Source organism: Alligator sinensis, unplaced genomic scaffold (assembly GCF_000455745.1).
Source record: "Alligator sinensis unplaced genomic scaffold, ASM45574v1 scaffold161_1, whole genome shotgun sequence".
Classification (NCBI taxonomy): Eukaryota; Metazoa; Chordata; order Crocodylia; family Alligatoridae; genus Alligator; species Alligator sinensis.
The window spans coordinates 2699738-2757274 of record NW_005841974.1 but is presented as its reverse complement, the minus strand read 5'-3'; the positions used below and the strand labels follow the sequence as shown (position 1 = coordinate 2757274).

General features: G+C 50.5%; 4 protein-coding genes across 5 annotated transcripts in view; 3 read left to right on the top strand and 1 right to left on the bottom strand.

The window, feature by feature from the left end:
• EZH1 (enhancer of zeste 1 polycomb repressive complex 2 subunit) overlaps positions 1-13392 on the bottom strand; it is a 37137-nt gene extending 23745 nt beyond the window's left edge. Inside the window, exon 1 of the mRNA XM_025200714.1 lies at positions 13374-13392. The gene's annotated coding sequence lies outside the window, so the exon portion shown is untranslated. The remainder of the gene's footprint in view (positions 1-13373) is intronic.
• Positions 13393-19822: 6430 nt separating this feature from the next.
• Positions 19823-25098, top strand: LOC112549837 (receptor activity-modifying protein 1-like). Its single transcript, XM_025200742.1, has 5 exons — positions 19823-19943; positions 21394-21432; positions 21809-21835; positions 23631-23772; positions 24840-25098. Exons 1-5 carry the CDS (start codon positions 19883-19885, stop codon positions 25096-25098), a joined length of 528 nt encoding a protein of 175 aa, XP_025056527.1. The 5' UTR covers positions 19823-19882.
• Positions 25099-28795: 3697 nt separating this feature from the next.
• On the top strand, positions 28796-35499 carry RAMP2 (receptor activity modifying protein 2). Of its 2 annotated transcripts, XM_025200715.1 has the most exons (5): positions 28796-28912; positions 31773-31859; positions 32802-32904; positions 33911-34215; positions 34827-35499. In XM_025200715.1, exons 1-4 carry the CDS (start codon positions 28849-28851, stop codon positions 34164-34166), a joined length of 510 nt encoding a protein of 169 aa, XP_025056500.1. In that variant the 5' UTR covers positions 28796-28848; the 3' UTR covers positions 34167-34215; positions 34827-35499. The 2 variants fall into 2 exon arrangements, with proteins under 2 accessions (XP_025056500.1, XP_006021011.1); XM_006020949.2 differs by having other exon boundaries at positions 33911-35499.
• A 1521-nt stretch (positions 35500-37020) lies between these two features.
• Positions 37021-47842, top strand: VPS25 (vacuolar protein sorting 25 homolog). The gene is made up of 6 exons (XM_006020982.1): positions 37021-37039; positions 42333-42785; positions 44465-44518; positions 45767-45855; positions 46499-46574; positions 47140-47842. The coding sequence occupies exons 1-6, from the start codon at positions 37021-37023 to the stop codon at positions 47250-47252; spliced, it is 804 nt and encodes a 267-aa protein (XP_006021044.1). The 3' UTR covers positions 47253-47842.
• Positions 47843-57537: the final 9695 nt, after the last annotated feature.

Below are 57537 nucleotides of genomic sequence, written 5' to 3'. Positions count from 1 at the left end.
GGGGCAAAAGGCTGAGCTAGGGCTGTGCCATTCTGGGAGGCACGCGGCCAGGACAGGCGGTGGCAAGATGGGATGCGCCACTCTGAGGGAGGGAGGCGGGACTGTACCACTGCAGGAGGGGGGAGCCGCGGAGCGTCGGGGGGGGGAAGGGTCACGTGTGCCCGACGCTCGCGAGCGCGGACGTGCGAGGCAAATAAGAGCCGGGCGAGGCAAATAAGTGCCCTGCAGGAAGAGCCCCGGGGAGTCCCGGCCCGGCCTCGCCTCGCCTCGCCTCGCCGGGGGGTGCAGGGAGCTTTGCTTGAGCACTTGGTGCGCCTTTCTCTGGCACAGAAATCCACGGCGTGTTATAGTGATGAGCTGAGACGTTTGGAGCCGGGTCCGTGCCCGCGGCTGCCTCCTCCTGTGTCAGCCCAGGAGATCTTGGCTCGTCGCTGGGTGGCCGGCAGCCCTGCTCCACGCCCAGATTTGCGGGAATGCCCAGATCGCGTAGTGCTTCCCGTCAGGCGGCTCGGGGGTGGGTTTCTTCTGCCCACGCCAAATTTTAATTGCAGCTAATTTTCCCATGCCCAGTGTCTGTCTCAGGCGGTTTCTTCAGAAAATTTCAGCAGAAAATGGTGGAGAGGATGAGATGAGGAGGAGAGATCTTATGTTGTCTGTGTTAAAAAATACAGGTTTCCCTTTCCTTATGTGGTTTCTGCACGTGCAAATCCACTCTTATGCAATGACCTTTTTAATACCAAAAATTCATTATATGCGAGGTAAATTCACTCATGCAATCGGTGTGGTGAAAGCCTGCTGTCAGCTGCTTTTTTGCAGTGCGTTGCAGGAGTGACGCGCACCAAAATATAGTCTCCTGTGTGGATCCGGGGTCCTCGCTCGTTGTCTGTGACACGTGTTTCTGTAGTTGCCGTCCCCATTATGGTATCATTCACCACCACCCTGTGCTTGTGTGCACTGCTGCTGTGGGTGAGTACCAAAACTCTCTTGTAAAAGTGGTCGAAATGGGTCTGGGGGTCAGTACAGTCGAGGTCTTGGAACGTATCCCTATTTCTTACATTGTAAAGTGGGTTCCCTTTATGCGAATTCGAGTTATGTGCGCTTTTCCAGGAACACATGTACTGTACAATATAAAGTGAGAGAAACCTGTACTTAAATCTTTTTTGTTGAAAGCTGCAGTGGCTTGATATCTGGCAGGGAGAACATGCTGGGATCAGGGCGGTGCCTCTTGCTGCATGGGAAAATGCACTCAGACTGGGCACATAAAAGCTTCTAATGGTGGCCTCTTGCACATGCTCAGCAGTGGTCTGGCATCATTTGCTTTTACAGTCTCAAAAATGCAGCCAGTCAGAGTCTGCACAAAGGGTGCTCTTGAAGCTGGCTCCAGAATTCCCCCCTGCAATCCCCCCTGGCTACAAGGACATACAGAAGTACCAGAACTCGGGGCTTTAATATGCTTTTATAGGTAGCCTTTTTAGGGGAGAACAAGGGGAGATGTCACAGGGTGTGACACAGTGTCCAGAGGACAGATTTTACAGGGTGATAGCATACATTTTAGATTTGAGAAGCTCTGGTATGGGGGATTTTTGTTTTTTTAGCAATCCGAAGAGCAGTTTCCAAGGAGCTATGAAATAGCTTTTTGGAGGATTCGGTGGTAAAAGAATGACAGGGTGATTTCCCTTGTTTTTAATTCCTGTAGAGCGGGTTCCTGCCAAGATAATGGAGAACTGAAGCTTTTCCAGGTTGCCTGTTCTGTTGGAGACACTTGGCCTCAATGTCATGGTAATACTGAACACCTGGATTTCCTTCAGTAACAACATAATTTATGCTGTCCTGTGCTCTCAGGCTGTATATTCAAGGGCACAGGGCTCATATATATAACTTGTGCTATCCTCCCATTTAGCTGTCATAACCCTGGAGGGTACATTACACCAACTCCTCCCTAGTTTCCTGCTGCCATCTGGGTACAATCCTGGATGCTTCCTTGCATTCTAGCTACCTGAGAGATTCCTCTCACCAGGACCTAGATTAGCTAGTATCTAGCTAACTATCCCTAGAATCACACACTTGGGGACTGGCTGCAGAATATACTTTGTGGTAGCAGAGTTTGACTCCAGAGAGCACTTCCCCTTGGGTCTGATAGAGCTCAAGTTTGTTGATCTTTGGGGCATGGTCAAAGGGCCATCTGTTTCCTTTGGCTCTGTTGGGAGGGACAGAAAACTTGGCTGAGCTGCTGTGTCAGGGATTTTTTCCAGAGTAGCTATGTTTCTAAATTTCCACAGTATACTGTATGTTGCTCACCCACCTGGAAATGAGCTATCAGGTGCATCTCCTGCATGAACAATAAACAAATAACTATGGTAGACAAAGGAATTGCACATCATATCCTCCTGCCACAGCCTCACCCTTTCACTTACAGCAAAAGCATGCAGGGGAAGGAAGACAAAGGCCTATCTGATCTTTGTCCTGCTTGTATTTCCAGTGCCCTGAGGTCTGTGTTTGGCTGTGCTCGGGCTCTCTCTCTAACTTGCTCCTATGGCCTTTGGCTAGAGACAAGCAAGACTAGGGAGCATCTGAACTCCAAGACCTCTGGGCTTGGGCTCTTGCACATAGGATGCTTGCCATGGATTTGGGAGTAACTGAAGCCCCAGGGTGCAGCGTCTGGGAGGTAGGATACTTGCTGGCAGTAGTGCCACACAGATTTCAATGATTAAGCTCTGCTCAGTTGATTAGAATTTGGAAATGATTTGACTAATTTGGCCTGAGACACAAAATAATAATAATAATAAAAAAAGCAGTGAGGGCCAGCCCCAGGCTAAGTCCTACCCAGACATGAAGCACAATGGACTGCAGGGGGCCTCTTGGGCCACAGAGTCCAGTATTCTGCTGTTGCAGATGCACCCACCTGGCCTCATGTAGGCATTCTCTATTTGCCTTGGAGCACGCACCCGGTGCCAGCCGCAGGGTTTGTTCTTGAGGCTTAGGCATTGGGTAGTGTTCACCCCAAAGAAGGCCCTGATACTCGCCTGCCACAACTTGATCTTCCTCTTTAATGGTGGGGCTCCTCGCGGCTCCTCGCAGACCGGGCACTGTCCATAGTGGGCATTTTTGGGGCTCCACCTCCCCTACACCCCAGCGATGTGCCGGCCTGTCCTCTGATGTCATCACCTACCCTCTCTTCTCCCTGCCTGTCTCCAGCGTCCCTCCACACAGGATAACCACAGGACGTAAGACCACCCTTGTCAATGTGTCGGGTCTTCCTTCAAAGCGTAGCAGTCTGCTGCACTGCCTTGGCTCCCCTTGACCCAAAAGGCCACTCGTGGCCCCTCTCACTGGTTTGGGGCTCTGTGAAACTCAAAATAAATTAAGAAAGAAAAAAATAGGGCATGGGGCCTCAGCCCGCCCCACTCATAGGTCCAGCGTCTGCGGCTCCAGGGTCCCTCAACACCATCCTCCTTGGCCCGGCTGTCCTGCTGAGCCGGCATGATGCTTCTTTTAATGGATCCTGGACACTTCCATCGGGTCTCCATCCGGATCTCTGCCGAGCTGCCAACACAGCCTGTGTGCAGCCTGGGGAGCAGCCTTGCCTTCTGGCTATGGTATTGCTGATCTCCCCTCCATTTCCCTGCCTCCTGGCTTTTAAATCAGCCGGGCGGTGATTTCTGATAATGTCATCTGCCATCGCTGCTCCCAGCCAGCAATAAAAGCAGCTGACGAACTGCACAGGCAGTTCGTCTCGGTGTGGCTCGGCTGGCTCTGCTTTTCCTAAAAACAGTAAGCATGCCTTGCTTTCAGGACTTTTCTCTTTCTTCTTTGAGCGAGTCAGCCCTGCCTCAGGTCCCACCGAGGGAGGGTGCCCCGGGGCCTCTGCTTGTGTCCCCCTGGGACAGCAGAGAACCACATTGTCTCTTGTAAAAACTGGTAACTCGGAGATACCGCAATTACCATGCCATCCACCACATGCCTTGAAAGCCTCTCTGTCACCACGTCCTGGTGTCTCCACAAGGCTTGTACAATCTTAGCTTGGTCCAAGTTTTGTTCCAGTTTTACGAATGTTTGGCCAGAACTGTACAGTAATTTATCATCCCTCTGACAGACTGATGTGAACATCAGCTGACTTCAGAACTGCTGCGGTGTTGCTCAACAGCACTTTCTGGGCACTGACAGATGTGCAGCTCCCCAGACTAACTCATGGCACTTTACAGAAAGTACCATGAGTTAGACTGACCTTCCTGACCCAACAGATGTTCACTGTTGGGCTGGGAGGGTGGGGGATTGAGCTCCACTTCAGAGCCCATCCAGCAAAAGAGGCCTCTGCTGCCTCTTCCCCTAGCCCTGCCTCCCCTCCCCTCCTGCCCGCCCCCAGCTCTGGGGGCTATCTCAGGATGGGAGGGAGGTCCATTCTGGGGTTTGCCCAGCCTGCCGTGGAGTTGAGCGGATGGCTGTAGGGCACTTTCAATGGCAGAGCGCATGACAAAGTGTCACTTCTGTCAGTGCCTTCAGCCTCCAGGCATTTCCACATTCTCTTTCCTGGCAATCATCTGTCAGCAGCTTACTTTTAAAAAGTTCTGCTCACCAAACTGTTAAATTGAGATGAGGCTTATTTTTATTCTATTTTTTTTATCTTCAGGACATAGCACTCAGAACTATGGGGCAAGGGAACACTAGATTTAAACAAAGAATTGTAAAATTAATGCCTGTTTCTTGGAAAGAAATTAAAAGATGGATGTTACTAATGCAGGTAATGCAACACACAGTTTTGCATCATTCATGGAAGAAAACCAGATTTAACCACTCACATCAAAGCACATAAGCATCAAGATACCACTGTAGCAAAAAGTTCTAGATTTGTACATGTAATCCTTCTGCTGAGCACCTGTCAGCAGTAACAAGGGCCGGGTTCAGTTCTGAGGTACTAAATATATTTCACATTGGCTCAAGCCCCTACCCAGACTACCTGGGAAATGCTAAATGAACTACTAGGGTGTCCAATAAAACCAACAACCCTTCCCTCACAAGCAGTGTAAACACAAAAACTCAATTTATTACAACGAGTACAGAAAAAACAAAAGTAAACACTATCTATAATTTTAAAACACTATAAACTACAAAACAAGGTCTATAGGCGGCAACCTCTTGGGGAGGCTATACTCATACCCAGGCAGTCTGGGACTTGAGGGTCCCCAACAGCTAGTTCCCGGGGCCTGCACCCCTATTCCTGCCCTTCACCAATGGGCTGGAGAGAGGGGCCCACACCGGAGAGTCCTATGAGCTGCTCCATCAGTTCACAGCACCGCAGGGAGCTGCTAGAGAGTGTAGGTCCTTCTGCGTTTCAAGGGCTCCCTTGTTGCTTCCTGCGAAGCTGTAGAGCTGATCTCCACTTCCATGTAGTGGCTTTGAGGGGTTAACCGCAGCTTTTGTCAGCATATTGCACCCCAAAGTTTCTAGTCCTAATCCCAGCAGCTGGGACAGGAGAACTCAAAGAAAAGCCAGCCAAACAGCAAAAGTACCTGAATTGCAACTAGTGTCAACTGCGCTGCTTGGTCAGGACACAGAGCTATAAAAGCAACAACATATACCGGGTCCAAAATGTGCCAGGCCCCAAGGCAGGCCCAGTTGTGCAGCAAATGTACAGCAGAGCTCAGCAATGCAGCTATGCTGAGACATAACAGCTGTAAAACAACAAAAGGGAGACTTGGGCCACTCCTGCATCAGGACCTGGACATACAACTAAAGAGCGCCAGGCCTATTTGTCTGTGGCCTGGACAATTGTCTCAGCTACATTGCTATACTGAGACCTAACAGCTACGAAATAAGAAAAGGGGCAGGGGGAACAGACCTATCTTGGCTTGGGCCTGAACTACAACTAGCACCCAACCATGCTGCTTGGTTGGGTTATAAACTGCAAAAGGACAAAAGAAAACCCAGGCCTATTTTGCTGGGCCCAGACTGGGCAGCAAAAAGCTGGCCAGGCCTATGCAGCACTGAGGCCTAGATAAACAACAAGAAGTGCCAGGGCTTCACTCTGACCCAAATCTGCCATCCAACATATGGCTACGGTTCAGCCCCATATAGGTGGGCTGAAATGCAGCAGCTGTGAAACAGCAAAAAAGGCCCAGGTTTATGGCTGCACCCTGGACATCCAGTCTCAGCTATGCCACCCTGCTGAGACACTACAATCCCCAACGCAGGGGGGCAGTAGCTGCCAGAATCCTATTCCTGGTCAATCTGCACTCAGGAATAGTACACTTCTGGCATCATCCCACTCCAGGCCTGCATGGCCAAAACTGCCAGCAAGGCACACAGCTGGGGTTCAGTGACACAGCTATGATGAACCTAAAAGAAGTTGCAATAGCAACTAAAACATGCCAGACTCTTAGCTCTGGCCCAGAGTGTGCCAGGAAAACTACTAGGCTCTGACCTTGGCTAGTTTGCTGCAGGGATTGATACTTCCCATGGCATCATCCCACTGAAAACCCAGAAAAAAACAAAAAGAGAGAAGAGGGAGAGAACAGAGGTCTCAAGCCCTGAAACAGACTCTCTCCCTGTACCTGAGGCTTTCCATTCACACAGCTTCAGTTTGCTTCTCCAATGAAGATGGAGACCTTTCCCCATGTGGAGCAGGCTTTCTGGCTCCCAATTCAGTTTTCAGGCTTCAGCAGCACCAGGAGGAAAAAAGAGACCTAGCCCAGGTAGCCTGACCCATAAATCACTTTTCTGACATCATCACCTGGTTCCAACCAGAAGCAGCATCATTTGAACACTGTTAATGCAGACCACTCAGTTCGAAGGTGGTCAGCACTCCTGGTGAAGTGGCCAGAGTCATCAAACTGGTTCTGCAGGTCCCTTGGAGGGAATCTTAAGACAATGACGTGGACACAATGAGGTGTGGGGTGGGATTTGATCATCTTTCAGTCCCAAAAAAAGCACAATATACAGCAAAAAAAAAGATACACAGCAACGTGAAACCAGAGCACACTTTACTACACACAACCCAAGTGTGGGTGGGTGTTGCATACAGTTAGTTTATTTGCAAAGCCTCAAGTCAATGGATTGTACCACAAAGTTGGCGAAGATGTTCTGACCCACGGTTACTTCAGCCAGTATTAAAATTGTTTAGTACAAAATGAAAACTTTCATGGGATGAGAGATTAATGGACTGGCTACACTGCTTACATATTGGGCAATCTGCTGCTGATTCATTTCTGATTGATATGGAATACATAGTCATGAACATTTAAGCATGCTTCCATGCATACCATCTGAGTACAAGAACTGAAAGAGCTTGGCATGTTTAACAAAGTATACTGGGACACTGAAACAGTCATTGGCTATTTCTTATTCCATCTTGCTCCAGGTTAGTCAGCTCCCCAAGCAAAGATCCTCATTGACAGACAGGAGCTGGAGAATGTTGAACACTTTGCATAACTCGGTAGCCATCTCTCAAAGGCAGCCAACATTCATAGATGCTGACTTTTATTTTTGCCGGGGGAGGGTCTAAGATGATGTCCCTCCCTGGCATCACTAGAGCAGAGCCAAGTGGAGCCCATGGCAGGGCAGGGGCTGCCCCCTGTGGGCTCATGGCTCCCCACCTTGCTGCCCTCTCCCTGGGAGTCTCGCATCAGCCACACTGCCATGGTGAGGCACCCGTCTGCCCAGCAGCATCAGGACCACAGCTCCAGGCTGCTACCTCTGCTGCTGCCCGGTGGTAAGGGAGAGCCTCACCATGTCAACATGGCTGGCATAGGACTGGGGGGAGGGCAGCAAGATGGGAAACCCCAAGCCTGCAGCCTGCATCTACCCCTGCCCTGCACACAAATCTGGGGGGCATGTGCCCCCCCCCCATTCCCCACTCCCCGGGAGTGCATGCAGCAGCAAGGACCTGCCCCCCCTGCCTCCCCCTACCCCCTGGATGAACCTCCCATGGCTCTGTCCCATTCCGCACCCTGTCTCCAGGCCTCATGCACTGCCCCAGCTAGGCAGCACCCCCAGGTCCACTGCTGCTTGTGGCTGTATTCCTGGCCACATGTATGCGTGTATTTGCACACGTGCATGTGGCACTCCCTGTGTTCTGCTCCACACAGCCCCTTGCAAGCTGGAACTGTGCCAGCCTGCAAGGGGAAACCCACTGTTTCCTGTGTTTTTTCACAGTGAATGGAAAACCGAGATCCATGCCTGATACTGGGAATCTGGGACAAATGCTGTCCCAGAGTCATGCAGCCCAGGACCAGGACTTGATATTCCCATTTCAGGACTGTCCCACCCAATTAGGGACAGGTGGTCACCCTATCCTCTTCCCAACTGGGGCCGGGGCCTTCAGGCCCCCATGTATTTGGTACCTAAGTCAATATAGATTGTCATGACCCAAAAGGCATGATTTTGTGTGTGCTTCGGCACCAGAATTATCCCCGCCAAGTTGCAGAGCATTGCACGGGAGTGTTTCTTTGTCTTAATGTTATTTATTTAGAGATTGTATTATATATAATATAAACAGTAGTATAATCCAGCACCAAGGAGTCAAAAGGGATAATAGTGTTTTGTAGCAGGAACCGATTTAGCAATATACCAGCTGAAAGAGACTACATGCCCAGCTTCAGCAGTCATGTTATTTTAGTTCTGGTGAAGACCTGATGTGGAATGAAGATCAAAGAATAGGCTGTGTGATTTTTTTTCTTCCAATTGCTGATAGGCTTCCTTTCCCAGAAATGTCCTTATTTAACATAAAAAAGGGATTGCAGGCTGCCAAGCCTAGACAGGTGCTTGACCAAGAAAAATGCAAAGGAGAGAAGTGACTTTAAGAGTTAATCAAAAGTCTTGTTTGAGTTTCAATTTTCTTTTCTATGATCCTGTGAGCAGCAGAATGGCATGAGGGATGAGAAAAATACAGAGCAGCCCAATGAGGGAATTCAGTATGATTTAAACTGTGGATTGGGGTCACAGGCCTGAGGTGACAGAGCAACAGTCCTTTTCCCCTGATCGCTGAGATGATCACTAAGGATTTCATAGATTTCATAGACATCAGGGCTGGAAGGGACCTCGGAAGATCATCGAGTCCAGCCCCCTGCCCAAAGGGCAGGAAGTCAGCTGGGGTCATAGGATCCCAGCAAGATAAGCATCCAGTTTCATCTTGAAGGTGTTCAATGAAGGCGCTTGAACCACCTCCGGTGGCAGGCTGTTCCAGACCTTGGGGGCTCAGACAGTAAAGAAGTTCTTTCTTATGTCCAGCCTGAAACGATCTTGAAGTAGTTTGTGACCATTCGACCTCGTCATCCCTTGGGGCACTCTGGTGAACAAACGTTCCCCCAGATGCTGGTGGTCACCCCTGATAAAGACTGATGAAGACTGAATTATCATGTGTTCAACAATTATGACATCAGGACTTGAACAAAGCTCCACTATATAAAACTGTGGTAATCCCAACTCTTCTCTACATCTGTGAAGCTTGGGTGACCTACATGGACCTCCTGAAAAGCCTGAGACACCTTTCCCAGTGCTTCCTCCAGAAGGTTGTTGGCATAAAGGGGGAGGATCCTTGCACAAATGCTGGTGTCCTCACCAACGCTAACACCACCAGTATGGACGTGTTGATTATTTAACATCACTTGCAGTGGACAGGGCATTGTGTGCACATGTTTGATGTACGTATATCGAAACAACTGCTATACTCCCAACTCAGCCAAGGACAAAGGACACGTACAGACCAGAGGAAATGGTTCAAGGACACCCTCAAGGCAAACATTAAGTGTGACATTGACTCTACAAATTGGGAAAAACTAGCCCGGGACAGGGTACATGGCAACACCTTGTGAGAGAAGGTACATCTTACTTTGAGGAAAATCATCTTACCCTGGAGGCAGAAAAAACAACAGGAACAGAAGGAAGGGAAACAAGACTGAGAAATCCATGGTCTGACCCTCCCTTTAACCACCACCTGTGGCATTGGCCAGAGAGTCTGCGGCTCTAGGATCAGCCTTCTTAGCCATCAACAGACTCATTTACAACCCTTCACTTGACCTATGGGAGTGATCATCCTTAACTGTGAGGGAGCACTGAAAACAATTTCTTCTTCCAGCTGCACAATCCTGCAAAGTATCAACCATCTGAAATGTACAACATCTCAAGTCACTTAGGAAGAGACTGGAACAAAAACAGTTTCCAACTACTGAGACAGATAAAGAATTTCAAAGTCTCCAAAATAAATTGCAAGAATGTAGGTGTTACAAACTCACCCCAAAAGCAGGGCTGATTTGGGGGTTCATAGTGTACTGTGCATTGTGTTTTTTTTCCCAAATTAGATGTAGTTTTTGGTTTCTACTTGTAGCTAAAGTTAAGCTATGTTCAGTTTTACCATTTTTGAATTTGTATGAACCATGGTATTTGATATGAATGTATTTTTATCATGTGACTAGTAATAGTCAATGGAGCTAAGAGTCAGGAATGCTCAGACCAGAACATAGCTATTCACATTTCAGGGGAATCCTGGCTGGCTGAATGGAAGTTAAATTCTGAAAGTTTTTGCTGGAGTTACTGTGTATATCAAACAGCCAGGAAGGTGACAGTGTGGACATGAGCTCATCTACAAACAAGTGTGATTTACATTTCAAAGGGGAAGGCCTTTAGGAGGGACAATTCATTCTCAGGAGATGGACACCTGGAAGGAATGTCATTAGATATTGATATTTTCCACCCCTGAATAGAATGAGAGAGAGTCTATATCTCACTGAAATAACTGATGGCTAAGGAAATTGGATTGGTGGTCTATCAGTCTGAGAAGATGCAAATATTTCTGTATTTCCTAGATATAATTGTAAATCAGGAACATCACGTGGCCTGACAGAAAGGTGCATATCAGGGGTGGGGGTGCGAAGGCAGGGGGTCATCTGCATACTGTACACATGTTCCCCAAGATTTGAATAGAAGAATATAGATAAGTAAATAAGGTGATGGTATTAAGGGATGCCTTGGAAAAAAGTTTTTTTTTTGTCTGAAGATCCCAACAGCTTTGGGTGACTTAGTTCTCCAGCTGGCAAAAGCTGGGATAACTGATACTGAAGAGGGAAGCTACTTTCAGGAAAGCGGTCGGGAGAGATGAGGCAGTTCTCTAGGCAGAAAGGGGACCTTGTTGCATGGGGGTCTTTGTCTGTGTTAAATCTGTAGAATGTTATGTGGCATTAGAGTTAGAATGTGTTCTGAGCAGTCACATGATAACGTTTACTATGAGCCCTACATGCACAGCTCACACTCCACGCTGCTAGAGAGCCAATGGCAGTGCCAGAATGACTTTTTCCTAGCTTTCCAACAGTGACTGCAAACAGTTGAGTGCAGATAACAGCATTGATTGGCTGACTCTCACTAAGGTGAGGACATGAATTCCAGTCCCTCCTTGGGCTGGCACAGGATCTCCAGTCTCTCTTTGACCAACTGTTCTAAGTGGCATTGGATCTCCAAGGGCATCCTGGGTAAGATGAGTGGCAGATCTGAGTAAATCCTTGCTTTGGCTACTCTAATCCACTTCTTCGGAGAAGAATCGATCTTCTTCGGAGATGCGAGCTCCAGGCCTAGGTGAGGCATTGCTAAGAGGGCCATGATAAGCATCAGGCTGGCCCACTCACAGGAGGCACAACATGACATTGTGAAAACTGGGATGCTGCAGGCGCAGTATTGGATGTCACCTCATTGCTGCTGGGCAATGCTCAGAACCTGGGACAAGAAGTCATTGCAACAGAACTTTAGGATGTCCCGTGGCTCATTCATGGACCCTGAGCTGCCCCCCGCCTCCCCCGCCAGTGCCAGGACATTAAGCTTCAGCACCCTATGTTCATCAAAAAGCATGAGCCTTGTAATCAAGAAGTTGGCACACACCAACAATTTTCATTCCATCACCAACCAGTTCAGCGTGAGGTAGACAATAGCAATGATGGCCAAGTACAAAGTGTACAATACCATACTTGAGGAGCTGGCACCTTGGTTCATCTGGCTCAGGGTCCCACAGATAGTCATTGCTGGATTTAAACCAATGGGCTTCCTGAATTGCACGAGGGACATTGATGAGACCCACATACCTGTTCTGCATCCCCCTCACCACACCTCAGTTCTTTTCCGTTACATGCCAGGCAGTCATGAAGCACAGGGAGCATTTCACTAACTTCAGTGTTGGGTGGCCAGATACACATACCTATGTATTCAGGAACTCTGGTTTCCTGGGGATGATGGAGTAAAGGAAGTTCTGCCCTAGCACTCCTACCATGCATTTGGGTGGGCTGACCATTCCCCCATTGATCATCAGTGACCCAGCCTACTCACTGCTACCCTGGCTCATGAAGCCATACACCAGCTAGCTGGGCCCCAGGAAGGAGTTCTTCAATTACCACCTGAGTAGCTGCCAGATCAGTGGCAACGTGTAAGGGGTGCATGAGGGTGCACGTGCACCCCCTGAGAGTGCTGGTGCACCCCCTCACAGCCAGCGTTCCCCACTTAGGCGATGGGCAGGGAGGGCAAGCAGGAGTGCTGGTGACCCCCTGAGGGTGCCGGCCGGGGAGTGGGGGTGCCAGGAGAAGTGCCCCTGGCACTTCCCTTAGAGCCAGCTTAGAGGGAATGCTGCTTCTAAGTCGGTGCGTGTGACTGGCCACAGGGGGACTCCCGGTCGCTGACTGGCTACTGGAGGGGCAAGTGCCCCGCCCCGGCTCAGGAGGCACCAGTCACCCATGTGCTAGATGATAGTGAAATGTACCATAACAAGCAGGAAGGCTGTGACTCCCTTAAGGGGGAAGTGTCTCATGAGAAGCACAGCTGGGCAGCAACATGGGAAGGCTGCCCCTCTAGAGACAATGTGCTGAAAAAGTGGGATGTTTGTCCCAAGGACAGCACCATAGCATGGACAGATGAAGCCTGCCTGGAGGGACCCATTCTGGGAGAGAGAAAAAAGGAACTGGGGCCATTGTGGCAGCCTTCAGAAGAAATCCCTGTTGGGGAATGGATAGGGAGGTCCTGGATAACAGGGTTTCCCCCACTCCCTGGGGAAGAGAGAGAAAAGGGTTGACACCACAGGCTGAAGGCAGGAGGGAACCTGACTGCATGGTTCTTCCCTGGAGCCTGCAGAGCCACAGAGGGAGTTGCTGCAGGCTCCGGGAGACATCTGAGCCCAGGAATCCCCCCTGGGACAGAGAGGAGAGCTGTGCAGCAGCCTAGCACGGAAGGAGCCCACAAGCTCTGCGTGGTGTGAGTGTGCACAGAGTAGGAAGGACCAGAGGGAGACAAGCCCAGTCCACCTGCATGTGGCGTTAAAGGAGGTGGGACACAGGCTGCAGGGAGCCAGAGCAGCCACCTGGTTTGGGGTGGGGAAAGGCAGGGTTTAGGGGACGCTAGACCCTACTTACCTGGGGGAGGCATTCTGTAGAAAGCCAGGACAAGGAGGTGACAAAGTCCTCTCCTGATTGCCTGGCAGGGTGATGTGTGTACTGGCCAGGGGGACTGCCTGAGCCAGCAGCCCAGACCCTGTGACCTGCTGTATCTAGGGTAGCCATCTTAGAGGACAGTCCAGTTGTCCTCTGTCCTCTATTGATACGAAAACCAACAACTTTATGTCCTATTTTTCTCTCCAAGAAAAAATAGAGGACATAAAGGCACCTGGGTTCATATCAACAGAGCCCAGAATAGCAGAAAACAGAAATGTCCTCTATGAAGGCCACTATCAGAGGACACAGATCAGAGGAGAGAAGTGTATTGCAGAGACACCAGGAGGAAGCAGTGGCTGGCAGCGTGTGATGCTTGAAGCAAGCACAGAGGGACCCAAGCCAAGGAGGACCTGCCCACGTTCCAGTGAGAGGGGCAGTGAAGTGGCTGTTCCTCTCAAGGCATTGCCCCAGGCTGCTAAGTGTGCAGAAAGCCATCATTTTCATTCTTGTGTATAAAAGTTATTGATTGAATGTGTACATAAGTGAGGCAAGCCTATAAGTCTGTAACTCAACTGGTTCAATGTTGGTGCCTTAATATCTATCTGTGATTAGAACTCTCCTTTTGGGTTATGGGTATTCAAAGGAAAGGTTATATGTTGCAACTATCATTACCGGTGTTGTGGGTGTGTAGTGTATGGTCTCTTTAATAGCCTTTATGAATTAAGCCTGTTTGATTATTTGTAATTGATATTGTATATAATTAAATCCTGTATATAGTTAACCCTATTTGCAAGGCTCATCCTCTGTACAGGGAGACCCTCTTGTTGAGGAACCTGCTGCAGCCACTAGAAGGGTTGGGCAAGGTCACTGGCTATTGGGCACCCCAGGATCCCACTATTTGGTGGTGGCCACGGACAGCACTGGGCACCTGGGTTACACGTACCTCTGTGTGACAAAAGATGTTGGAGGTTCCTGGGGGCCTGCCTTGAATTCACGGTGAGGAACATTCCCATTTTCATGGCTGCCTTCTATATTCTCTACAATATATGTGAGGCAACAAGGGAAACCTTCCTGAAAACCGGGCTGGCTCCAGACAGACCCACAGCAGAGGAAGCCACTGGAGTTTTGAATGGTGCCTGGGTTGAAGTTCACAGCTGAGTATCATGGACAGAGCCCCCCACCAGGCTGTTTTCATCAGGGAAGCCTTGATGACACACCTTTATTTGATGAAGTATCTTGTGGCAAGTCCTAAATACTCGTAATGTCTTCAAGTGGAACAGCAACACAACAGCTGTTGAGATAGCTGGAGATATTTGTGCACTTCAGAACAAAGGAAAACTCACAGCAAATCATTTACCTTGAATTTGTTTGAGCTCTGCCTAGAACCAATGGACTAGTGGAGAATCTTGTTTCTTTCAACAGGTTCAGGCAGAAGAGAAAATACATTTCTACTTACAGCAGAGTAGCTGCCAAAGTGTATTTTGAAGCTTCATGCACCGACTTGCATGGCCAGTTTCTGCCAAACAAGAATACCTTCATCACATACCCACTCTGATAAATGCCACTGAATAGCCACTGAACAGCCCAAATTTTGCATCCTGGTTGCATTTGGTTGGTGCAGTGGTAGCTCAGTTTTGGCCTGTAGATATGTTCACGCTTAGCTTCCAGTGTTTCTAGTGCTTGTCTTTGTTTGGAAGGATTCTTTCCACTGAATGGCAGTGTTGGGATTTCAGTCTTCCATGCTGTTTGTGAAAATGTGGTAACCATTTTTGCTAAAATACTTGCAAGAAAAGTAACAGGTAACCAGCATTCAGCTGCCTTGATGGATTTCCACATAGTGACATGTCCCAGATTTAGGTTTTGGAAAGGAATAGCTTTAGGTCCCCTGTGCAGGAGTGAGGGGTGCAGGAAGAGGTTTAGAACCAATGCTGCCCTTGTGCTGGGCTGAAGAGTTGGGGTAGATACAGGCCTTGTACTGTCCTCATGCAGGGGTGAGGTGAGGTGCTGAGAAAGGAAACCAGGCCTAGTGCTGCTTACCCTGATCCTGGAACTGAAAGAATCATATACTGTAAGGGGAAGAGAGGGGAAGGGTCAGTCACTCAACTGTGGATGGCATGAATCACTCTGCTGGACCTGGTCATGGCAGGGGAGAGGCACTGACCAGCTTGAGTTTTGCTTTATTTCTTTCTTGAACAAATCTCCTAGTGAAACATTTCTTCTAGGTATGTTGAGCAGATGGGGCTGAGACACAGACAGTCCCATTTCACCGTAGAAGACCTCATTCCCTGCACTCCACATAGCAAAACCCTGCCTTTCACTGCAGAAACCCTACACTCCATTTGCTTTGGCGCTAGCTCTCCAGCATGCTGGCCGAGGGTCTGTGCTTGCAGCAGAACAAGAACTGATTAATACCAGCTCACATTGCTCTCCTAAGGAAATGGGAATTATTTATGCTCTGGTATCTCCAACACAGATCTCCCTGGTTATGTTTTGTTTTACCTTGTTAGTTTCCAAGTCACATTTTTCCTATTACCAGTTTGATGTGGGTGAGTGCAGGGCATGTCTGCACTGTTTAGACTGTGCATGCTCCCACTGGAAAGAGAAAGGTTGTGCTGCCACTGCTATGGGTGGTAATGGACACTCAGTTCCTCCCCTTGACCTTCACTTTTTTTCTTGACTTCACGGGGCAGGAGACAGATTCCAGTGGATAGCAGAGCCTTGCCTGGTGCCTGCTTGCAGAAGAACAGTGTGTTATGCTCATATACCCACCTGCAAAGCAAACCCAGCTACTGGCCATTACTTTTTGTGGGGGCCCAGCCTATGCAGTGCCCTGGTGCCCTGCAGTGCCTTGTTATCCATTGGTACATCTACTCTTCTTCCCAGAATGCTCCCCACACAGCTCAGACACAGCTCTAGCAGCAAGAATGGAAATAAAAACTGGCTGAGGGTTAAACAGTGGACATTCCTGAGCAAGAAGCTAACACAGCTGCTGAAAGGGCTATGGTGGGGCTCTGCCTCCCTATTAGAGGCCACCTCTGTATTCCAAAATAACCAGAGCTGAGACCACCAGAAATGTGGTGCTACAATAGGTTGCTGTAATATGGGAGTGGCACTGGAGGCCTGTCAGAGAATCCCATGGCCATGGAATCATCACTCTGCTGGTTGGGACCTTTTTGGGAATGACATGGGAATGGCCATTCTGTAGCATCTATAAAAGGAGACCTCTGGGCTGCTGTGGGCTACAATTAAACATGTCAGAAGGCAGGGAGTGCCAAGGTCACCCATCAGCCTGTATCTCAGGGCTCATTCACATCTGGAAATTGACTGACGTAGCTGTTCTGGCTTTATTGTTCTGGAACAGCTATTTCAGTGACTTTCCATATGTAGAATTATTCCTAAGTGCCCACATAGGACTTAGGAGTGGAAGAATTCTTGAAAAATACCTATCTTGTGCAGCCTTCAAGGGCAGGTGACAGAGGGCACCTGGCAAGTCAGGATGGAGTCTGCATGTGGGGTGCAAGTCATTTAGATCCTTGTGTTTTCTAGAGAAAGGCCCTCTAGAGAGGAGCCAAAGGCCTGTAAGGGCCTGATTCACCTATGATTAGAACCCCCATGCAGTGTGGGACACCAGCCCAGAGTGAAAGTCCTCTGGCTTTCTAGTGCTGCCTCTCTCTGCCTTGCACAAAGTGGTCTGTACCTCCTGGCCATGTCCCTTTCATGCGAACTGACCTGGAAACTAGGATTACCCAGGGTTTGCAGGAAAAGCCCCACTGTTTTCCTTCATCCCAGGGCATGGCGCCAAAGCAGGAAGCATTGTGTATGTGTGTGGTACTCTGATGGGGGACTGCAGTTCCTGCCCAGGAAAGGTTCTTATCTGTCAGAGCTGATCTGGCCTGTGAGGCCAGTCACAGCAAACAGGCTTTGTAGAGAATCCCTAGTGCAGGGTGAATCAGCAGCCCCACGGCAAGCCAAGCAATCCCAGAAAGGGTCTTGTGGAAATCACTCTGTTCTTCAACTTTAACAATGGATAATGTGATGGGCCTTCCCCCCAGATATCAAAGTACCCACCAGTTGTTCTGTAGCAAAATCCACCTTTGTGCTCTGCAGCACACAGTTGTTCTTACAGGGGATACCGTCTCAAGGGGTGGCCATGCTTCCCCCAGTGTCACACCTTGGCTCACTTGCAAAGCCAGATAAGCTGCTGCATCGTGGTCCATTGCTCCTGCTCTGGTGACCAAAACAGAAGACTGTGATGGGATTGGATAAGTGTTCAAATACCCAAAGGGTGACTCTAAAGAAGATGGAGATAGACTTTTCTCTGTGACTATAAGGGACAGGTCAAGTATCAATGGCCTCTGCAGTAAGGGAAATTTAGGTTGGTCAAGCATTGGAACAGGCTACCTAGAGAGTTGTAGAATTACCATCCATGGAAGTTTTCAAAGCAGGTTAGACAGACATTTGGCTGGGCTGGTTTAGTCAGGGAGGATCATGCTCTGAACAAGGGCTGGACTAGATGACCTCCAGAGGGCCTTGGCATCCTGAGTCTTCCATGGACAAGCACCTAGCTGGGGGTCATCTGACCCCAGTGCTCTTTCCTTCCCGGGGCAGGAGGTCGGGCTCGATGACCTACTGAGGTCCCTTCCGACCCTAACATTTATGAATCTATGATTCTGTGATTCTATGACCATGTTGTACTGACTCCAGCAGAGGGCATCAAAAATAGTTAGGGAGTTGGGGCACCTGACTTATGAGAAAAAGCTGAGGGAACTGGGCTTATTAGTTTGGAGAAGAGAAAAGTGAGGGGAAATTTAATAGCAGCCTTCAACTACCTGAAGGGTGGTTCCAAAGCAGATGGAACTAGACTGTTCTCAGTGGTGGCAGATGACAGAACAAGCAGCAGTGGTCTCAAGATGCAGCAAGGGCAGTTTAGCTTAGATATTGGGGAAACTTTCTCACTAGAAGGGTAGTAAAGCACTGGAACAGGTTACTCAGAGAGGTGGTGGAATCTCCATCCACGGAGGTTTTTAATACCTGAGTAGACAAAGCCTTAGCTGAGGTGATATAATTGGGGATGGTTCTGCTTTGAGCAGGAAGCTGGAGTAGATGATGTCCTGAGATCCCTTCCAAACCTAATTTTCTATGATTCTATGACTCCTTTAACTTGCTGCTGAGCCCTGACAGTCCATGCCACAGCAGCCATTGCCCTCTTCCTGTAGCAATGCCGGCTCCATGCTCATCTTCCCTCTTTCCCAGCTCTCCTATTAGGAGCCATCCTTGATGCATAATCTGTATTGTTCCTTCCCTACCTCAGACCTCCCTGCAGGTATTTTCCAGGTGCCAACATGTCTCATGTGCCTTTGCTGGATTGGACTGAAGGCCAGACCTGTCTCGCAGCTGACTCACACTCACCAAAGGTCTGACCCTACAAGGAGGCCTCTTGGTTCTCTCCCCAGGGGGACATTGTGATCCCTAGACTAGCTTTTCATTTCCCAGCTCTGTGGTTCTGGCTTCTTTATGCTACATCATTCATGCTGCCCAGTTTCTTCTCTTTGTTCCCAGGTGCTGATGCTGATGGAATTCTGCCCTGGTATTTCAGGAGCCAGCACTGCACTGGCCCCATTCAGCTCAGTGATGTGTAGTGCCTGGCTTATCATCAGTTTCAGGACATGTAAGGCACTGGGGGCTGCTGCTTGCCAATGGATTTGTGGTCTCTGGCTCTGTGAGCTCTCATCTTTCCCAGGTCCCAGGGCATGTACACTCCTGAGTTACTGTTACATCTTTTCCCCAAAGCCTGGCCCTGGCTTGTGAGGCTTCTCAGCAGCCCTCACCACTGTGCCGTTAAGTACATGCATGGAAAAAGGTCAAGTTGTGGGTGTTGATGAGGTTGGCATGGCAGATTAAAATGACCTGGAATCTGATGCTTACCAGCACTCAGACACTTCTATGCTGCTTTGCCAGTGCAGAAAAGGCCTAATGTAGGTGGAAATGGCTCTCTGGGAACCCCCATCACACATGCTTTCTGCCAGTGAGGAGCTGACTTGAAGACTTGTGCTGTCCCAGTTCACAGCCCTTGGGTAGGAGGTATGCTGGTGGTGTGGCTAGGACAGGTTGTGCTAGGGCCATCTGGGGGTGTAGCCAGAGTACACTGGGACCCTGAGGCACTCGCTGCTTCACTCCCCATGGGCCCACACTGTCTTTCCTGGGCAAAGAATCACTCTTAATTTCTCCTTGACCTTGAGCTCTTGTATATCCTCTCCTGTGAGGCCTTTAGGGTTTCCCCTGCTGACACTGGGAAATCCAACCACTTGGGAAGCTGATGTTTTCTCTGTGTCCTTCCCTGCCATTGGCTGCATTGCACTCATTCGTCAGCAGGTGCGTTGATGGGATGATAAGCAGCCAGCTATACCTTGGAAAGGGCCCAGCCAGCAGTTCCTGTCTAAGCAGCATCTCTTATTGAACTCTCTCTTTGCCTTTGTACCATCCCTGAGAGAATGACCTTCCAGGCATGCAGGCAACTCTGTTGCTTTCTCCTCCTCTCTCTTCTCCAGTGGGGTAAGACCAACTCCTCCTTCCTTGATTCCTACTTCCTTCAGGTACCCAGCAGTGGCCCTTCAAAATGTAGTCTGACCCTTGAGAGCAGTCATGCATTTAGCTGATATCTGCTCCCTCCCTCAGTGTGGCTCAGGTTCTTCTGCCTTATTGTCTGGGTGTTGTGTGAGGGACTCTAGCTGCTTTCAGCAGAAAAGGGGTTGGTTTGCTTAGAAAGGAGGCTCCTTTAGCCAAGGCAAAGAAAGCTCCTGTCCACCTGGGATAAAGCATGTCAGCAGAAGGTCCCTAGGACAACCAGCCTCAGCAGCAGGTACCCATGTGACAAGTGCCAGGACAATTTGGGTTACAGGGGGGATTTGCTCCATGGCTCAGTCCTGCTAGAGCCTCCGTGGTTCCTGGGATGCCCTCCCTCTGCTGCCTTCTCCTTGGGGGAGTTAATGGAAGCACAGCAGTCAGGACTCCTCAGAGTCTTCCTGATTCCACTTGGTGACACCATCACCATCATTGCAGCCACCAGCAGTACTGTGCATGTTGGCGTTGACCTCAGGCTGTGGAAGAGGGCTACAGGGGGAGTGTGGGCTCATCTTCAGGCTAACATTCCTGGGTACCATGCACTGGGAGGCTGAGTTAGGGCTGAGCCCAAAGGGCTGTTGAGGACTCCTGTTCTGTCAGCTGTTAGCTGCTTGTGTGGGGTGGGGTGCGCCTGTGCTATCTGTCCTGCTTACACTCTCCCATTGTGTGCTGTGCCCAGCACCCCACCCTCCCACCATTTGTTTAGATACTTCTGAAGCCTACTCTGCATGTGGCTGGGAGTTTTCAAAGGGTCTGTTCTTCTAACCCTCCTGCACCTGCCCCAGAAGTGACCCAAACCTGGTTGCTCAGGGTCCACAGGAGTTACTTGGCAAAAACACTGTGAATATGCCCCTAGGTGATTTACTGGCAGTGTGAGACCCTGAAAAGAAACTCAGTGCCTTCCCTTCCCAGCCAGGGTCTACATAGCACTGAACTGGTCCTTCTCAATAAGTGACTTGCAGGCACAGTGCTGAGTGCAGGGGACAGCAAAGCAAGGCAAAAGAAAGTCCCCCATCCCAAAGGATAGTACCTTGCTTGGTGCTGGCTCCTAAGGGGACCAAAGCAGGAGGGAGCCTTTTTCATAGCTCTGTTGGAGGAGGTGCATGGTACCAAGCCCCTGTGCTTTGCTTCCCAGGGATCTCATTAGGGACAAGAGCCCAAGAGGAGCCCCAGCCTGTCTTCTTTGGTTTCTCCTTCCAAAACCGAACCAGGAAAGGACCCCAGCAAATGCCTCAACTGGGTTCTTAGGGATACAGGATCCCCAGTGTATGTGTAGGGGCAGGGACAGGTGATTATGTGCAGCCCTTTCCCTTGTGTTCTTCACCACCTGCAGCCCAATCCTGGCCCCAGCCTGACAACTCTTGTGTTCTTCCTGTTGCAGGGCTCAGCGAATTAACATATGGAGACCTTGAGGATGAAAGTAAGAAGCCCCTGCATTTGCCTCCTAGCATGCAAGTCCTGAAACCAGGCCTGGCTCTGAGCTTGGTGCCCCTCCTCTCTCACTTGCACCCTTACCTGTTCCTCCCCTGGCTGTAGGTGCTGTTGGCCCTGCTTTCACTTGTGCTTGGGGTTCTCCATCCCAGCAGTAGTGGGATCCCCCAAAACTCTACCCAGCATCTCTTCTCCAAGGTCATGGGCCAGTGGGTAAGGCAGCCTGACTTTGGAGGGAGCCACTTCCCCACCCATACCCCAGAGATAGGGTTTGGAGCTTGGGGTGGAAGCAGACAGGGCCATCCCTACTGGCCCCCTGCTCCTGCTCTCCTTGCCAGCATTAACTTTGCCCTTTGCTGTTTCAGGTCACTACATCTATCTGGATGAGGACAGTGAGTAAAGCTACCCTCACAGTGCCCCCTGCTCTACACTAGCAGACCCAGTTAATTCCTTTGCCCCCCCCCTCCACTTCCCCACCCCCACTTCAGCAACATGGTGAGAGGTAGTAGCTGTGTTAGTCTGAAGCCAAACAGAAGGCAAGGTAGATATGTACCTTATAGACTAACTAAATAAGATAAACTTTCATAAGCTTTCATGAACTCAAGCTCACTACTTCATCAGCTGCTGTGAAAGGACCAGCATAGAGCAGTGTATAAAGTGGAATCAGTGATTTGAATACAAAAGGTGAGAAGAAAGGAGGGAGAGGAAGAGGGAAGTGGGGCAGTGCTGGGAGAAGTAAATAAGAAATGAACCCATCATAGGAACAAAGGGGTCAAAAACTAATCCAGGTAATGAGATGAGATTTTGTAGTCCCTGTTTAAACCATATTTAACACAATCTAATCTTAAACCATACTTAACACGATCTAGTCCCGCAATTTCCCCTTTCAAACTGGCTTTTAAAATTTTACTGCTGGAGAACAACAAGCCTGAGGTCAGCAATGGAATGTCTGGGGAGCTTAAAGTGGTCTGCCAGAGCCCTTTTTGTCTTTCTGCAGCTGATGTCAGAATATTGTTCATTCATTCTTATACATAGGGATCACCCCACCTTTCCAAAGTAGACACCAGAGGGGCACTGTAAGCAGGTGAAAGCATATATGACATTGGTAGAGTTGCAGGTGAATGAACCTCGGATGTTGTATTCCTTGTTATTTAGTCCAGTGATTATATAGTCTGTATTTATGTGGAGGCCCAGTAGGCATTTGTGTCCATTGCAAGGCTTGGTGCCTTTGTGAGGATGGGAATTAATCTGTTACTTGAGAAACAGTTTGAGGTTGGGGAGCCGTCTGTAATCCAGGACAGGTTTGTCTCCCATGGCTTCTTTGAGATGTTCATCTTTTTCCAGGAGGGGTTGGAGGGCATAATGGTGTGTTGCAGGTGTTCAAGCTGTGGGCTGTAGGTGACAACCAGAGAAATTGTTATTCTTGTCTTGGGGTTGGTATTGTAGTGGGTTGGAGCAAGATCTGAGTCTGGCTTTGTTGATTTGAGTGGCTACAGATTAGGGATTGTATTGCAACTGTAGGAATCCTTGCTCCAGTTCCTTAAAATGTTCATCCTGGCCAGTGGGATCAAAGCAGATCTGGTTGTAACATAAAGCCTGGCTGTAGGTGATGGACTAGTGGTGTGCTTAGGGTGACAGCCGGTGGGGTGAAGGTTGCTGTGGTGATCCCTTGGTTTTTTCAATACAATATGGTAACAATGTGGTGATTGCAAGCCTTCACTGTAGTTTCTAGGAAATTAATTTGCTACATGGAGTATTTCAGAGTTAGTTTGATGGAGGGGTGGAAATTGTTACAGCACCCAGTGCCGGTGTGCAGAGTCCTCAGGCAATACTCAGCTGTAGAAGGATAGCAGGCAGCCTCCTCACACAGTGGCTTATAGGCATCTCACTAACAGCCCATGCCCTGGTACTGTAATCCCTTAGCCTTGGGGTCACAGCACAGCACCATCCAACAGGGACTGACATCAGCACCAGGTTTCCCCACCATGGGCCAGCCATGTGCCAAGAGACAAAACCCCCTTCCTGGTCCAGGCACTTCCTTCCTCGACATCATGTTCACAGGCTGTGGAAGGAGTTGGGGGCTAGCCCAGGACAACTGGTGGTGCCAGGATCTCTGCCCACCCCAGACCCGTGTAAAAGGGCCCCCTCATCTGCCCCAGGCAGCTAATAGTCGAGCCTTTCCCGTAGGCCCCTTTGCTGAGCTGGATGGTCTGGCGCACTGCAGGAGCACCTACCAGGACTGGATTTCGCTGTATTGCTGGACCACATTCCATGCCACAGTGATGGCCATGCCAGATGGGAGCCAGTGCCAGTGGGACCAGATAAGCAGGTTTGAACTTGGGGTTAAGGCAGCATCCTCATGGACCGCACATGAGGTCTTCTGGGGAGTGGGAGCTAAATGCAACCACATGGCCAGGACAGTTCCCAAGTATCACATCCTTAGGGTTCAGTGGAAAGATCTGGGGGAGAAAGGTGCAAGAGGCAGGGATGCCTTATGTCCTGAGCCAAAATGGCTTCCCTTCCAATACAGTTGGGCTCAAGATGCAATGCTGCATGCTATGTGGAGCATGCTGGGTACAGTAAAGCACGGGACTGTCCAACTGGTGACTTGTAGGCCACATGCAACTTGTGAGGGGTTAATCTTCAGCCTCTGGGGGTCCCCCTGACTGCCAGTCCCATCACTGTTCCAGCTGCTACTACACCTGAGGTCTCTGGGCTCCCGCTCCCTCTCTCCTGCTCCTACCCCAGGAGATGGAATGGCAGTGTAGCACAGCCCACAGTGATGTAGAGCTCGCAGCTTGGTGCAGTGGAGGAGCCTGCAGTCAGGAAAGTGAGGGTGGGCCTTAGCCTCTTCTGGTGGAGCCCCTGTAGTATGCAACCCCTGGCCACTAAGAAGTTGGACAGTATAGCATGTTGCATGGTGTGTGCTCTCTGATGCATACAGTGAGACATAGTGTGCACAGTGCTGCATGGTCCATGCTGCCTGGTATGTGAAGCATGCTGTGCACAGTGCTCTGTGACAGGTGATGCAGGCACTGCCATCCAATGCATTCAGTGCACAGGGTGCTGCATAGTAAGTGTGTGGCACATGCTTCCTGGTACATGCAGTGCTGTATGGCACATGCCATTTGGTTGGGTAGTGTGCTGTGTGCATCCCCATCTGATGTATACAGTGTGCAGCATGCTGGGTGCAGCACTGTCTAGTGTGTGCAGCACAGAGCACCTGGGGGAAGTACAGCACACAATGACAGGACAGAGGCTGGTTTCTGTCACTATCACATGCCGGGCTCTGAGTTTCTCATGGCCCCTTGAATGGCTGCCAGAGGGACCCAACTCCAACTATTCAAGCTGCTCTGAGCCACACACAGACTCACATCCTCTCCTCTCCTTCCTCAGCGCCTACAGCAATCTTGCCAACTGCACGGAGCTGCTGGCTGAGGCCCTGGCCTGCCCATGGCCCAGCCCTACTCTTGATTCCTTCTTCCTGCAGATCCATATGGAATATTTCCCCAACTGCACAGCAGCTGAAAGCTCTGGGCCCCTTGAGCCTCCCGTCAGGCCTATCCACGCTCTGGCCACTCTGTCGATTTGTCTGACCCCCCTCGCAGTTGCTCTCACTCTCCGCAAAACCAGGAGAGCTGAGCCAGAACCATAACGGGGCCCAGTCTCACCCCTGTGTGCTCCTTGCACCCTTCTCCAGGCTTAGGAGACAAAGGACATTGTACATAACAGCCTTAAGGACAAATCAGAAGGGGAAAGAGGGTCCAGTGCTTCGAGCAGAGGTCTGTGAACACAGGCCTGCTATAGGGTAGAGTGTTGGGTCTAGCAGGGAATAAGGCAGGGGTGGGCAGTTACTTGGGCCCATGGACCACAAAGGGAGTTTGTTGAGGTGTTGTGGGCCAGGTTAGCACCCCCATCCTCATGCAGCAACTGCACCAAAACCTGTGGGCAAGCTGGGAGCAGTGTTCAGGAGTGGGAGGGGCAAGCAAGGCCAGGATCATGGGGCAGGGCAGAGGCATGATCTGCTGCCCACACACCCCTGTGATGAGAGTGGGTTCCATGGGCAGAGAACAGATTGCAGCTCTGCCCCAGCCTGGTCCCCATGCTGTCACTGCCCCAAGATCCCAGGGTCTCCTCAGCCCATCCCACTCCCAAACACCACTCCCCACCAGCCTGCAACGCCATCCCAGCTGCCTGGCTAAGCACCCTCCCCCTGTCGGTGGGTGCAGGGTAGAAGGGCCAGGGTGCCTGGCCAGCGGTGCTGAATCCAGCAGCTGCACCATCCCAGCCCTGCATTGCAACCAGGCACATGTCACAACCTGGATTCCCCCCGTGCCTGGGCCAGGCGGGGCTGAGGAACCCATTGTGGGCCAGACAAAATTGCTCCATGGGCTGGATCCGGTCCATGGGCCATATTTTGCCCACCCCAGGAATAGGGTCTAGTACAAGTATCAGCAACCTATGTCTCACTGGCCAGCCCAGCCCACAAAGGGACTAGATGTAGCCGGTGATGGTCCAGTTGGGCCCATGGTGGCACAGGGGATTGGCAGTACACAGCTCAGCTTGGCCCAGCGCGTCCTCCTTCTCCACTCTGCACTGTGCCTCCTCAACATAACATAGAGTAAGTCCTCTTGGAAACAGAAAGGATCCAGGAAGCGTGGCATTTTAGGAGATAATCTGGGTGGGACCAGCAGGAACTTCCTGGTGTGGCAGGACCACAATAAGGGCAGACCCCAGACCTTGCAAGGGCAGTAGGGAGACTGTTACCTCTCTAATGTCAATAGTTCTTTAAGTACATAATCAAGAGAGTTGCTTGCACACCAGAAGCCTCAGCAAGATGCTACCTGTAGCACCCCGCTTAGTCCTCCCTCCTGCTGTCTCTTTGGCTCCCTACAGCAGGCACTGCTTATTGTTGCTGCCAAATTTGCTCCTCCCCACTGCTGCTGGTGGATAGTGGGCACCAGCAACATACAGTGCAGGTGGTGGAGGTCGGGTTCATGACAGAGACAGCAGCAGGCAGCTGGGGTACTGTGGAAGGGCATGCTAGGGGGGAGCAGCGGTCCACAGCAGCAGACAGGTCGCAAATGCCTGCCCACCCATCACTGTGTAAAGTTCCCTGATCTAATGTGTATCTGGAGCCAGCTGAATACAGGAGGGATCGAGAAGACACCAGGATCAAGTTTAAAATAATAGGGGTGGGACTGGACTGGAGGTCAGGTCTCCTGGGCTCTACTACTAGATGTAGGTGGGAGGGGAATGGGGCCCAAAGGCTCTCTAGCAAAGGGTTAGTCAGGACTCTGGGGTCCTAGCCCTGAAAGTGTAGGGGGGAGATGAGGTCCAGTAGGTTACAGTGCAGGAGGCTGGAGGTCAGGACTCCTGGGATCCATTCAAAGCTCTGCCATTGACTCACTGTGAGACCCTTCCCACTCTGCACCAGGGCCTTGGGGCTTGCTCTGTGGTTCTGTGCTGACTTCTCCAGGTGTTGCTGGGAGGGGCTGGAGGCTGAGCGCCAGGAGAAGTGTTTATTGTTCACTCTGGTGTGGGTTCTCCCTGCCCGGAGAGGCTCCAGCCTGGATGGAGAAAGAAGACTCCCTGCAAGCCTGGAGGCACAGCCTGGCCCCTATCAGTCAGGTAGCACTGACAGGCATGACCAGGAGGGTGCAAGAATACAAATGGGCTCCTCTCCACCCCTGGCTCTCCTCTCAGGATCCTGGCTCTTTGGGATCGCGTTGTCATCAGCCTGCCACTCACTGGTCACTTTGCCCCACTAGAGTTCCTCCTCAGGGATCAGCAAAGAACATGGTGTTTGCCTGGCAGAGCGAGGCAGTCGGGCTTGTGGAACTGCTCCAGCCTGGATCTGTGCACTAGGGACTCCTCCATGGCCAGTCCTGGCTGGGAGCGTCACACATGAGTGACAAGCATGGCCCTGTTCAAGTGGCAGTACTCCAGATGACATCAGTGGGTGTTGCCTTGGCAAGGAAACACCATCTGCAGAACTCGAGGCTCGGCTCCAAGTGTGCAGACAACAAAGAATGGGATCGAGGGGCTCTAACCCCTGAGCACACCCCAGGAGTTTCATGTGCGGGTCATTATGTGTTCCAGATGCGGCCGCTCTCCCATGGAAGATCTTGCAGTGTCCTGGAACAAGCTACTATTGCGCAGCCCAGAGACAATTGGCCCATTAGGCGAAGACATTTGCAGGGAAAGCACAAAGCACAGAGCGATATTATCTTTCCAGTGCAGGGAGGGTTCCTCTTAGCTGCAGTCCTTTTGCCCTGCAGTTTACACACGGTTTGTGAGCTCCACAAACTGCCTGCTAAACAGGAAACATTAGGCTCAAATTCTGCCTCAAGCCAGAAGTGAAATGAATGTGTCTGGTCTCAGCATGTTTCCCCCTATGAGCACATCACAGAACAAATGCACTGTGCAGTGTCATTCGGACTAGCCATTCATTTCTGTTTGTGGTAGCCCAGGGCTGGGCTAACAGGGGCTGGGGGCAGGAGTGAGGGGCACCAGCAGAGCTGTGAGGTTGGGGAGCCCAAAGCTGGGCAAGCAGGGACCAGGAATCAGGAGTGGAGGGAATCAGCAGAGCAATGGGGTGGGTGCTTGCTCCTTTTTCTTGCCTTGAGCAGCTGCTGGGCTCCCCCACTTTGGTAAACATGAATTCCCCCAGGGTTTTCTTGTGATGGTGTGAGGCTTCCTGGCACTTTTGGGGGGCGGGGGGCAGGGGGGGGGAACAAGTGCTGTCTTCCTCACTGCTTTCCAGGGGGCCGGAGAGGGTGGAAAGATTACCCCCTGAGCAGTGGTGTTCAGACTGGGTTCAGAGGTAAATGCTGAGAGATGGTCTTGAGGTAGTAGCAGCAGACATAGGGCGGTTGGTTTTGAAGCTCCCCAAACCTGCCTCCGAGCCTACAAACTGCATAGCTCATTAATATCAGTGCCCAACTGAGATATTACACTTTCCCCATCCACTCCCCCGGGCTGCCTGCTCTCCATGCAGGAGACTGGTGATTTCACAACCCAGCCCAGACAGGATTAAAGTGAAATACACAAACAAATAATGGGCCTTGTAAAAGTTTTATGTGCTGTAAAGGGAGCAGAGTTCTCCCTGCCACTGGCCAGATGTGTGGGTAAAGTGACGGAGGTACCCCAAGGCTGGGGCAGCTCTGGGTGGTGAGGATCGGTGCCCATAGGCGCCAAGCACACACCTAGCAGCATGGGGGCCCAGTGGTTGCACTGTTCTGACAAGAGTCCCACTGGGAGATCTGTTTTAAAGCAGCACTGAGTAATCTCAGTTTTCACACGTCTCCTGTAGTAGATACCACCCCTGTCAGAGGAAAGGAGTTGCTTCCTGTTATTTCCATTGAAATACTTGTCCTGGTCATTAGCAGGCAGACTTTGTAGGATGGCACTATGCAAAGAGACAGACTCTGGCTGCCTTTCCTGGGGGCTCCTACTGCTGCTCTGGGGTAAGTGCAATTCTGGCTGAGCCCAGCCGGATGTGGGGCTGCCTGGGGCTGGCTCTTCTCCCTGCCAGGGGCCTTTTAGGGGTGGAAGGGTTCACAGATTTGGACTATATGACATGTTAGATTTGGCTGCAGCCTCTCTGAGCTGTGACCCCTGCTGGAGCCTGGCTATATTCACCTCTCTTTGGGGTGGGACTGCAAAGTAGGGGAGCCCCAAGTGCAACTTTGCAGGAGCAAGCATGGCTTCTCCCCTTCCAGCAATGTGCCCTCTTTACTGACTCTAGATCAAATATTCTCTCCCTCTGTGTGACAGCCTCCAGCCAGGGGAGCTCTGCATGGCAGGGCAGTGAGTGCTGCTGACCAGGTTCAGTGACCCCTCTGTACAGGGGAGCAGGGAGAAGGGCAGGGACAGCAGCCCCAATGAAAAGTGGGACAGTTCCTGAGCCTCTTCTGGAGACGGCAGCACACAAATATAAAAAATGAATCACTAACCCACAGAGAGGAGAAGGCTCCGGGGAGTCCTTTTTACCTTTCTGAGACAGGGCTCCTGGGCTTCAGCACCGGCTCTGGCTCTGACGACCTGTGTCTCTATGCCTCGGTCCCCCCCTGTGTGAAGGGGATGGGAATCCAGCAGGAGGCTAGGCTGGCAGGGTGCTTGTGAGCAGTGGGAAGCACGTTTAGCACACGTGTCTGGTGGGAGTCCTGGCTGTGGGGTTGGTGTGTGTCTGTGCAGGGGAGCAGCTTGCGAGAGCTCTATGTGAGCATCTGTAACAGCATGCTTCTCCTTGCAGCTGAGCCTGCATCATGGAAGGTATGCAAATGCTGCTGCCTGGCTCTGGGTACCTCTTCCTGCTTCCCCTCCTTTTCCCCTGTTTATTATCATCATGACCATTAGGGACATTTGGGATGGCAAAACATGCACTGAAAGGCCCCAGACCTGCAAGCTTCTGTCTGAATCAATGGTAGGATGACCTGCCTGGGCCCTGAACAGAAAGGTGCTGGCGATACTTTGACTGTGGGCACCCCTGTCTTCCACCAGTCTGCCTGCCCTCCCACCTTCCCCTCCCCAGGGGCATGCAGCCTGTCACTGAGCCTCAGACTTGCTCCCATGGCAAAACTGTGTTGGGAAGAGAAAGCACTGCTGCCTGTGAGATCTCATAAATGCAAAAGTAGGTAGAGAAACAGCAAGTAGCCAGATGTCCCTTAGCCCTGGCATACCACAGACCAGCCCCAAGCCTCAGCATACCACAGACTGGATCCCCCAGCACTGCCAAGCAGTGAGCCAATCCTGCCATCTCTGGAATGGCACTAACCAGTCCTCCCAGCCTTGCAATTTCAGGGACTGGACTGTCAGTCTTGCCATGCCATAGAGCCGCCCCCACTGGGCAGTGTACCACAAACAGCCCCCAACCCACTGCCTCCCAGCTCTGCTGTGTCATAGACCAGGTCCCCATGAGGAAGGAAAGGTCAAGAAGACAGCTGCCCTAACCCAGGTCCACTCTCCACCCAGACCGGCAAGGTAGGCTCATCTGCTCTGCACCATCACAGTGGGTGCTGGCAGCCAATAGCAGTCCAGGTCATGAAGACCAGTTTCTTCTCTCCTCTGAAATCTCAAGGGAGGTTTAGACATGGCATTGTAGGAGGAACAGTTCCAGCCACTACCCTAGGAAGACAGTGAAGCATGTGATTAGGGGAAAAGCTGGGTTGTACTTATATACCTTATTGCTGCTGATTACTATTAATATATTAGCATAAACTCTTCCCTACAATGCATATTAACGAGCTGATTTCTGCTTGCCATATATGGTTACCTTTAACTGGAATTTTTTTAATTCTGAGGTAATCTTTTTGTTCTTAGGTGGCAGTAGGATTTTGCTCTGACTGTTCCTCTTTTGCCAAGTTATTTTTATTCAGTTTAGTTAGCCAACTTCCTGATTAGCTTTTGGTCATCCAACCAGGATCCTTCCAGACGTCTTCTTTTCCTTTAGCAGGGACAGGTCACGGTCAGGGTGACCTGTCTGCCACATTTCTGCTGGGTTGCAGCTAAGAACAAGCATGCAGCAAACAGACAGTAGTCTCTTGCCAATTGCCAGTATTATCAAGCTGGGCCCAGAAGCCTTTGGGTCCCAACACCTCCCAACCCAGCTCTTCCCCTAATTACATACTTCACTTTGATTGTCCCCTCCTCTTCCCCTTTCTGCTCCCAAGCTTAGCCTTAGAGCTACCTGTCTTATGCCCAATTCATCTCCCTGTGGAATTGGTGCAGGGTGGTACCCTGCCCAGTGCTCCCAACTGCTGCAGGTGCTATGTGCCTTTCCATGGCCAATGCACTCACCATGCGTGCAATGCCATGCCATGCCATTTCATTTGCATATAGCCTCTACTGCATCCCAAGAGTTGCAGAAAGAAGGGTGTAGCAGGGAGCAGTGGGGATGCTGGGTGAAACTCTGGGGCCAGGGCAGGAGGGGTCCTGAGCACCGCTGTGCAAGCTGAGCTGACAGCAACAAGCATTTGGTTCCCTGTAGCCATCAGGCTGCCCAGAACCATCTGGGTACCAAGTATCAGAGGCCGGTTCTGCAAATCTTGACCTCTACACTACTGTTGACCAAGCCCAAGAAATATACCACCTATGTCACTAGCCCCGTGCCTACAGCTACCCCCAGCTTCTCCCAAACATCACAGGCCAGAGGGTGCTTTGGGGCAGTGCCCAGAGAGACAGAACTGCAGGGATGGATGAAGCAAGTCCTTACAACACATCTCTTTTTGAGTCCAGGTCCTGCCTGGAGCAAGGGGCTGATCTACATCACCTGCTGAGCTCCCTTTCACTCCTGTTTTTCATTCTTTGATTTTTCATCCTCCCCAGTGGCTCTTGGGAGCAAGGTATGCCATGGTGGGACTGCCACTCAAGCACCTCATCTGGCTGCAGATGAGACTGCAACATACAACCTTGGTAAGTACTGGGTAGAGCATGGATTGGGTTGGTTAGCAGCAGGGCCAGAGGCATCAGGGTAGACCCCCATGGTGCTGGGATCAGATCAGTGCTGCAGGAAGCCTTTTCCTCCGAAACTGTCTCCCTACCAGGTTGCAGCCTAGGTGGGCAGCTGGGGTGATCTGCATAGAGTGCCTGTGCTGTACAGTATTTTCTGCAGGGCATGTTTTGTCCTGGTTTAGCCCTGTGCCCTTGTTTGCTGCCTTCTGGAGCACAGCCTGCATCTGTATTTGGAAGGCACTAGGGACCGTGTTGGTGCTTTCCCTCTGCCAGTGTTGAGAGGGCCACTTGAGGGGTATGACCATGAATGCAGAGCACAAAAGCTGCAGGGTTGGGTGCTGTCATGTGCCTATGGGCTTGGACAGACAAAATAATTCTACTAATTTTAGAGAGGGGAATTTGCTATGTGCCAGGCTGATACATGGTAACTGGCTTGTATGTGGTGTATCCTGTGAGAAGGGGAAGCAAAACTTCAGTAATTTAGCAGCTGTAACTTATCCCCATAGAGGGGTAGAATGCTCAGTTCGACTTCAGCTTCCCATTGGATAGAGCAATATAGCAGATATACACAACCACTACTATGATGTCAGGCTAAGGCTTTGTCACTAGCTGAGGGCTAGACTGCCCCTTTCCTGCAGGGGAGTTCCTCAAGGTCACTAGACTGTGCAGGGAAGGCCTCACTGGGAGCCTGCTGGGGCATGAGTGAAGGAGAGCAAGGGTACATGGGCTCTGTCCTATGGGAAGCTGCTGAGATCATGCAGACTCTGGCTTTGCCATCCTTTCTGTTGGCGCAGCCACTGCCCCTCCCTCCCACAGGCAGGCCCTGTGCCTTGCACAGGGCTCCTAGATCCTTGCTATCTGCTATTTGCATCTTGTTTAGTGCTTAAGTTTTCTTCTTTCCAGATGAGATTTATGCACACATAGCGGATTACTGCTGGTCCAATTTCTCTGAAATGATGAAGAACGTGACTGGGGTGCAGTTATGTGAATGGAGCATCATCAGCAGGTACTAGAGGTGCAGGGCATTGAATAGCCTCTGGCAGGGGTTTGCCAGTGAGCCAGCCTCCACACAGAGCCCTTTCCAATGTCCATCAGCTGCTGAAGTACAGCTAGCCAGGCATTAGGGAGAGGGTTAAATGTGTGGTGCTCTCAGTCCAAGGCTGGGAACTGCTGGAGGAGCAGTTGGGTCTGGCAGTGCATGGGCACTGCCTTGGCACTTGGGGCATGGTTCTCACTGGCTGTACCAGAGCCCTGTGGCACTCCAGGCCTGTGCAGGGCTGGTGGCAGGGTGGGGTTGTTTTCTACTCAGAATTTTGTATGAAAAGGGAAAAGTTGTTTTGTTCACAATTTCTGAGCATCATTTTTGATACAGTGATCTAGATCCAGTGGAACTGCTATGAAAGCATTCAGTTCAAGCCATTACACTTGGAAATTCCAAAGAGTGCAAACCCTGTGGGCACAAATGTTTGACACTGGAAAACTGTTTTCCCCACAAAATTGCTCCATGAACCACCTCAGGGCAGCCCCAAAAGCTGTTCTCTTTCAGCTGTCCATTGCTGACTGATTCCTACCTGGCAGCTGTGACATGACAGCCATTTGGACTTGAGGATGAACTCAGGAACTCAGGCCTGCCGTTGGTTGGTTGTTTCCAGTTCAGCATCAAATTTCCAGTTCTAGGAGGTGGGACTGGCAGTGAGGTGCCAGGGGTATTTGGCCACACCTGGCACTAGGTAGGCAAAACCAAATGTGAGGTGAGGGTTCTCAGAGCCAACCCACAGGAATGGATGGAGCTAATGTCATATCTGACTCAGACCCAGGCTGGGCTTTCACTCTGAACCAGCTGGCACACTGGACTCCTTAGAATTGTTCCAGTGGTGTTGGGTCTGGCTCTGTCTGCTTAGCAAGTGCTGAGGTTCTCTGGTGGCAGTTCTTCTCAGTTCACACCAGTTGACAGCACCAAAGAATGCCTAGTCCTGGAGTGAGCTCAGCTACTTCTTGCCTCTCTCCCCCAGGCCATACAGTATTCTTCGATATTGCCTCGAGAACTGGGCTGACAAGATAAAATACGGCTACCCCAATTCTGTTGCAGAGAAGTACATCTTCCAGAGCCACCACACATACTTTTTTAACTGCACCCTGGAGCGCCCTATGTACTTTGACCCTCCCGAAGATGTGCTGCTGGCCATGATCATCACCCCCATTTGCCTCATCCCCTTCTTGGTTGCTTTGGTGGTGTGGCGGAGCAAGGATGGCAAGATGCAGTCCTGAGCACTGTGAGCCTGTGAGGGATCCCAGGTCAAGATGCCACCAAGGACACGTGAGTTAACCCAAGCTCATTAAAGAAACAGACCCAAGGGCTTGGACCAAATCTTCAACCCAAACCCAACTTCTGTCAGCTGCTCACTGTGATGCCAACCCCAGAGCTTTGTCCAGTGTCTGACCCAAACCAAGGCCCAATGTTGGAAGGAGGCTGGGTAGCGCTAAATCCCTGCAGTGTGTGGTTCTGGCTCAGACTGGAATTATGGCCCTTCTCATGCAGTTGCTAACTTGGCTGCACCTGATAACTGGAGGAACCCTTGTTTCACAAAGGTCCTAGCCGACTGACAGACCTGACAGTTTAGAGGAACCCTGAAGCAACAGCTCAGCAACCCTGCCATATGCAGGCACGGCTGCCATCTCTGGCTGAACATGGTGGCCTAACCTTTGTTGTGTCTTCTCCCATGCACTGAGGCAGATTTGCTTTCAAACACCAGTTCCACCATGTGAGGACAGCACATTCTGGAGGACTTTGCCCTGAGGTCACATGTGCCACTTGGAGCAGAATCCAGCCTGCTGGTGTTCATACATACAGCCTGCTTCCAGAAGAAGGGGCCAGCTCAGGCTGGGCAGCCCCAACACTCAGGGTCTGTCCCTGATTTTTTTTTCCAGGCAGCTGCCAGGGAAGGACTGGATGGGCTGACTCCTCAGCCAGTGCCACTTAAATGCTCTAAAGCAGAGATTGGTAACCTATGGCCTTCGAGCTGGATTCGACCCATGGAGCCATTGGATCCAGGCCACAGACGGCTTCAGCAGCAGGCACTTCCCCACTCCCTCCATGCCACAGTGGGGAGAAGTGGTGGCAGCAGCTGGGTCCCAAAGTTCTGTCTCTTGCCTCCGACCTGAGGTGGATCATTCCAGTCTACAGCCTGGATAGGTTGCTGACCACTGCTCTAAAGTCTCCTGTGTCTAAGCCTCCTGAGCTGAGCTGGAAGTACCCCTGTCCCCCTAGGAAGCATGCTCCAGCAGCCCCAGGTGCTCCAGCAGCCCATGTGTAGGCATGTCCCCTAAGAAGGAGCTGGCTTGCAGCATGGTGTTAGTGCTGTAGGTGGAGGCAGCCCCTGGCCTTGCACTGCCAGGAAAGCCTTGTGGCTTTGGAGAGGATGTGGTGTCAGGGCAGTTGGCTTCCCCTGCTTGTTTATTAGACTCTGGTGCCTGTTTCCTTTCTGTGGAGAACCGGATGCTACACAACTCTTCATGGTTCATCCCAAAATGTTTTCCAGCCCCCTTTGCAAACCAGCTCATTGGTTACACTGTTGGAGATTAAAGAGCTTCTCTCCCTGGACACTGACCTCTTCCTGCTGCTGATTGGTTTGTTGCTATGTGTCACACAAATGCTGGACAGAGCAAGGAGGTAGAGAGAACCATACCCCCATCCCTGCTGCCAGCTAGGCATTGCCCCATGCCACACCAGTCTAAAACCCCACAGAGAATTGGCTCTCAGGTGCTTTCTGCTGCTGTTTGTGGGGCTCAACCTTGGTTTGGGGCCTTCCCCAGGATTATCCAGGGACGTACGATAATCCCCAGGCCTCCTGGACCATAGCAGATTGCTTTCATAAAAGCCTCTTGGGTAACAGCAAGTCCAACTGATGCACCCCTGCTGCACTGCCAGGCAGCTCCTTATCCAGGGAGGTAGGGTGGGCATCATTGGGTGACCTGAATGACCAGGCAAGACTTGTCCCAGATGCAAAGCAACATTGGGGCAGGCATAGGGAAGACCAAGACAAGTAGGGCCTGAGAGTGAGGCAGACTCCAAAGTCTGGTTTGGGATCATCCTCCCTTGGAGCAGAGTAGGGTGTGAGTGACATGGCAAGGAGCCAGGCATGGTCAGGGAGGGTCAGTGTTGGGCTGAGGCCTGGGGCATGAGGAAGGCTTAGCTGTTGTGCAGGGATGGGGGTGGGCCCAGGGCTGGGAGGATCTGGTTTGTTACTTGGCAGGCACCTCCATGGCAATCACTACAGTATCTAAGTGTGCGTGTCAGCGTGCCTGTATGCTGTGTGTACATGCGCCTCTGTGCATAGGGGGGACACTGTGCTATGGTCACCCTCCAGCCTTTAAGGTCCCACCCAGGAGCCCAAGCGAGGTCCCTCCTTTCCTGCCCTAGCTGGCTCTGTGAGTCATTGTGTGGCCCCCACCCTGGGAACATTTTTTGTTCAAGTGCCAGTGCCTGCCCTTGGAGTACACTGAGGCAGTCAGTTCATCCGGCCCTCCCATCCACCTGGGCCACTGCCAGGCTGGGTGGCAGTTAGAGAACAAGGGCAGCTTGGCCTCTCTAAATAGCTTGACCTCTCCCTTGCAGCCAAAGTTACCTGGCTGTGCTGGTTCGGGCAGGAGTTTCATGGAGCGTCGGAGGGGCATGAACTAAGGCCCATTAGTTGTCTGTCTTCAAGCCACAGGGATTGTTCCTGGCCCTTACTTTGTCTTCAGTTGGCTTCCTTCTGGGTTGGCCCTTACTTCACCCCCTCATCTCACTCAGTAGCATAAGAAGGTAGGAGTAAACAGGGCACCAGCCCTGGGCACCAACTTAGAGGGGGTGCCCATGCAGTCCCCTCCCCACAAGAGTTTTTGACATTGTAGGCACAAACTTGAGCTGCCCGGCTATAAGAACTGAGCCAGCACAGCCCCATGCTCAGTAATGTGTTGTGGGGGGAGAGAGTGAAATCGTGCCCCCTTCCCAGGAAGGCTTTGCCATTGGAGACAAGCCCTGTGCCTCGGGGTGGAGGAGCAAATGGGGCACCAGAAGCAGTCCAAAGGTACTACACCACTGCCTGTTTCTCAGCTGCTGCAGTTGAAGCTACCATCCACAATGAGGAAAGCCAGAGCAGGTAAGACTCTGCTCCCATCCCCTGCTCTCCAGTGGTCAGCATAATTCCCCACCACGATCACCTCTGCCCCAGGCACTGAAAGAGCTGTAGTTCCTACTGCCTTCCATAATTGAAGTAGACGCTGATTCCAAGTTGGGGGCTTGACCAACCCCTGACCAGAAGCTAGTTTTAAGGACCTTGTGGGGTGCCAACCCCCTTCAACGAGGGCAGAGGCTGACAGCTGAAAAGGAGATGCTGATGCTATGGTTTCATTTCCACCTGGACGGCAGAACTGAGGAAGTCTGGGAAACTAGGAGAGTGGGGAGCTGGCCTGTCTCAGGGCCTGATGGGGCTCTTGGTGGATATGATGTGGATCTACTGGGCTGAGCAGGAGGCCTGGGCTGAGCCATCCCTGCCTTTGCACATAGTCCCTGCACTCTGCTCCACGCCCCCCAGGCTGGCCTCTTCCTTCCTGTCCTCACCCTACTGGATGGCTGACAACAGCTTCAGTTCCCTCCCTGTGGAAGGAAACACCAGGCGAACAACGCCCAGGGCCTGACTGCATCTTTCAGCACTCATTAATGCCCTGTTCTAGGCCCCTCTGGCAGAACTTCTGTGTAGCTGAGTGCTAAAGCTGGCATGGCCTTGACATGACCTAGAACACTTGCCTCTGGACTGGCACAGGGGGAAGGACCTAGGGGAGCATCTGGGGCATCTCCAACATAGGACCTTGAGCATTCAGTTGCTCAGCAGCAGCAGTGGCACCATGTGTGCAGGGATGGGGTGGGGGCAGCTCTTGACAGTGGTTTTCACACTGCAGGAAGTCCTGCTGCTTCAACCCGCACCCCAGGCTCCTCATTGGGTCTGGCTGCCCCAGTCCCTCAGGGCTGTGCAGTGGTCACAATCCTGTGCTGGGCTGGGAAGGAAATGGCTATTTGCTAACATCTGTCCTGTTGAATGCAACTTGCTGTGGACACCGCTTTCTCTATCCCTCCCTGTATTGGTGTGATGCTGCACCAGTCCAAAGAGCCCAGGGTAAAGGTGTGGGGCTAGAGCCCTCCTGAGGACATGGACAGACTTCACTTTCCAGTTATTAGAAAATAAGAACATAAGAACTGCCTTTACTGGGTCAGACTATAGGTCCATCTTGTACAGTATTCTGTATCACAGAGGCAACGGTTGGATGCTTAAAGGGAAAATGAACAGCATATCACCAGGGTTTTTTCCTCTGTTCCTCTTTCACTTGCAGCCTCCAGTTCTAGGAAGTTCCGATTCAGAGGCTGTACTCTTAACTCCCATGCTCAATAGCTATTGATGCACCTTTCCAAGATTTCTCCAATCCCTTGTTGAACATGGCTAAACTGTCAGCTTCCACACATCTTGGTGCAATGAGTTCCACATTAATGTGCTGTGTGAAAAAGAACTTCCTTTTCTTAGTTTTCAATTTACTACCCACTAGTATTTTTTGTGACACCCAATTTTTGTATTGTGAGAGAGAGTAAAGGCGAAAGATTTTAAAATAGTAAATCCCTATTTACTTTCTCTTCACCATGTAGTATTTTGTAAACCTTTATCATTTCCTCCCCCCACCCCCCCCAAGCATCACTTTGAATAGGCCTAGCTTCTTTAGACTCTCCTCATATTGACATGAATGACATGTGCCCCTGGTGGCTGGCGGGGGGGGGCATGGCTGCGCTAGCAGCCGCAGCAGGAGTGTGGCGATGGTAAGCAGGGAGCTCCTGCAGATGCCACTGGCGCTGGCGGCGGCGGCGAGGGGGAGCTGGCGAGTGCTGACCAGGGGGCAGCGACCACTCGCAGATGCTGCCGGCAGCGTCAGCAGCGTCCAGCGGGGATTGTGGACCACCCGCAGATCCCGCCAGAGGTGTTGGTGGCAGGGTGGTGAGCGGTGTCTTTTTGTAGGGGGTGCACCACCACCCTCAGGAGGTGTGCATATACCCGCGTGCACCCACTAAGCGTCACTCCTGCATATGGAAGCCCCTCCATACCACTAATCATTTTTGTTTCCCTGTTCTGTACCTTCTCTAGTTCTTCTGTATCCTTTTTTGGCACGTCCAACTGAGTGCACACATGCAGTATGTGGTGCTACAGACCAGTCTGTAACACTGCATACATCGCATATACAGGTGTTCCCTGTGCTGCTAATTTGCAGTGCAGGAGGGTGGGGGGCAAGAGATCCCAGTGTAAAAAAAACCTATGCCTAAAAAAATCAGAATGGCACATTTGGCAGCAGCATGCTCCACCTGAACCAGAGCCTGGCTGGCCAGAGCCACGCTCTGGCTGCTGGCGAGGCTCCCTGCTGCTGGATCACCACAGCTGCAGTCCCCAGAGGCCCCCAGGACCCCAGGTAAGGCTGTTGGGTCCAGCCTAGGTGCTGGCCCCTGCCTCCCCTACCACACCAGGGGTAACGTGCCACATGCCAGAGTGCGCGTGCACAGGCATTCTCCAGGGACAAGTAGCAGTGGCACATATTGTGCTGCTGCTCTTTGTCTCTAGGGAAATGTACATTCCCACTCTTGGGGACATGCTCTTTGAAGTGTGGGACCAGAATGAGGCATAGTATTCAAGGTGCAGAGGTACCATGGATTTATAAAGGGACATGGTGATACTTTCAGTTTATTTAGAATTCCATTCTTAAAAATCCCTAACATTTTGTTTGACTTTTTGATGGCTGCTGAACGCTGAGCTGATGTTTTTAGCGAATTCCATGAGCATTTACTGCACCATAATCAAAATTACTGTGCAGTACGGGTGTGCGTCTGCACATGTACACCTGTACTGCACAGTAAATATGGATACTTATGCTGACTTAAGCATAAATTTGATACCTACATAATACAGGTATCAAATTTACAGGTATCAAATTTACACACATATAGACATCTTACTGCACAGTAACACTGTGTGTAGACTGACTTGGGACTAACTTTAGTCCCAAGTCAGACCACACACAGCATTAATGTGCTTTAACACGTGCACGTGTAGACACTGGCCTATTCCCTTACTGCACAGTAAATTTAAGGCAGCATAAATGCATGTGTAGACACACCCTGTGACTCCTAGATTTCTTTCCCGTGCAGTAACAGCTAATGTACAGCCCATGTAGATCCTAAATGTAGGCAGGCAGTATCTCCAAGCAGCGGACACTGAGGGAGTCATCTCAGCTAACCCACCACCTCCTCACCAGCACTGCACACCAGCCATCCTGTCAGTACACAGCCGCATCCAGCTGGTAGCATGTGAATGAGACCAGGAGTGCAACATTACCCTCTGTTGAACTGTGCAGGTCAATGTCACCAGTCTTTGTCACAAGGAGGCAGAATAGGAACCTTGCGCCCTGGTGTGGAGAAGCAGAAGGCAGTTACCTAGACCAATGCTTCTTAAACAATCTGATGTGGCGGACCGGCAATTTTTTTTCCAGTGGGCCAGGGACCAGTGCCCAGTTCAGCCGGTGGCAGCAACTGCATATAACAGCGCTACACAAATGCACAACCAGCTGTTTCTTTCTCTTTCCTCACCTTGCACGTGACGTCACCTGGAGTGTTGGAATGTACAAACTGTGGTGCTATGACATCAATGTTATGCTTCTGAAAATATATTTCTTTCTTTCCTGGCAACTCGCTGCGGACTGGCAACCGGCGGCTCGGCGAACCACGACTTTGAGAAGCACTGACCTAGACCAGAGGTTGCCAACTGGGTGTACTTGTACCCCTGGGGATACTTGGGAAGGCCCTAGTACTGCTACCCACCACCCCAGGCCACCATCTTCCAGGAGAAGGGCCAGGGTGGGGCGAGGGCAGTGGCACCCCTCTGCGGACTGCATGGGGGGACTCACATCGGCTGCTGCCATCCACCACCCTGTGCTGCTGCTGCTCTGCATCTGGCCGCGCAGCACCCCCTGCTGCCCTTCCCCCCCAGCTCTGTGTCCAGCCACCAGGGGTACACTTATTAAAAAAAGGTTGAAAACCCCTGGACTAGATGACTTGGGAGGTCCTTTGCAGCCCTACTCCTCTATGATTTGACATCTCTGATGTAGTTAGTCTGTAAGGTGCAACGCCCTGCCCTCTCTCTGGCTGGGACAGCCACAAGTGGCTGCCTAACCTGGAGATGCCTGGCTCCTGTCAGGAATCAGCTGCTGACTCAGCCCTGCCTCAGGGTGGGGAGCAGCAACCTGGGTGGACCACACTGATCACTGATCAGAGAGGTCAGGTCACTTCCCCAGAGACAGCTGATCCCACAGCTGCCTCCCAGCTGTCGCTGGGGACCAGCACCTGGGCCAGAGGCCCCAGGGCCCAACAGGCCTCAGCCACCACCTGACTCAATGGCTCCCTGCATCAGCGAGCAGGTGCACGCCTGCCCCTGCTTAGACCGCAGGCCTCCCCCACTCCCACACAGCACAAAGTAACATTGTTTCCAGGTCTTAAATGTGAAAGTATGGTATTGGAAGCTCAAAATTATCATATTTGCTGAAAAACTACCATACACTGGAAAGTATACCAATAGGCATGCGAATAAGTTTTCTTATTTACTTTATATTGCTCTCTGTAGCTTTCCAGTGAGTCAGTGAGAACTGGGTCATCAAAGTCAATTATTTTAGTATTTTGAGGCAATGAGTTATAACAAGGTGTTGACAAGGAAAGTAAAAATAGGTTGAGATTTCCTGAGTGAATTTGGGTTTTCCACATACTGTGTCAGTTAAAGCTGGTTCTTAGTCTCTTGAAGACTCAAACCAAGCCATAGTCTGTGCTTATCTAACACAGGAAATACTGTGACCATGGAGACGGCCTTCCCAGCCACACTGGCAGGGGGATAGTACCTACCAAGGTAATGTAGAGACTTAGCTGCTAGAGTAGGAAGGTCTTGGCTTTCTGCCCACTTCATGGAAATGGGAAACTACCCCCTAGCTTGCCCCTGGTGCCTTACAGCAGAGGGCAAAAGTTAGGGGCATCCAAGCCGCAAGCCTCTGGGCTTGGGCCTGCAAGTAGGACGCCTGCCAAAAAATTTGGAAACATCTGAAGCCCCAGATGGGGGTGGAGGATAGGATGTTTGGTGGCAGTAGAGCCACTTATGGTTCTGGACTGACTCAGATTTAGAATTTGTTTTGGTTAATTTGGCTTGGAATAGGGAAAATGTATTGAAAAAAAAAATCAGCTGAGACTCCCGCAGAGTGACTTGGGTTTTCCACATGCTGCATCAATTAAGTACCTCAAACTCCGTGGTGCATTTTGAACACTTTCGCTACTCTTGATCGTACAAGGGCTGAACTTATTGTACAAATAGGATAATTGTCATGCAGTCGGCAACACGACCCAGCAGCCTGCCCCCGGCCCCGGGGCGCGGAGATCGAGTCTCGGAGCGCGAGACAGCACCCCGGCGCAGGGCGAGCGGACGGCGCGGGGCGGAACGGGCGCTGCCCGGAACCTCGGCGCGCGGGGCGGACCGGAAGTGCGGGGACCGGAAGCGTGGCGCGGCGGTTCCGTTGGCGGCGGCGGTGGCGGCGATGAGCACCGGGGGCGGGGGGCGTGGCCCTGTGGGCCCCTCCTCCCCCTCCCCGCGGGGCCGGCCCCGGTGCTGACTGGGGCGCCCGGCGCGTCCTCTCCCAGGTTGCAGCCCAATGTGGACACACGGCAGAAGCAGCTGGCGGCCTGGTGCTCCCTGGTGCTGTCCTACTGCCGCCTCAGCAAGCAGTGCAGCATGACGGTCATGGAGGCGCAGGACAGCCCACTCTTCCACAACAGGAAGCTGCAGCGTATCCTTGCCTCGCGTCCCCGGCCCAGGAGCGCTGCGAGCCGGCTGGGGGCCCTGGAGAAGGGGTTGGGGTAGGAGCAGGGTGTTGCAGGCTGTGGCACCCTGTTGCACCCAGGACTGCGGCACTTGCAAGGGTGCTCTGTTGCCTCTGATCGTGAGGGCAGGCTTGTCTGGGAGACGCAGGGCAGCAAGCTCCTTGTATGGTGTTAGCACTGCGGTGCTCCATAGTGAAGAAGTTCACATCAGTAGAGGTTCCTTATTCACTAGTGTAATCTCTTTCTGAAGTCCTTGCAGCTGCTCTTGTGGGCTCAGATCAAGCGTAGTCCTGTGCTTGCCTGGCAAGGGAAATGCTGTGACCACTGAGGCGGTCTTCCTTAGTCACACCCCAGGAAGACCACTCTCCTGGCATGGGGATAGTGCCTGCCAAGGTAATGTTGAGTAAACCTCCCACTTAGCTGCTAGAGTGAGAAGGTCTTGGCTTTATGCCCACTTTATGGAAAGGGGAGACTCCTTCCTATCTTGCTCCTGCAGCCATATGGCTGAGGGTAAACAAAACTCAGAGGCACCCAACCCCCAAGCCTCCGGGCTTGGGCCTGCAAGTAGGGTGCTCTCCAAAGGTTTTGGAAACATCTGAAGCCCCGGATCGGGGTGGAGGATTTTTGCCAGTAGTAGGGCCACTTATGGTTCTGGACTGAGTCACAGATTTGGAATTTGTTTTGGCTAATTTGGCTTGGAATATGGAAAATTGGGAAAAAAAAAAAAAAAAAGTTGCAGCTCTTTGCTGCTTCCTGCCCCTTGTGGAATCCCAGCCCTGTTTTCCTTTAGTTGTTTCCTGGAATTGATTTTGATGCCTCTACTGGCCCCTCTGATTAAGGGAGGCTTATAGTTCCCTTAAAAAGGTTGGAGACCACTGACCTAGGACCATTAAGTAGGAGATCACCTTTGGCATTTAAAAGCAATCCAAGATCTATCTGCTGGTGCCCCCCAGGCAGGTAAGTCTGTGGGGAGGGAAGCTGCGGGGGGCAGATCGTGGCAGAGGGAGAAAAAATTATTTGGGGGTGCACCTCCCCAGCAGGTATGTCCCACCAAGCTGGGGCTCCCCTCAACTTACCCCTGCTCCTGCCTCTGCGGCACTGTCACTCACCACGGGGCCCTCGATCTAGCCCCTGTCTGTTCCCTCCCCCACAGACTGACCTGCTGGGCTGGGGTGTGCACATGCATGCACACGGGCACTCAGGCCCTCCCCCCCCCGCCTTGGATCGAATTCAAGAGGCTCCAGTGTCTATCGCAAAAGACTCCGAGATCTACCAGTGGATCAAGATCCATTGGTTGGTGACCACTGTCCTAAACCAACATTTATAATAGGTAGGCCTGCCCCAGATAGACATTAAAGATCATAAGGATTTTGTGTGTAAACAAGAGTTCCTAATGTATTAGGCACATACATATATGTTTTGTGAGTCCTATCAATGATGAAAGGGGTTGAGGTGGCATTAGAAGTACAGTTTAGGTTGCTTCAGATATGTCTGACTGTTTCGCAGAGATGAATTGCTTTTAGGTCCTTCCCTCATCCCATTCCTGCCCTGAACAGCTTTAGAAATAGTCATGTGTCTGACATCATTCTCTGCACTTTATCTGTGGCACTAAATTACGGTGAGTGATTCCTCAATGCAGAAACAGGGAAACTCCCCATGGAATCTATACAGGTTGTGCTAGAAGAGCTGAGAAAAAAAGGTGAGTGAAAAATCTCTGCTGACTTGTTGGCTGCATCACCAGGCTCTGTCCTAGTGCCATGAGCCTGGATGTGCAGCTGTCTCAAAATGCTGGGTTGTTTTACCACTGCTATTGGAACATTCCTTTGTTCCCTTGTTATCAGTGGAGTCTTTATTTTTGGAACTACTTTCTTTCCTTTTATAGGATCCCAAATTGCTGTTTTGGGAGTGGGAGAGTTAGGCCCAAAAGAATTGGAAGGATTTCTTGGGCTTTTGACACATTATTTTTGTAGCACTACAGAAAATAGATCACTATGAGGCATACATGTGAACACAGCCTCCTGGTTGGAGCACAGCAAAGTTGCCAACTGAGCACAATCTCCAGCTAGGGGGTGATAGAGGGCTACTTCGTAGCTCACTCTGGAGAGAGTCTCAGTAATCAGAACAGGCTCACTCACTGACTGACTCACCCCATCAGCTGTTTGCTGCTACCTGACCAGCTCTTGTCATCCCTGAAGTCCTGTTAGTTGGGGCTGCCTGCCACTGTGGCAAGGGCTTTTTTGTCAGTCTCTGCTTCCTGATCAGTCCTTGTCATCCAGCAGCAACAGCTGATGGGACTTGTTTGCAATCTACTTGTGCAGTAAAGGCTGATTGGGTGGCAGTCACTCCTGCTTTGTCATTGCCAGAACTGGTGATGGTTGTGGTTGTTCCCATGATGTGAACACTGCTGTCAGAGTACTGGGAAGACTGTACTCTGGAAGTTGCAACAGAGGTGGCAGGGGTCCTGCAGTGTTCCCTGGTAGCCTGCTGGTCGGGCAGACTAAAAGGGAGACTGCAGCTGTCCTTCCCTCCTCCTACCTTGGAGGGAGGGTGGACGAGTGGACCACTGTGGGATATTGGTAGTGGGAGAGACCTGCACACATGTTAGATTTGTTGCAGAAAAGTTTAACATGACAAAGAAGTTGCTGTTGGAAACAGCAGTGTTTTTTGTGGCAGACTTGCCATTTTTTTAGTACAGCAGAGAGTGCGAATGTGCGAACTCTAACTTTTTGTTGTGATAAAACATGAATAGCGTGACAAATATAACATGTCAGAGGTCTTCATTGAAGTCAGAGATGTGTAGAAATCCAACTGGGGTGAGAGAATATGGTAGAAATATAGGCACTTGACTGCATGCATGCATGAAGGTGTACTATAAAACGTGTAGTGAGGAGACTTCCTAGGCCCAGTACACTGTGATTTAATACGTTTTTTTTCCTTTGTATCCTAGGAAACCTCGAATGGTTAGACAAGAACAAATCCAGTTTCTTGGTCATGTGGCGGAGACCGGAAGAATGGGGGAAGCTCATTTATCAGTGGGTAAGAGGCTGTATTTGCTCCACAGGGCAGACTTTTTTTCTGTGTATGGAACGGCAGCTTTTGTTTCCAACTTGCTATAAAAAGGACCAAGTTGAACTGTTGATCTTTCATCTTGTCTGAAAACTGTCCTTGTCTTCCAGGACAGCAACGTTAATTATGGGTTGTGGAGACTGCTACCTTCGAACTTTAGGGTCTTGATTTCTGCTGCCTTTTGCCTTTGCCTGTCCCAGTTCCTTCTGCCAGAGTATACGGGCTCTCGCAGTTGTACAGAACTTACTTAGTAGAAAATGCTGCTCCTGCTTCTGTCTGAGTGAGGATAGTTGAGTTTTCTGTAGTAAGGATAATGCTGCTGTTGCTTTGCCCTTCCAGACCTGAATTCTTTTCATAAAACTTGTTAATTTTGGAGCGGAATAAGAATGATGGATCAGAGAAAGAAGCTATTCCTTTTGCACCAGAGCCAAATCTTGCCTCTGAAAAGTTGTTAAGCACTCTTGGTGTTTGTTTACCTAACAAATACTGTCTGGATTCTACTTCATTTTAATGAAGATCTAGTGAAGAGCTGTCTTGGGAGTGTCCATATTCATTTATTTATGTATTTCTTTTTACTAAAGTGAAGTTCTCTAAATTTCTTCTATTTTTCCAGGTGGTGAAGAATGGCCTGACCAACTCTGTATTCACACTGTATGAGCTGGTCAATGGAGATGACACAGAGAATGAAGGTAATGTTGTCTGTGTGGTGTAGATATGATAGCATTCCTGATAGATTACAGTTTTTAGTGGTGAAATAATTCCAGGTTGGTTGTGGTCTATATATTTTGCTGCTTTAATGAACTCTCATCCTGAGAGCTGCAGTATATAAGTCTTGTCACAAGTTGGTCCCAGCATCTGTCTAACCACAGTGTGTTGGCCTTTCCAGGGTTTGCTATTTCCGTTCCTCCGACCAAAGCTTAGTACCCTTGTTCAGCTGCTTCCATCTGGATAAGATTTTCTTCCTCATAAAATGTGCCTGGCTCACTTTCTGATTTCAAGTCTGTGCTGGAAATGGTGTAATTTTTTCTTTTGCTGTTCAGCAGAACCCACGTCCTCCATTTTTTATGCCACAATAATAGTGGTAGTAGTATGTATTGACTGCACTGTTCGTTGTGCTCTTGGTACTTGAGAAACGCTCCATAAAGCCCCCCTGGAGCTCACTATTATAGGCTGGGATTGCTGTGAGTCATGCTGCTTTATTAAGTGTGATTCTTTTTGCACATATTGACTGAGGGTATGTTTGTCCTTTCCTAGAATTCCATGGCTTGGATGAATCCATACTACTTCGTGCCCTGCAAGCCTTACAGCAAGAGCACAAAACTGAAATTATCACATTGGATGATGGCCGAGGCGTCAAGTTCTTTTAAAACCCTCCCTTCCCATCTCCTCTGACTGCTAAAGCATTTTTAGCTTTGAAGGTTCAATCTCCAGCTATGGCATTGAGTAGTGACTGGAAGCAGCTGCGTATTCTGGATTTCTTGGGGTGAAGAGAAGCTATAAAGCCTTTCAAAGACATGACACTTTAGAAGTCTTCAGAGATCCTGTCTTTTTCTTCTCCCTGTTGATTTTGTTTATGAGAGGGGTTAAAGCTGCTCTAGGAAGATTCTAAGGGGACCACTCTGGGAGTGAAGTGGAACCACTTTGCCTCTTGATTCCTGTTCCCAAGAAAGCAGCTGAGGAGCAGGCCTTGGCAAGCCAATCAGTTGGTGGCTGGTTAGCCAGGTTTGGCTTTCAAGGGGCAGCTCTCTCTGCCTTCTTGGTCACAGCTGGGCTCTGCAGCCATCTTCTGCATTGCAGTGTGTGGTGAGAGTGAGCACAAAAACAATTCCAACTTTGAGTTATAAACAGTCTATGGAATAATGTGATGCTTGCTATGAAACAGACTCTGCAAGTATGTTGGGGTCAGGTGCTGGGGGAATTAATTTGAATAATTAAAATGAGATCTGTTTATAGACCAGCACTGGGTGTTTTTTTTCCAACTTCTTGGGGATGAGAATAGGTGTTGCTTTTCTGTTGGATCACTGGCCTTCCCCTGAGATTGCTCACTAAAAACTGTAAAAATGGGCTTGTGCGGGGTCCAGAGTGCCACCTTGCTGAAAGATTGCCTACCTTTTAACAATGGCTGGCAATTTTTCCTCCTGTCCCAGCACGCTGCCAGCAGAGGTGTAGTCCCAGTTCCTTTGCCCCCTCCCCCACAACCCCAAGAGATGCCATTGCTGTTGAGGTGTCAACTCAAAGGGTAATGCAGCAGCCACCAGCTCTAGGGAACCTCTTGTATCCCCTACTGCAACTATTGTCACTCACACCCATTGCCAAGTTCTGCCATTTCCCATCATCAGTGGTAATCTGTAGCAGTAAATTTGGTGGCAAAAAAGGCAGCAGCTGCAGTATGGGACCTTCATTAACCCCCTGATTGCTGACCTCATTAACACATCCCCCTGCAGCAGCAGTTTTTCCCACAGGGGAGGTGTGAGACTGACAAAGGGACCTGGAATACTAGGACAACCCCTGTAAGCCCTCTGCTGCCCTACCAGCTGTGGGGAACTCTGCTGTGTACCAGGTCAGATATTCATGGGCTGGATCCAGCCCTCAGGCTGTAGGTTGCCAATCCCTGGTCTTGTTGATTCCAAAACAAATGGGCTGACTTTGCAAGGAAAAATGTTTTGCCTGTGTCCATGTCCCACCAACTGCAAGATTGTTTAGATTCTTCCCAGTTTGTGTAGTAGTGTTTCCAGGATAAGTGTACTTTCATCTCCTCCCACACCATGCAGCATGCTTAAAGCTAGTGGAGCTGTGCAGGTGTGATGGGGAGGCATGCTTTGTAGAAATGAGAAGTACCTAAGGGTAGTGTTGGAGTGATGTTGTAGCTGTGGTACTTGAGGAAAAATGCAAGAGACAAGGATTTTTGGTGGGCAGTGTATTTTATTGGACCAGCTGTATAGTTGGTAGGAGCATAAATGAGGTTTCAGGTATCACTGTAAGGGTGTTATTTAGTTGTCGCAGCCACTACCCTGATGACAGTGTACAAAATGTAAAGGACCCAGATGAACGATCTGCTTGGCCAGTCTTAGCCATGATTTCTGAAACAGCCTTGAACAGTTTGTCCTTTCCTGCCCTTGTTCAGTTGCAGCCGCTGCTGACACCTGTTGTCAGCAGTTTGTAATTTCAGTGTAGACAAGGTACCAGAGCCTGGGCTGCCTGTTAAGAAAACCTCCCCCTGACTTGCAGGGGAAGCCCATCTGGCTTGGGAGCAATGGGATCTGCTCCCTCTGGCCCCCTACAGTTATGCTTGCAAGACATGTCCCTGTCATAAGAAGGGACTTGGAGGCTGTGATGGAAAGTCTCAGCTCTGTGCTACAGCTACTGGGATACTGTGCTTTATGTTGCCATAGGGAGTCTCACTTGCTTCTGCTTTTCTGCTAGGAAAAGACTTTGTCCAGGTGGAAGTGCTGGGCATGGGGCTAACATAGTCTTGTGTCCTTTCTGGAATCTGTTGCGTCTCTTCAAGAACTTTATTGGTGGGGGAGTAAACAGAGCAGGATGGTAGAGTACACCACAAATGTTCCAGCCTCCCCTTGGGGCCAGAACAGCTTGTTACTTTAACAATTGAAGCCTTAAACAATGGGGTTGTTTTTTGTTTTGTTTTGTTTTATAAGCCATAACCATACCCGTTCTGCTGCTGGCACTACCTGATTGTTCCTCTTAAGGTGTGGGAGGAGAGAGCTAGGGAGAATTGCTCCCTCCCCAGTCTAGTGGCTGTTTGACCATCTGATTGTTGCTGGGTTAACGGATACTAAGAGTAACATGCTGCCTGCCTAAACCCTCTACTTTAAACCAGAAAGTGGTACCACTAGGACTACAAAACTTTTTGGTCCATTTCCCAAAGTGCCTCAGGTTCCTGGTTGCAAACAAGTGATAAAACAAGTTCTGAGCAGGTAAAGGGAATCTGGTAGCAAGTGTGTAAGGGACAGAACAGATGCAAACCCATCCAAAGCATAGGGTCAAATGAGCAGCAAGCAGGAGAGTTACTGTGCCAAGAAAATGGTAGCCACAGTCTTCTGTTGGAGTCTGTGGCTCCTCCTGTGAGGACTCCCCAGAAATGTCTGGCTACTTGGGTCCTGTACCAGATCATCTGTCCCATCCTATCTATTTTATTTAGCCCAGCAGAGGGAGCCAGAACATTCCTTACAGAATGGCATCTGTCAGCTGGTCTTTTTGGCAGTGTCCTAAATCACTATCCTAAAAACAGGTTTGTGTGAGTTTGCAACCCAGACTGGTACCAGTGGAAATCTCTGGAGTCCTTTGATTCCTCCCTGTTCTTTCTTTTCGGCTTAATTCTCGCCTGACCCTCCTGTTTGCCACATCTGATATCTAACACCTGTCCCATGCTGTCAGACCCCAGGTTTCACACCGTGACTCTTGCCTCTATTCATCTTTCCCACTCCAGACTCTGTGCCCCTCCTTTCATAGCAGTGAAGGTTATTTTTCTTGCCGGCTGCTCTGTCCACACAAAGGACAAGGCTTTCTTTCCCTCACCCAGATGTGTCTGAAGGACAGTACCTGCTGAATTATAATCTATGACCCTGAGCGGTGAATACTTGACAGACAGTATTCTGTCTGTGACAGGCCCAGGTTGTTTGCATCTTTCCCCGTCATGTGGATCAGACTTGCCTCTGGACCTTGCATTCCTTTTGGAGTTGCCTACCCTTGCTCTCCTTGGCTGAGTCAGTGTTCTTAATTAAACATTCTGTCTGTACTGGAAACAGCTGATGTGGTCTTTGATAAACCTATTACTAGCATGCAGTGCCCTCAGAACTCACCTTTTTCCATAGTGATTCTAACAATCATTCACTACCCTGTTCTCATTTTCCAGCTTTGTATTTGGTGAGGAGAAAGGGAAGAACATTAGTCTTGCTCCTACAAATTAAGCCATCACCCAGCCTCACCTTGGGGGGCCAGGAAGTATGGGGGTGCATATGTTTGTCCTCCATCCCATTGGGTCATACCTCACCTTAATTGTGAGAACTATTAACATTCCCTGTGCCTGCTTGCTCTTTCAAAGTTTTTGTTTTGGTTGGAACTTTTAAGTTTTTGTTACTTTAATTAAAAGCCTACTTGCTCTTACAGTACATATGTTCAGCAGAGCAGAGGTGTCTAGGCAAATGCTCTTATTGTGTGAAAAGGATGGTCAAAGTGGCCCAGGTAAATAGGAAACCTTGTGACTAAAATAGCAGCCACCTGCTGGCAACACAGTGTCCTTAGAGTCCAGACAATATTGCTAGCTGCTACCTGTCTTCATAGGATGACAACAGTAATAATTTGTAGCCCACAGCAATGCAAACAAAGCTGCCAGCAGGATAAAAATAAGGTTTTTTTATGGTCATGTGACACTGATTGTTTGGCATCTTTATACAGTGCGTGGCATGGCAAGATAATTGCGTGATTGGGATATCAGCATCAACCTGGCTGACGTGGGCTGGTGTTGCTTACGCTAGAGCTGTTCTGGTTTGAGAGCTCTCAAGTGCTGGGTGGAGCTGGAGGAGGCAGTATTAAAGTGGTAAGAGGAAAGCTGCCATGATTGCCTTAAACCACATTTCCCACTTTGGCTTTTGGATAATTACGTCTTATCAGTGCACTTTACAGAGAGCAGAAGAGTTGTGCATGCTCCATGGGGAAGGAAGCACGGAGACAGCTGTGGCACTTTTATTGCTGCAGACGTCTCTCCGTGGCTGCCTCATTTGCCCATCCTGCATGCCTGCCTTCTCTGCATCTGACCCCCTTGGCAGCAGGCTGACCCTCTCCTAGTGCTGACTAACCACAAGACCTCACTCTCTTTCTGTATGCTTCTTTTGCAGACCAGAAAGAAATGGAATGATGTTACATAGTTAGAAGAGCAACAAGAAAACATTTTTGCTGGAAATTGTACACCTCAGCTCAGAGGGAGGAGGAAAGAGCCAATTACAACCCAGCTCATTCATGTGGGCTGTGGCCCACCAAGCAGCAGGACATCAGCCAAGTGAGATTCCACTTCCTGGGAGTAGAGAAGAATTGGGAGTGGGTAGATAACAGACTTCCAGTTCCCCCAGACCCACCTATGAAAACTGAAGTTTAACAGTGCAGACAGGACAGCAGTCCATTCTCTGGTGATCAGCTTCTGAAACCCAGACAGGGGCAGTTCAAAGCTTGAGGTGGAAGGGCAGCAGGAGCTGTGTGCAGGCTAGGGCTTGAGAAGGGCACCTGAAGAAGCAGTAGGAGAATAGATTTCACCAGTTCCTACTGTAATGTGGCTGTCTGACAGGGTCATTTGTGTAGCTTTAGTCACAGGTTACATAGAGATTTCCTTGGGATGGCTTGAATAGGGTTGATCCTTCCTCAGGTTGGGGTTGGGGGGAGGGGAGGGGAGGGGAGGGCAGTGTGTTTGGACTGGATGACCTCCAGAGGTCCCTTCCAGCCCTACTTTTTATGATTCTATAATACAGAAGAGACTGGGTTTGCACAGTGCAGCAGGTGTCAGATGGGTGACCCGCGCCAAGATTCAGCAGTTCGGGGACTTCAGGACCAGCCGTTGCCTGGAAGTGCAGCATTGGGCAGCACCGTGTTGAGCAAGAGTGTGCATATCTGCCCTCCAATAGCTGCTTGGCTCTGCTCCTTTCAGGTACAATGCCCAGAAAGTGGCTTCGGTTCCCCAGATGCACTGGGCAGGGACATGGCTTGTTGTCGCTCCCAGATGCAGCCAGAAAGAGGTACAGGAAACTGGAAAAAGATAGGTGGTATTGAGCTCCGTGCCTCTCTCTTCTGGTCAGGGTTGAGCCTGAGTAAGTAGCTTAACCCCTTGTGAGACAGAATGTCCATGGCCCCGGCTGTAGTCATTTTGGTTTGTCATTCTATGCTCTTTGGGGGCACTCTGAGCCAGGGAAGGAAGCATTCCTACTTCTCCAAAACCCAGACCAGCAGTTGGGATTGGTCTGCCAGCTGTAAGCAGATGCCCCTGCACAAGGCTCTTTGGAGACACTGGCTTGGCAGATCTCTGTCAAAGTTCAGCAAGTGAGCTGTTCTGCAGGGTGGGTCGCCACCACTATAGCTGGTCACACTGATTAAAGCTAACTAGCCAGGACAAGGTGGAGTGTGAGGGGCCCCAGGAATGTGATAAGGTGTTATCAAGCTGCACAGGCCCTGCTTACACCTCCTTAGTGGGAGGAAAGAACCTTGTAGGTTGTTATACATGGTTAAGATCAAGTGTTGTTTCAGTTTAATGATAAATTAGGACCATTCGGTCATTAGGGAGTCCTGAAAATGCACTGAACCTATAGCTAATTTCAGGGCTAGTCTGATGCTTCCATTTTGGACTGGGGGTTTATGAAGAATTATGCACCTGGAGCTAAAGCTATGGCTGGGGTCTGAGGTGCCTTCCCTCCTCTCATATATGGGTCAGGCAGTTGCAGTTGTACAGAAGGTCAGGGCTAGAACCCTAGCAGGAAGGTGAATGGGGTCATACTACAAGTCAAGAACAAGATGCTGAAAACTCATCAGCATGCCGGAAGCTAGGGGCTCCTTTAGTCATGTTCCCTCTCATAAGTTCCTGGTTCTTTATTACAGCAGATGACAGCGTCTCTTGCCCCCAAAGCAATGCACAGCATGCACGCCTGCCAGGAAGCAGGCTATGTTGCAATGAGAACTCTCCAAGGTGGTACTGTAAAATGAGTGCATCTAATGACGTATGGTTTTCCTGGGGCTTGTCATCTTCCTGCCTAGTTTTTTGGCCCTGCTGGTCTGTGAGAGCTGTTTTCAGCTCTGTGTTTAGTTTGGTTCCTAATGGGATCTGTTGAAAATGCAGTAGGACATACTAGAGAACCATTCTCTACACAGGTAATTTGCCAGGGTGTACAGAGGTTAGGACCAGCCTCAGAGATTGATCCCCTCCCCATGTCAGAATCACCGGACAGGCCACACAATTGGTCTCTGATACCCTTTTTTTTTTTTTTTTTTTTTTTTTTTTTTTTTTTTTTTTTTTTTTTTTTTTTTTTCGGGGGGTGGGGTGGCTGTAAATAAGTCTACCATCCTGGTCTCCTGTGGTCTGATACCTCTGCCAGCTTTTGCCTGGTCTCATCTCCCCCAGTCTCAACATCAAAATTGTTGCATACAAATGTTGCTTGTTGGGGGGAAAGGGGTCCTTGGGGCTCGTGGTAACCTCACTGGTAGCTTTGCTTGCTCGGATAGACCAGCCCCTCACCTGTGGCCTCTGCTCTCCCTCAAGTGCTTCTCCTTTAACAGAGTGATCCCACAGGCTTCCAAGTACCTGTCAAGATTTCAGCTGTCACAGCCTTGGCCCCCTTTTCTTCTGGCCCACACCCTCAGCCTTGGTCCACTGTTTAAGGCCTTAGCTCCTGGGTATCAGCCCTGCCTTGGTGGCAGCCACTTCTGGGGGTCCAGTTTCCAGTCTCAGCCCCTCTGGCTGCAGCAGGGGGGTGTTTCTCCCTCCCCTGTATGCACAACCTAGTCCTCTGGTCTCGGGTTCAAAATTGAACATAGAATACTAGGGTTGGAAGGTACCTCAGGAGGTCATCTAGTCCAACCTTCTGCTCAAAGCAGGAGCATTCCCAACTAGATCATTCCGGCCAGGGCTTTGTTTTGCCAGGCCTTAAACTCCAAGAATAGAGATTCTACCACCTCTCTAGGTAACCCATTCCAGTGCTTTACTACCCTCCTAATAAGACAGCGTTTTTTCTGACATTCAACCTAAACCTCACTGCAGCTTGAGACTATGCTCCTTGTTCTGTCATCTATCACACAGGACAGTCTAGCTCCATCTTCTTTGTAACAAACACAAGCCAGCTGCTTCACAAAAAAAAAAATAGTCTCCCTTGCTCTGGGTAAATGTTACCCTCAGGTCTGCCTCCAAAGTGCTCTCAACCCACCTTAGGTGGGTGAACTAGCTGACTTGTAGCAGAACCTCTCCCTGCCACATGCAGAGGCCCTTTTGCATGGTCAGAGACAGGGCTTATATCCCCAAGCCCAGCTTCCTTCCAGCTATGTGACTGGATAGTCTGCACCCAGGGACCAGGTGCAGCTAATTGCCTCATTAGCTGCCTGATCTTTTTAGTCCTTTGTTCAATCCACCTCGACTGCTACTCCTTGCTGCTCTTTTTGGCTTTGGGTTTCTCAGCCTCTCAGGGCTTCCTAGCAACAGGAACATGGGTTCTCTGTTACATCTTCTACGTGGTGCACCATGTAGCAGTTTGCTAACCCAGTCTCTTGTAGAAAGGGCCTGAATCCCTATGATCAAATGGTGAGAGGTGCTGAGTTCATTAGATGCTCAGATCTCTCTGTGTTCTGCTCTTGCAGCTTCTTTGCCTTCCTGCTGGGAGCTTAGAAAACAGAGGGAATGAATCCTGGCAGTGTTTGCTGGACACACAAGTATTTAGTGAAGCATAGTGAAGCAGCCGTCCCTTTGATTAGTGATCCAGTCCCTGAGGAGAGTAATTACCTAGCCTCTGTTATTCTCATGGCAGCTGAATGCATGTGAAAAATGGGTTAAGTTACCAGTTTAGAACAGGTCTCAATGAGGAGGGCTGGCACCAGCCCCAGGAACCCAAGGGAAATGTCACCCTGATAAGGCACCCAGGTGTTGTGTGTACTTCCTATGCACTGGAACTCAGCTGTTGATTTAGAGTAGAGAATTTCTGTCCTTGTTCCATGTCTGACTCCCACGTGGTGCCTAGGACTAGGTCAAGAAGTGCTAGTTGGAGAGGCGCCCTGTCCCCTTGAGCTGTCAACTTCCTGCCAACTTCATGGTGTGGCACAGCAGTTGCACCCCTGGGGGGCTGGAGGAGAGGCCATGGTGGGATAGTGCCAAGTCAAGACCCCTCCCACCATTCCCCTGGCAGCCTGGTTCCCCATGACCTGTAGTGAGCTCTTATGAGGGAGAGGTACCCCTGCTCTTTCAGGTCCTTGGCAATCTGCTTTGGCTGCTTGGAGTGACTGTGAAGGCAGTTCTTTATGAGTGGAGCGCCTGTCTGCTGGAAACTGAACCAAGATCCTTGTCTGATGCCTTGCACCCTGGCCCCAGGTGCTCTGCCAAACAGTGAAGGCTCCCAGCCAGCTCTGCAGGTGATGCAACCCAGAGGCAAGAGGCCTGTTGTCCTCTGCACCAGTCTTCCTGTGCAGGACCAACACTGACTTTCCATGAGTGCCCCAGACATGTAGATGACTCCAATGAGCTCCAGCACCTAGATGGATTCCTAGTTTTCCACTTGACCATGAAGCACAGACTGTATGCAGCCTCTTGGATGGGGCCACTATTCTCTATATGGGGACATAGTTGGCTCTAGAATTTAATAAACAGAGATGTGGTACGCTTCTCCTCAGACCATGGGAGGAATGGGGGTGAGGCATGGCTGGAGCCCCACTGCTGGTGTGGAACCACGAGGAGGGTGCAGGAAGATAGGTAATCCAGGGCCTGTCCACTGCCACCATCTGCTGTCTGGTTGGCATAGGCATGGGGAGAGCCCCAGAGTTGCTCCTGCCCATTCCAGCTGGAGACTGTGGAGTGGTTGCATGGGTTTCCAGGCCCAGCTGAGAGCAGCAGCAACATGAAGGTCCCTGTTCCTACATCTATTTGCTTCCCCTTCACCTCCCCCCATTTTCCCCCACCAGCTGGAGACTTCAGCAGCCAGGATTGTCTGTGTGGGGTATGGGGGACAGTGGTGGCAGGTAGGACCCCCCTTCCTGTGCACTGCCTGTCCCTCTGGGTTTCATTTTCCAGCTGGGGAGCAGGCACTGAAAGGGGTGGTCTGCTGACTACTGCTCCTTGAGGCCTGCAGCTGTTCCCCAGTTGGGCCCCTAGTGTCCATCGCCTGCCCAGGGGTTTCAGCTGTCAGGAGAGGCAGCCTAGGGTGCTGAGTTCAGCCACAGACAGTGGTGGTGGGTGACTCTTCTTTCTGCATCTGCTCTATGCCTGCCCCCGCCCCCCTGGGTGACACCCCCACGCCATTGCCCAGGGAATGGGAAAGCTGAGTGTCCTACACAGTGGAAGGAGGTGTGACCACACCACCCCCACTCCTGGATCCTCTGCTACCCTTGGGCCCTGAGGGCTCTTGTAACACACAGTTCTGTGTTCATTCATGGGTTTAATGCTTAAAAGGGAACAAGGAAAGGAAACTTATTTTTCCTTTGCCTGTGGGTTTCTGATACCTGAACCAGAACCAGTTCTGGTGACAGGGTGAGCAGCAAATAGGCTTTGATGTGCCTGAACCCTGGGGTAGCAGTGATCAATCCACTGACAGGGCAACAGAATTTGCCCCTCAGAACAGATCCCTTTTCCTGTTTTATTTTGGAGGCAGTCTCTTGGCCGTGACTGGGGATGAGATTGGCCAGCATGATCTGGAATCCCTATGAGTGATTCAGCTGTCTGCATTCTGGTAGGAGAGAGAAGCAGCTGGGGAACAAGATCCAGAATCTCCGCCACCCTGCCTATGTGGATCAGGTTGAGGATTTGTCACTAGGAAGAGCTGAAATCCCCATCTTTACTGAAAGCTACAGCCAGGGTAGGATAAGAGTGAAAGCAATTACTGTCCTTTTTAAGCAGCAAACTTTATAAGCCTAGCATATGCTGCACGAACAAGAAGGCTGCAGTGTCATTTTACATAGCTCTGG

What these genes read in the sequence shown, in the direction of transcription:
- VPS25 (XM_006020982.1), top strand. An exon ending in CCACAACAGGAAGCTGCAGC is followed by an intron (nt 42,786 to 44,464) that starts GTATCCTTGCCT and finishes ATGCAGAAACAG; the next exon opens with GGAAACTCCCCATGGAATCT. An exon ending in GGAAGCTCATTTATCAGTGG is followed by an intron (nt 45,856 to 46,498) that starts GTAAGAGGCTGT and finishes CTATTTTTCCAG; the next exon opens with GTGGTGAAGAATGGCCTGAC.
- RAMP2 (XM_025200715.1), top strand. Translation starts at nt 28,849, where the DNA reads ATGGCACTATGCAAAGAGACAGACTCTGGCTGCCTTTCCTGGGGGCTC. An exon ending in GACTGCAACATACAACCTTG is followed by an intron (nt 31,860 to 32,801) that starts GTAAGTACTGGG and finishes TCTTCTTTCCAG; the next exon opens with ATGAGATTTATGCACACATA. An exon ending in GAATGGAGCATCATCAGCAG is followed by an intron (nt 32,905 to 33,910) that starts GTACTAGAGGTG and finishes TCTCTCCCCCAG; the next exon opens with GCCATACAGTATTCTTCGAT.
- LOC112549837 (XM_025200742.1), top strand. Translation starts at nt 19,883, where the DNA reads ATGACCTTCCAGGCATGCAGGCAACTCTGTTGCTTTCTCCTCCTCTCT. An exon ending in CCTCTCTCTTCTCCAGTGGG is followed by an intron (nt 19,944 to 21,393) that starts GTAAGACCAACT and finishes TTCCTGTTGCAG; the next exon opens with GGCTCAGCGAATTAACATAT. An exon ending in CAGTGGGACCAGATAAGCAG is followed by an intron (nt 23,773 to 24,839) that starts GTTTGAACTTGG and finishes CTCCTTCCTCAG; the next exon opens with CGCCTACAGCAATCTTGCCA.